Raw genomic sequence first — 61803 nt, 5'->3', positions numbered from 1 at the left:
GTGAAAATAGCAGATCTACAAGTGCACAGCGCATCCCAGCCCATCCCGTTGTAAGCATGGAGATCTGCTATTTTGGGGGAAGATATTTGATGTATAAGGAAGACTAGGGGTATGACAAACAAAAGGTCTGCACACTGGTTAGCTGGGTGTACTTTGTAACGGTTCAGTTTCCTGTCAGAACTGTACACTTCCTGTTGTGCCAGGCTTTCAGAATGTATGAAACCACTTCCTGTACTGATGTTCATTGCTTCAACAAACATGCTATACACTATAGAACTTTGCCTGCCTAAAAGCTTATAACCAATAGTTACTGGACAACATTCATTTTTAACAGACTATTCAGTTTTTAAGAGACTAGTCAATATTAGGTGACAGTTTGGATGTAGGTTATTTCTTTGCTTCTTGGATTCTTGACAGCTATGTCATTGTTGCCCTGTTACAACTTTTCTAATTATTATCAAATATAATCTCACTTAAATTCAATTTGATACTTTGCTATTACCTGTAGTTTAAACTACAAATTAGTTTTGCATCACTTTGTAGCTCAACAAAATATAATTTAGAAGGCGAAGTTGTAGTTGCTCAGATGGTAAGCCAATTACCATGACTGATCTCTATCGTCAAAGTATGTATTTGTTTTTACGTCCAGATACCCCGTCCAGGACAACCTCCTCAGGAGACTTGGCTCAGATCTGAACCCATTTGATTTGGCGTTAGGAACCCGTTGCATTGTTCTTTACTATGTGGTCTGTGTGGCCTACAACACACATAGAGAAAGGTACAATTCTGTTCACAAAATTGGAACCAGGAAATGTAAATAATGCAGTTAATATGACTGTGTGAGGTTTTCTCCTTTTTTATGGGTGTACAGAAGTTTAGCATACAACAAATTTGCACACTGTATTATGTAGTTTTGATTTGCTGCCTAGTAAGTTGTTGTAATGACAACTATTACCCAATAGAAGGCGCCATAGACTGTAATGTAAAAGGGTTACAGTTACAGCATTGTGCAAACCTGTGATCTACTGGGTAAACCTTTGCCTTCAATTACCATATTTCCTCAAATGTTGACTCTGAGAAAGTTCTCATAGGAGTAGCCTAATTTAATTTAGAAGAAAAGTATAATTCTCTTGCAAAGTGGAGTGGTATGAAATATCTGCAGATATTGTGTGTGTGTGTGTGTGTGTGTGTGTGTGTGTGTGTGTGTGTGTGTGTGTGTGTGTGTGTGTGTGTGTGTGTGTGTGTGTGTGTGTGTGTGGGGGGGGGGGGCTACATGAAGGCTGGGTAAACCAGTGGTTCTCAAAGTGAGTCTGACCTTCTATAGCATGTTGATCTGACAATCAGATTAACATGCTAATCATTTTAACTTGTGTTTTGCAATAATAATAATAAAGCCTATAGTAATAAAATAAAATATGTTTCTGAAATGTGATAAGCCCAAGACGCTTTTTTTAAATAACCGTCCTACTCCTCCTCCCAGCCAACACTCACCACTGACAGGTAGTTAACCTGTCCCCCCAGGAAGGATGATATAGGGCCATGAGTGTCTCTATCTCTAGGAATTGCCTATCATAATTAGACCCCCCTGTATTAGGATGTTGATATTCATTCATCAGCCAACACTCCCCACTGACAGGTCCTTTACAGGATATCCTCACTGGTCAACAAAAACACATTGAAGACCTTAACAGGAGCCCTCGTACAAGGTTTCTTTGACTATGCATGCACCCCCTCTTGGTACCACAGCACCTCAAAGGCCCTTAAAACAAGGCTCCAGACCTCCCAAAAGAAACTGGTCAGGCTCCTACTTGGCCTCACCCGCCGAACCCACCTCACCCCTGCCCACTTTGACAGGCTGGGATGGCTTAGGGTCGACGACAGAGTACAGCATCTTGCAATGGGTCTGGTCCACAAGATTCGATACACCACCAAGATACCCATGTACCTGTCTAAATACTTCCTTAACACCAGAGGGAGTGCAACAAACCATGTACAACCCAGATTCGGCACAAACAAGGGGAGAAAGGGACTAAATTATTTTCGATCCTATGCCACCAAAATGTGGAGCGCCCTACCAACAGTCATTAAGACATGTGAATCCCTTGACTCCTTCAAAACCGCTCTCAAAGGGCACCTACGGACGGCTGCAATTCGAAACTGGCCCCCGTAAAATCTGAATCCCCCCCACTGCCCCCCCTTTTCCCCTCACTGTATAATATGTTTCTTTTCCCTTTTTGCTTCCTTTATGATGAATTCCTGTTCTGTTCTTTAACTATATAGAAGTGTCTCTTTGTCTCTAAATGTTTGATGAATTGAACATGGTGGACCCTGTTGTAAACAAGTGTAATGCTTAATTGGGTCGTCCACTCACAGTTAACAGTCTTTGTATTGAGTTTGTGCTTGAAATGTACTGTAATTCTGCAAACTGTTAATAAATATTTCAATCAATCAAAAGCCTGGCAACCAACCAACCAACTATAGGCTACCTACAACCACCAACACAGTGGCCGTTCCTCCGAGCTATGGGATTTATTTACCAAAATTAAAAAATGAATGGGGAGGAGCCTTCATATATACTCTAAGGGAGGAGCAAAGTTATGACCAACCACCATCATCACCACCACGGTAGGAGAGATATGACTCTGAGCCCTGGCCGTGAGAAAGCCCAGCGAGTTATGATTCTGTTACTGTGCGCCGTGTGCGGATAACTCACAGTCAAATCCAGGCGCTGATGATCTCGTCATATTATGGCTTGGTGACACACTAGTTTAGTAAAGCCTGGTGACGCGAGGTTAATAGTTTAGCATAACAAAGCTACTCCCTCCCCCGGTGCTGGCTGCTCACCGCCCGGCGAACTAGAAAGCCTCGACTAGGGGACTTGGAATGGACAGATACCACCTCGGGTACCATTTTCACAAGAACCAACGAAGAAGGAATTTGTGTGAACTAAAGATTATTTTTTGCCGTTAAATTGCTTCCTGGTGAGTCTCTGTTTTAATTTTATTTATTTATTTACCTTGGAAAGATATCTGTTAAAGATGTTAAGACTTAAATTTCCCCATTTCTTGATGACAGTCTGACAGATGACAAAAAATAAGCACCAGTTATTTCTTGAACACAATCTTTGCATGGTTCTCATTTTGTTTGATCTGTTTGTGAAGTTGCTTACAGAACCAGAAACATGGTAAATATAAATTTACGTTGTAGAGAGAAACAATACTGAGAGACTCGTGTTTGTGTTCCCTTCGTGTTAGTTTGTTTATAGCTACACGATCCTCCTGTATATGCTTACCTGATGATCCCTTGTGAAATATTTCTCTAGCGTTAAGAGCATCAGAGCATCATCCATCCTACTGCAGCAGCTGCGGGAGTTGTATAAACTATAGGCTATAAAACATAAATTCATGCATCAGCATATGCTATCCTGTGCAAACTATAAAAGAGCTTGTCCTTGACTCCTTGTCATACATTTTGTTTAAGCTTGGCTCACATTTGGGCTCTGTATACATTTACCTGGAATGACAGCCATGCCCTCCTTAAGGCAGCAGCATCCCATTCACATGGAACATTTAAAAAAAACATCTAGAACGCTCCTACTGTTGTAACTTGTACACGTGCCACACTGTTCACTCATTCAGGCAGGTCCTCTTTTCTAGCTTCTGCTGTGTGTTTTGAGGTGGGCAAGTGAATGCACTGCTGATTGAACATGGTCATTCTGCCATTAATTTGACTGTATTTCATTCAGTCAATTGGAATTTATCCACAGACCAGTAATTATAATCATAGTATATACTGTATGTTTTTCCTAATTGCTCTGACCTCACAAGATTTTGTACATTGACCTACTTGACTGTAGTTTTGTTTTCCCATATTTGTGCTTGTCTTAACACGACTTCTCCATTAGAATTGACAGTTTGCCTTGCCTAGTTCTACCCCTGTTTTTCTGGCAGTGAAATACCATTGCAGTGCTCCCTGTGCGTAGTCTTTGATGAATGGGGGACTGCATCCATTGATCAATGGGACATGGATCCAAGGCCATGGCTCAGGAGTCAGGACAGCTCCCAACATAGTATATTAGTTATCAGCACACAGGCAGCTTCGTAGTTCTAGTATTAGGCTTCTGGCACACGCACACAAGCTTCTAAACAGACATCCCAATCACACCTTTACCTAAATTACATGTCAAGCACACAGGGAGACTTAGCTCTGGTCCATGCAACTCATTAGAGCTATGGACCAGAGCTAAGGGAGAGTGTGCGTCCAGACTCAGCCACAGTGATGTTGCTGTTATTGAGGGGCGGTAGCCCCTCCTATATACAGGTTTAATGTTTGTCTTTAGTTCAATGTTTGTTTTAAAAACGCCATTGACAATGAAGGGAAAATGTACGTCATCTTATCCCTAAAACAAACATTAAATGCCATTAACAATAAAGATAATTTAATGTTTGTTTGACACCGTTTGTTTTACATCATACATGGGCAACTGGCGGCCCGGGTGCCACATGCGGCCCCCACCATCACATAATGCCACCCGGTATTTGTATTTAGTTCATAAACATAACTATAACAAAATGCATTTGAAATTAAATGAAAAGCTCAAAACGCATCGCACTGCGACGCGTTTTGAGCTTGTAGATCGGCTATTTTTGCTACAACAGTAACATGCAATGTGGCCCTCTGGAGTGAGTGTGGAAATATAGTGGCCCTCTCCATCGTCAAAGTTGCCCAGGGGTGGGAAACTTTGTCGATGGAGAGGGCCACTACATCATCATTACATCACCTAATCATAGCAACATGAGTTAGAACATTTATAGCTGCTCCAAGCTATACCGAATTCCCTCCTCGATGTTGTAAGATGATAAGAGTGCCCCTCACTTCACACGGGTTTTGGCACCCAGTCAAATACAGTAGATCACCATCTATGTCTCTTTCCCACCAAAGCTTAAATTATTGAAAAAATGAGCATACAGTCAAAAGCCATTTGTTTTCTATCTCTCACTGTTTTTTGTTTAACTCTAGGTTGTTGGTGCCATCGTAATCCCCACCATGGTGCAGAAGTACCAGTCACCTGTACGGGTGTACAAGCATCGATTTGAGCTTGTGATGCTGGTAAGTGTGTGTTTACCTGTATGCAGAGTTCTGACCTCTACTACATGAATATTAATGCATGGCACAAATGGGGAGTTATGTAATCATGATGTGTGGGCGGTTCAGAGAGACCACCTTCAGAAAGAATTGATTGAGCAGTGTGCGATTTTCTCTGACAGAGGCAAGTGCCACTGCTGTGGACAGACCCCAGTCTGTAGTGCAGGCATGTCATCCTGTGTTAAGATATTACTGTGTGCCACAGTATCGACTACAGTAAAATCCTCAGTGTTCATTTAATTCTGAGTGTACAAATGGGTTTAATTGGATCCTTCCATGTCCATTTGATCACCCCCAAAAGATTACAATTGGGTGCATTTTGCATCCCAAAACGCAGTTCATAGTTAAAGGACGCAATAAAACAACAACCTCTGCATCTACGCGATGCACTGGATGCACTGTTTTTTATTCTAGTTTATTTTGCTAGCTTTAGTTATAATAATCATTTCTTATTCTGTTTTCTACATGAATATAACCACATTATAACCATATAAAATGAAATGGGAGTTAATTGCTGCAATTTGTAAAAATTGTCAAAATATGACTCCTAACGTTGTTGAAGTGGACCTCATAAAATGTCCCTGAGACTCATCTAATAGACCATCCCTGCATCTCGGGACTCACTACATTGAAAACCTACCCCCCCCCCCATTGTCATAGCCAGGACATATAGCATTGATGATGGCCACATCATTGACCTCTGACAGATACGGGAGGTGAAAGTTCAACAGTTAAAAGCCTCTTTCAAATATGGAAAATGTCTGAGAATCAGGTCGTCAAAACCTGGCTCGCCTGAACGATATCAGCTGGTGGGTTTTTGTTCATATGAAAAAGTGTACGTCTGCAGTGCAAACTGGTTTCTCGAGTTGCTTGCAATGTAAACATGGAAACTAGCAGCGTGCGTGCTCGCTTGGATGAACTGGCTTTCCTCCGCTCCTTCCTCCTCTGTCGTGTCGAGGACACACAAATTAATTCTGTACCATCTAACATGCATCCAGCTGGATCTTAACCCAGGGTCATCATGACAGCCATGAACATTGTTGAGTGAGGTGTGTGCCCCCTGTGCACTCAACCCCTGAGTTGAGTGAGGTGTGTGCCCCTTGTGCACTCAACCCCCACCTGCATAGACCAGGCTCTTATATTGAACAGTGGTTCCACAGCGTTGGGCGGCCGTAGTCCACTTGTGGCGTTAAAGATTCTGTGCTAGGTCAGGCTTTTGGTGAACGTTGACTCAGCTACTTCTATTCTCTGTGTGGGTACACTATGTACCTGAGTGTGAAGGGTGCAGCAATAGAAGATTTCCTTCTCCTGTCTTTGTTTTAAATAGCCTAGTCATTTTGTCTTTTTTCCCATTCCCTTCACCCATCTTTTCTTTTTCCTTAATTCCTAGACTCTCACCATTTCTTATCAGTCCTATAGTGCTGCCTGGTAGATGGAAAGGATGTCATGGAGTCTTCAGACTCTCCTGGTATATTCTTAGAACCATTTGGTGTGGAAAAAACCCTCTCACCTCGCTACAATGACTTCTTGATGCTGCTGGTACTGGGAGCTGAGTGGAGAATGAATGCTTAACTGTACTTGAGTGGCACTAACATATCAGTGGCAATGTGGCATAGTTGTGTCACACACCGAAGGCCTCTTTTGCACAATGGTATGAAGAAAGTTTATAGTTTAGGAGGTCTTACTTGTGTCAGTTTTTTCAGAAAATGCCAATTCTCTTTGGTCACAGATTCTAGTAGATGTAGACATTGTATGCTCTCATGCCCCGATGAAGAAGGCCAGTCTGTGGCCAAACCCCCCCCCCCCCCTAGACTAGAGTTAATAAAAGCTTTCATCAGTTTTGTACAAGAATCATCCTTTTAGTTTGTCTTTACATTAATGCCCTGTACTGTGAATGAAAACAAATCTATTAGTCTAGTTATCATAGCTTATAAATATAAATTACTACATGATAATACTCTATGATTGAATCTGTTCAGACAATGATAGGGAAAGTGAAAAATAAATAAAACAGAATTATATACAACATTATATCCGTCCCTTTCTGAGCACCCAGACCCTTTAATATGTTTTACAGAAAAATATACTAAAAGTATATTTGACATGATAGGACATCTGCATAATGAATTCATGCTCTATTAGTCCAGTAATCATGAATGTTTTGACCTCATCTGGCCTATCAGTTAGGCTTATAGTGAGTGTGAAAGTTAGCCTGATGAGCTGTGATTAAAACAAGCAATTGAAACATGCAGAATCAATTACTATACACAAAGCATTAATCCATTGCATGATATCGGTTTGTCTATGTCAGACAGTGTACGACTGTACGTGTAAACTATTTGCACTCCACATTTTGGATAGAATGGCTCCTGGCTAGATTGACTGGTTTAAAATTGAACACTCTGTGTTTAATTTCCAAACGGCACACATTAGATTGTAGACAGGTGCTGCTAACAAGGAAATCGACTTTCTTCACCTGGACTGATGGAGGAAATGGGAAATGGGAACGTTATATAATATATCCCCTTACCATAGGCTAGATTTACATGTCTATAAATAGGAGGCTCTGGATTGTTACACCTGGGGCTATCCTGAGGGTAGAGAACGGCAATACTAGTAAATCACCACCCACCCTGGCACCCTCACATATGGGCTCTAAGCTCACTCACTAGTCACTTCTGTCACACAAGCTTTGTGGATGGAATCCATTTGGTTTGGGTGCAATGGGCCCATTATAGCTCTCATTAAATAGAACAGAAGATACAGATGAGGGAACGTTTCAACACAGACTGTCTGTTGCACTTGGTCAAAAATAGCATGAAATAACGATTCACTCGCAATCTGTTGAGAACCAGTAGGCTAATTAGCAGGTGACTAAATTAATGTGCCAGGAGCAGAGGTTCACAGCCTCACAGGTTCTGTCCCGTCTTGTGGCCCTCTCTGCGGGGAAAAAACTATTTTTGCAGACACTGACTCCAGTGGAGAGACATCATGGTGTGTCACAACACTTTCTCTTTCTCATTATTGAAACTCTATGGAAATGGTGTGTCACTTGCTTTTTTTGAGAATTGCTTAAGAATTTCCCCTTTTTACTTCCTCAATTGTGAGTCAATGATGGACAATGATGACAATTTCACAGCGCAACCTTTCTTTGCGAGTTGTTGAGCTGAAATATCTTTAGACCATAGACATAAACGCTGCACAGTATATAAGACAGAATTATTTGTGAAGGAAGGCCTGCCATTTAGTTTTAATTGTCATTTCCTGTTTAAAGGTTTCCTAAATATTTTCCAGTAGTGACTTCTCTCTTTCTTATGTTGGGGGATTATGTTTGACGTTTTCTCTTTGAGGAATTTGGTGTTCTCCCTCTCTTTACTCTGTTGTTTGGAAATATGTCAGTTCTTCACTTCTCTAAACACATTCCTCCCGTCTAGATGAAATGCACTCTGTCTCTCTTTGAACTTGGTCTGAAAGAGCTGCTCTGTTCACTAACCTACACTAGAGAATTATTTCAATGTATATCTAACATGGCTGTCACTGGAATAGATGGAATATCTATACAATGAAACTGAGTATAGACTAGAGTGCTATGGCTACATATATGCTATATCTAAATTACATAAGTTTAGCCTTTGCCTGTAAGGTCACCGAGGCTAGTGCAAGTGCTACAGCAAGTGCTGCGGGCTAAGATGGAGTCTGAAGAGTCTTTATCTTAGAGTATATATGAATAGAGACGGCACCCGGAGGAAACCCTGAGGTGAAATGGACATAGTGGCCAAATTTGGTGTTGCAGCGCTGGGCCAAACTCATGAACGCGCTGGTCTGTTGACTATCATTGTGCACGTTCATGATGACACGTGAACGCTGTTTCATACGTGAACGCCGCTGTTTCATACGTGAACGCGTGCAATGATAGTCAACGGCCAGCGCGTTCATGAGTTTGGGGCAAATCCATCCCAGAATGCACTCTGTTCCTGAGTGAAATCGCCTCATGCGCTTTTGAGCAACTTAATGCAAGTGGAAGGGAGGAGATATCCGGTGCCGTCTCTATTCATACTGTATATACTCTAAGGTCTTTATGAACTAGTGTACTCAAGGCCAATATTAGAATGAATCCAATAATTCAATTCAGTTTGACTGCTTCTCAGTAGCTTTTCAGCCGGAGGGGAAATTAAATTGCCAGTTGATTTTCTAACCTAAATTGTAGTTATGTAATTCTTAAAATAAGAATTGGACTGGATTTGTTCCCCCTGTTAACCTCACTTCAGTGCACATTTTAAGTGTTCGACTATAGCCTAAGTAGTATGTGGGATCTACAGTATAATGCACAACCCAAAATGAAGGAACAGTGAAATAAATGCATGCAAGCATGCAAATGACTCTGGTCTTTACTCTTTAATAATCATCTAATCTGTCGAGGAAGTTGACCTTTTTAATATATTTTTTAAGAGGGAGCGATCGGAAGGAAGTCCAGCAACAATGTGGTTATCGACAGACCCTGCCCAACTCACCCACCCTCTCCCAACCCAGTCGCCACTGCCCCTCGACATCACCCGGCATGTCTCAATAACAGGAAGTGTACTCTATTCTGTTGTTGCAGTAGTCTGCTTGCATAACCCATGATCGACAGCTCCTCAGGGAGTAACAGAGGAATGTAAAAAACACAAATCATTCAAAGTTATTATCTCAGTTCCCAGGAGAGAAGTCATGGTGGAATGCATCCACTGACGCAGGAGACTTCACCATCAGTGGAGGAAAAAAATCAACCTGGTGTTGATTGTACAGTAAAACAGCTGGGGCGTCTTGAGTGACTGAAAGCCAACACCATACAGAAAGATATGTGCTCATTGTAATCCATTGCGGGAGAAATGGGTAAAGTTCCTGAGTCTAAATACTAGGACTGAAAAAACAGAGCGTTCCATGCTAGTGTGATGCCTGACTGACATCTGGGTATTATCAACAATGGCGGAAATGTACTTCTTAGTCAAATCCTCTTTACCACCATCATTCGCCAGGACAATTATGGCTTTACATATAGCATACCCAGTGACTATACACTGTCACACAGACGCACCACTCATTTTCTTTTTATTTATTTTCAAAATCAAGTGGATTTGTTGACTTGATGTCATGTCGTTGGTAAAGCCCTTTTAATGCTGAAACGCATTATTTAATAATGGTGTTTACAAAAGTGCCCAGATGAGTGACCTGATATTAAAATCTATGCGGTGACAGTAAGTTGGGGAGTAGAATTTTATTGTGTGACACATGGGCAAGACTGTGAACAGGCAAGATAATTAGGGGCTAAAAGAAAGCCAGTGGCAGAGATTATGTTAGCCACTTATTCAGCTTAGCCCCCCCGCCCCTGTCTAGTCACTCGACTGCCAACGAGTGACATCGTTACAGATTTCATAATAATATCTGTTTCGTCTTCTGGCACCCCAGTGCCAGAAGAAACAGCCTCCTCTTTCTGCAGAAACATACAAGGTGGTACTGTAAAAAAGTGCAACCGTCAGTACAAGTGGTGTCAAGTAGTTGGACTTCGGCAAATTTACTTTTAAACAAGTTGGTTTAGTTTGTATAATTTGGATGTCTAGTAATAGTTATTTTGGCTGAAAATCAGTTCTGGCAAAGTGACGTGGTCAACAGTCGTACAAGGAAGTTAGTAGTATTTTAGTATTTATTTATTCAGCACAGTATAAAAACAATACAGTGAACATATAAATATAAGAAGGGTAAAGTGCTAGGCTGAGGCAAAAAAAGCCCAAGGGCTCTACCTACGGTATGTAAAACACAATGAAACATTGTACAAGAAATATAGTGTATCGAGAATACATGATTGCAGTATATAAAACAAGAACAAAACAAAAAACAACAACATGATTAGAATACTTGGTTATCTACATGATTAGAGAAAAGAAGAGATGATACAAGAAATATAATTATAATAATCTGGTTAATTAAGTGGGTCCTAAACTTATGTTTTAAATTATTGAATGAAGTAGAATTAGATGAGATTGCTGTATAGGTGTTCCATAGCTGGGCCCCCTGTATCTGATGGAGAACTGACACAGACCAGTACGGAACTTTGGGAGATGTAAATGATTTGCCTGTCTCATATTGAAGTGGTGCACATCTCTGTTGAACTGGAAAAAGTCTTTACATGGAAAAGGAGATGAAACTGGCTGGTTTCAGTATGAATTGGGTATAACTCGACGATAATGATATAAGAACAGACTGCTTTAACCATTATTCCTGGATCATCTCTCAGCTCCTCTCCGTTCTATTCTTCTGAGTTGATCTCAGTTCTCTGTCCACTCCTTTGTTGTCCCCTCTATGTACCAAGCAGGCGTTCTGTGACACTAAGGGTTGCCCACCTGCCCTTGGCAGGTAAATAAAACTTTCAGACAGGTGGACTGTTTTCAGGTTGCCTGACCGGGCAAGTACTTGTTTGAGAGGGGACGCAACCGTCTATAAACACAGAACAAGATATCTAAACCTCCTGAATGTTGCCAGAGCGCTCTATCTTCTGGTCTGTGGAATGTAAAATTAGAGCACTGTTTACCTGTAATGTGCTGTTGTCACTGTACTTGAGACCTTAGTGTCAACTCATGCCAGGTGTTTGTCACTGAAATGGTGCCAGTGTGAGAACAAGGCCTTTGGCCAGCCTAATGAAATAGACACTCATCACATTGATGCCTGTAATGTTTGGCAGGGCACCACAGCACTTGTATTGTTTCTTTTTGCTGGGTGGATTGCATACCTATTTCAGAAACCTCATCATAGGCATTGTAGGAAAATTATATATATTTTTAAATGGCAAAAAACCCATTGTGAGCTTATAGATGGACTCTTTTTTGCTTCACAACACAGCTGTAAAACAGTTATAAAATGGGGCTTTAGTGATCAACTATATACCACAACAAGCCCATCAACTCATGAAAATGGAAGGTACGACAAGGCTGTCCTCTATCCATGGAATATTTTGAATTGTGAATTGTCATTGTGTATTGTTTGTTACGTCTGTACCAATATCACCAAGACAAATTCCTATATATGCCTTATTACTCTACTAGTCTACTTGATGATTTAGTTGATGAAGTTCTGGCTAAGATTATAATCACTTACTTAAAGGTAAGGTAAGAACAATTTGGATTTATCGGTTGCTGTTTGTAAACACAAAGTTGTCCCCTTGTCCCCGGTGCAACAAGACCATAGGGCACACCTGCTGCTAAAAGATTGATGCCCAGAAACAGACTTAGTTTGTGGCTAAACTAGTTCAGGTCCTTAGTTAGTACCTCCCATTCCTGTCAGTTAATATAGGTCACACACGGAAGATGTAAATAATACATTTCAAAATACATTTGTGCATTGATTGATTTTTTAGTCTAATTTGACTCCCCACAGCTCAGGAATGAGTAGTTCTGCGTATGCCAGGCTTACATGTTAATTGACAAACCATGTCCTGACCCACTTCTACTCAGGCCTGGTTAAGGCTTGACAGCCCAGTTCTCTGCATGGCCCTGACGTGCTTTACCCCATTGTTGCTCTTAATCTGCACCTAAGCCTCTTGCATCACTCGTACCTCTAAAATACCGCCACATTCTAAGCAATTTGTTAATCCTAGCATCTATATTTTGACCTAGGTGATGGTTAGTGATTGATTAATGTGATTATTACTCACTTTCTCAGTATTTATCTCTTTAGATTCTGGTTGAGAATCTTCGCTCAAATTCTATGAATCAATTAATTTCTCTGGGCAACTCCTGCTATATAAATTCACTTATTGCAGCACACACTGTCTACGAAGAAAGAGACATTTCTAGGGCTGTCACGATTACACATTTAAGTTGACGATTAATTGTCACACATAATTGCAATTAACGATTTAATTGGGTTTTTTTCATTGAACATTGGAACATTACAATTTGTATTTCTGTTTGCCTTTTAGGCTACGTAATCACAAATTGCACAGGCAGAGATGACTTAACGTAAATATACATACAAATCACTGACACATAAGAAATCACTGACACCTTTTAATAGTTATTTTCCAACATGGGAACGATTGCCAATTATGCAAAAAATGATTGTGATTAGCTCAAATATTTGCGATTAGATGATTATGTAATAATTGTGACCAGCCTAATAATGGACTGCAGTGGGAGAAGGATATACTGTATCTTTCTGCAGGCTGCTAGGAGCTGCATTGATCAAGCCGACCGTGACTTTGACTATGCAGCGCTGCAAGATGTTAACGGAAATCTTAAACCTAATTATTTTTGTTAGATATCAGAATCTTGCTTATTAAGAATGATTGGATGTTTTCATAGAACATTGTTGGCATATTGCATTAATTCAGCATATTGCATCAACATCTCTCAATTATTTTCAAAGCCACTGACATGAAATGCAAGAATGTTTCATGGCTGTTAAATGGCTATGAGTTGTAGGCAATATAAAATCATAATTTAAGATTGTACATGATGCCCTGGTTCCGTGTGGCTCAGGGAAACCGCATAATGATTCTGCCGCTGAATTCATTCTGGTTTAAGGACACACTCTCTCTCAGTCTCTCTCTCTCTCTCTCTCTCTCTCTCTCTCTCTCGCTGCAAGGTCGAGATGCTGCCACAGTGACATCCCTCCCCCACTCTCCTTGGCTCTGTGGTGACACACACATACGCACAATGTGTGCACACGCCTACCCACTTATACAATGACCTGTAGTGTATATTTGCATCCATATTGTAAGGTCTGCCTCAGCAGTGTGTGTAGTGACTCATACTATAGAAATAGGGAATGTACTAGGAGGTGACGTGAATGGAGGAGATTTGATATATATTCGTGTACTGTACATGCTTGACACTTATTTTGTATTTACCAGTAACCTACACTTTTGATCATTTCTTTTAGCCTAATTTCTAATTTGTCTATCATAGGTCTTGCTTGAAAATCTGTTTGTTTTAGGTTTAGCCACACTATTGTTCGATGAAATGTAAGTTAGGCATACAACCTCAACCTGAGCTGTATGACTGCATTCACATACTTGCTTGGTTGGACGACCTTATGAACACATCCTCTCCTCGCTGCCATCCATTGTTCATTTCTTGCTAGCTTTGATGCAAGCTTTCCTAGAACAAATGAGTTGCTCAATGAAGCCGCTGCAGCATTTAGCATCATTACTAATAATTTAATTTGTTGTAAGTGAGGATATGATTTATACAGATTCTCATAACTCAGTGTTGTCACTACTACACACTGAATTGAGCTGCTCTATAGCAGGGGTTCTCAACGTTCTGGGCTGGGGAAGTGCGGAAATGCTTTGGCCATGTCTCACGACCCCTCCCTTTGGCCTGTTTGATTACAGGCCAAATCTTGCATTTTTATCTTAACCACATTAACCCTGGCGTCCATATTTTTGACAAATTTGTTCAAATAAAATTGCAGATCTACAAGATCTGCTATTTTCGCTATACTCTTGTACAATGAAGTATCAATTCTTGGGCTTAAGTGGTTAAAGGATTATGGGCTGTAGAACACTTTGAAGAGATTAGGGGAGAGCCGAGAAATAACATCCCTGCGGGTGCAGGGGAATATGTGGTTCCCGAAAGCGAGGTCCCTCTCTTAACCACTGGACCATCACTGGACACACACTCCTGATTGACTCGGAAGAGCATTCGGTAGTTGCCAGATGGGCTTCGTACTGCTTTCAGCATCCTGAGTGTCACACACACACACACACACACACACACACACACACACACACACACACACACACACACACACACACACACTCTCGCATGCATAAACTAGCCCTGCAGTGCAGCATATGGCATGCTAATAAAATGTTGTATTGTATGAACTATTAAACTTTACATTCATATATTTATATAAAATGCTTATGGATCTATATTTCTGTGTTTACATGGGCCAATCCCCAGCCCCCACATTTGCTGTGTGCCATTGCAATGCATTCTGTGGTGAAATCTTTGGAAGTAGTGAAGTGGGTGTTGAGGCATGTGCAGAGACTAAAGGATGCATTGTTAACGGCATTAAATCAAAAATGGGTTCTTTGTCCAATTGTGTATCAAGCCTCCACTTGGATCAGATGGGACTCCGACTCATAGCAGATCGAAGGACAAATGAAAGAGTCTGCAAGTGGGTCATACCTTGCCTTACCTTGTTAACAAGAGAAATCAACACAGAAATACAATGACACTGGATTCAGAGTCAGGCCTCAAGGCCTCCAACAGTGATGTAAATAGGTTTTCAATGTAATAAGTCCCGGGATGCCAGGGACATTTTATGAGTCCCACTTCAACGACGTTAGGAGTCATATTTAGCCATCTTTTACAAATTGCAGCATTTAACTCCCATTTCATTTTATATGGTTATAATGTGGTTATATTCATGTAGAAAACAGAAGAAGAAATTATTATAACTAAAGCTAGCAAAATAAACTAGAATAAAAAATAGTACAGTAGTGCATCCTGTGGATGCAGAGGTCGTTGTTTTATTGCGTCCCTTAACTATAAACTGCGTTTTGGGATGCAAAATGCACCCAATTTTAATGTCTAGTAGACCCTGATCCAGAGTGACTGCGAAACAACTGCACCCATTTCCAAGATACAGTTGCTTTGTTTTGAACACTATCATTAATCCGAACGTTTAATTTAACATTTTCTTGTTATTCTGCTTCATGCTTTGTGTTCTTGAATGCTGTGATTTTGTATTCTACTCTGATTTCATTGCCACGTTGAGTATACTGAGAGAGCTATGGTGCAGCTGTACAACGTAGGCATTATGTTCTATTGGTGTTATAACGCCCTGCACTGCTCTAGCTGCTTCTTTTAAAAACTTTCCAATCCATTGTGTCCTTGTGTCCCTGTCGGGTTGCAGTCTAAAGCTGTGTAACTGGTTGGCCCGGCTACAGTGAACGGGGAGCTTTTTGATCAAAGTTTCTTTATTAATTGTGAAGTCACATATGAGTCAAAAATAGCAAAAATAAATAAAATAAAATACTTGTACCATTAAACAATGAAATAAAAGGCACATACATTCATATTCAAATATAGAAGACATTAATCAAATATTGAACACAATGTGCAAACAAATAATAACAATAACAAAATTATAAAATAAAATAAAAACTATTACAGTAGGGTCAGTGTAATGAGTTATTAAGGACTGTTGATGTCAGCCACAATCATCCTCTCAATATATGTTAAAGGTTGCCAAATGGTGTAAAATTTTAAAGCACCAGCGTACCTACCCTCTTGTGGAGTAGCGAATCTTCTCCAATGTCAAATGATGTAGAACATCATTAACCCAAGATTTAAAGGTTGTTTAGAACAGGGAGTTTGAGGCACAAGATGCATTATACTTAGGATCTTTTCCCAATGGAAAAGCTTCATGTATTTCAGCCTTGTGAACGGTTCAGCCTGAATGTAGTCTGTTCTTAAAGAAAAACACATTTCTGCCAGTTGTTCTTCTCCTCTCTGCATTAGAGTCAGTCAGTGGAACCCCAACAGTCTCCTGCTGTCTGCTCAGTGCTCGGTAACATTACTCCCTCTCTGTCCCAACACTCACATGATGACCCAGTTTTTGGGTTTATTGCGTTTTACTTTTTCTCTCTGAAATGAAAATGCTCACCTCAAATCCAGCTCTGACAATAATCAAATTCATAATCTGGTCTGGTGTATGCAAGGTCATAATCAACAAGATTTTTGTGTATCATGTTTAGTTTTATTTGAAGTATTTGCAGGTTGGTTCTTTTTGTGCCATAAATGAAAAAATATTGGTGGTGGCACTTGACCATTGCTACCTAATGTATTCAACAGCATGTGAGCTACATTTTGATTCCCTACAGTTACGTTCAGTTATAACAACGCTAGCATATTGCTCTGAAATGTGGTCTCATCCTGAGTATTAGTTCAGAGAGTCTGCAGTATCCTAATATATTGGTGTTGAATGAAAGTGACCCAGGGCAGCCAATCCAATCTTGTATTGGCATGCTGAAACTACTAGACAATGTTCAATTGCTTCTTAACCACTTGACCGTGCTGTATGTGACCGGGCTAATGTGTGATCCCAAACCCCCTAATGATTCCCTAACAGGTTGATGCCTTTGTTTGGAGCCATATCTCTGACAATGGGGTGTGCCTCATTTATCAATATTTAACATTTTAAATGTTTAAAATACTTGGCTAAATCTTTAGTGCAATCTTTAGTGCAATATTTAACAAATGGCCATGCCTGTTTATTTTTCTACACAATACCTTTAGCAAAATAGCTACATCGTTTTTTTTTTTTATATTCTATATTATTGGAAAAGACTTATGCCTGCTGCATAAATGGTTAAGGAAGACTCATTAGACAGAGACTTAAGAATAAATAATTTATTTATTATAATTTACTGTACTGTAAGTGCTCTGGGCTGCCTCAAAGTGAGGTTTAAACTAGCAAATATTTCGGTCCTGGGACCTTCGTCAGTGCTATATAAGTGGATCACAGACAAACAAGTTGCTCTTATAGGGCTCTAGCTTTAGCTCAGGTGGTGAAACTATTTATGTGTGCCAGTTTTCGTTATATGTTTTTGAGACAATGCACCTGCAGTCAACCCAGAACAAAGGACAAAGAACGGCGCAACAGTTTGCCCTATTCTGTATATTAGAATGATTGTGAAAATGCTGTTAGTATTGGCAGATAAATTACTTTAAATTAATGTGTGCAAGAAAGAACGTTTCTTTGCTTAAAGCCAAATGTTTAAAATAACGACTTGGGTCTTTTGTCTGTGAAACAACTGCTTATGTAGCAATGTTTCAAACGTTTTGTTTGAAAAGCATAGGCTTATGTACTATTAATTCATTTTCTGCTTGCTAAGTTCCTCTCCTTTCAGATGGGTCCAACTGTGTTTTGTCATGAAAAATCTGTTTTTGCTGCTGTTGTAAACAAACAAGGAAAACAACCGCACACTGTCTTCAAATGCAGTGACCACCATTTATTTACAGGGAAATAGCAACGTTTCGGCCTATGCGGCCTTCATCAGGCTATCTTTATGAACACAAATGAGAAAGCATCCTTTTTGTAGGCTGTCTGGCCTAAAGGTAAGCCTATCAGAACAAACGAAATGACATGACATCACTCAACTTAAGGTGACAGGTACTCATGTGGTTAAATGAGAACAAAAAGGTCATATAAAAAACTCAATACACCCATGCAAAGTAATACGAAAAAATCATAATAATCCATATTAATCATGACAGTATACAAATGGTAATATTGTTAAATAAAGTATACAAAAATCATGATCAAGAAACAATTGCAGGTTGAAACTTCATGAAAAACTTTCCCTGTGAAAGAGAAAAGGGAACAGTTTACAAGAGGTTAAAACCAGGTACAAAATCAAATCATCAACAATACAATAAGTTAAAAACTATAAGGAGCAAACTGAAGGATAAAATCAAAGATCACAGCATGACATTTAATAAAAGTTCATCATTAAGGCCTCTAGGTGCCAATGTTTGGAGTGTGAAGATCCAGAATGCTTCACGTCTTTTTAACAGCAAATCATGATCGCCACCTCTGTGTGGCGGATCAACTTGTTCAATGCCGCAGAAACGTAAAGAAGATATGTCATGCTTGTGATCATTGAAGCATGACATATCTTCTTTACGTTTACGTCATTTCGTTTGTTCTGATCGGCTTACCTTTAGGCCAGACAGCCTACAAAAAGGATGCTTTCTTATTTGTGTTCATAAAGATAGCCTGATGAAGGCCGCATAGGCCGAAACGTTGCTATTTCCCTGTAAATAAATGGTGGTCACTGCATTTGAAGACAGTGTGCGGTTGTTTTCCTTGTTCATTTTTGGGGCACCGTACCCTCTCCTACGCACCTGTCGCTTGTAGGTGTGCAAAAGCTTTGCTTTTCATTGCTGCTGTTGTAACAAATCAATTTCCCCTCGGGGATTAATAAAGTATTTTCCATTCCATTCCATTTTATCAGCATGACCACAGAATACCAATATCAGGGTGCTTTGTTGCTTTGTTTGTTTTTGACATGGCTTGACGAACAAGCTGTTCTGTGTCCTTAAGATCTTAATCATGAAATTGCTTATTGCCCTCAACCAAAATGTTTCCACTTTCCCAGATGCCAGAAAAACCTGATGATAAAAATAGCGGTGGCTGACCTCTGGTCAGCTTGTTACACAACCCACTAAACTACACTACATGGGGCTACTCTACATATAGTGTTTGAGTCCTGAGTCAGTCAGTCGTGTTACTGCAACTGTTTTCATAATCTGTGTTTTTACTACTTCTCAGTTGGCGAATTGGTCATACATAGTGGCTATTTTCATATTCATAATTGGCTATTGGCATCAAGTGAACAGGCAATTCTGAATTTTGCATTACATAACAAAAGTGCTGCTAGCCAGGCTTCATGTCACATTTCTAACGCCAGATGTTGTATAGCTGCCTCTCTGTAAGATCAACACTCTTTCCCTGTAGTACATACTGCACATACTATCCCTGCAATCCTGCCAAGTGTTTTTACCTATACAATTCTTCTTATAGTTTCTTAAACAACTCATAATTTAAGAAAGCCTTGACTAGTTACAGACTTCGGTGAACACAGCGTAGAAATGGAGAATGGCTGCCAAAAACAGACCCCGCTTTCAAGGGAAGACAGAGTATGCACACTGCACACACAATGTGGTGCAAACAGAGCTACACTTTCTAACCACCTGCCCACCATAATTCAGAGACAGATTAAATACACCCAAAGTAAGTTTGAAAACATGACGCAACGACAAAAAAAAGAAGAAACTCCCGTACCTACTGGGAGAAGTGCAAGAATGTGCGAACACTGCAGCAAGATTTGTAAACTCTTGCGATAAAAGAAAGTTAGCCAATGGCAAAATAACCACCCTAAAACTACTAACCATGAGTGAATGTAACAAGTAGACCTCTAGGCCTACTGCACATATAAACACTATCAGTACTGAGTAGACCTACTGCACATATAAACAGAGCTGCTATCTGTACCATGATGTGACTCACTCCCAAAATATACCTTCAGTTGTCACGAGTGGAGAACCATACTTTAAATTGTGACTCAGTCAGGATCAACCCTCAGACCTTTGATTGTGGGTCAGATCCTGTTGGAGCTAGGTGGAGATATCCTGGATAGGTTGTAACTGTAAGGAACCTCAGTGTAAACAAACCACTCAATTGAGTAAGGTATTGGTTTAGCTGTGAACTTGAAATTAGAATGATCAATGAAAGTTGGTTCTCTTGGAGCTGCACAGCTCTATATAATGGGATATACTGATTTGCAACCTACATCTCACTGGCAAAGCAATTTTAATACTGTCCAATAATTACATGGGGAGGGGGGTGAAATTATGACAGGCAGTTTATGCTGTCAAAATATGACCCCCCAGTCAAAAAACACTTTGTGTTTTAAATAGACACTAGTGCTTTTTAGGGTATGATTTGGGGCCCTAAAGATGAATACAAAATCAATATCAACCAAACCAAAATGTTGAATTGTGGTTTTGAGCTTGGGTTAGGGTTAAAATAATATATTCTTTAAGGGCATGTCATGTGATCTACCTGCACAGCCTGCTGTACACATTGCGTTATGGGGATTGGTAAAAGTAATTATCTGAATGATTCATTTCAAATGTGTTCAGTGCCAATATTGGAATAACATCGCAGAAATTGAATGCAACAATGTCTGTTATCAAAGCAACATTGTAATCAAAAACATTTTGAATGCCAATCTATAAGAATATAATACTGGATGTAACTTGTCACTCCCATGTACTGTCTAGTGTCTATTAACTGAACAAAGCAGCATGCCTATCCATTTCCCTGTGAAGAATAGCCTGGAAAGATGACCTTTACTCGGCTTCCTGTTTTTCACCCCATTTAAAAACAATTGACTGTTTTCAAAGATGCAACTCGGGCTAATTTTAACATAGTTTTTTGGGGAGGGGAATTTTATATTTGATTCATCATTGATATAATACAATGAATCCTTTCAGACCATCAGGTTTTTTTTCCTTTTTTTTCCTCCCCACAGTTTTACACCAACACAGAGCTCTCAACAACTATATTGTTTACCATATTACGTTTGGGGATGCTGTGGGACTTGCGTGGTTGAGCTGGCCGTTTGTTGTTGATCAAGGTTTGTTTTGATGGACAGCTGATGTTTACGGTCAGTGCTGTAGTGCTGACTGACTGCTGTACAAACTACAAAGGACGGGCCCTGTGTTCTAGACGAGTGTCAGGCACTGAACAACAGAGCTCAGCATTCACTCAGCCAGTGGGCAGAGGGCATGGAGTCAGTGGCTCAATAGCCCTGGCACTGGTATGTCAGAAACTGCTGTACCCTGCTGACTGCCTACTAATGGCACAAAAGTATCCCGCTGCTGATACTGCTCCCATACTAATCAGTCCAAACCCTCTTGTAAATGCTATGCTTGTCGAGGCAATATTGGATCAGGTCATGGAGTTTTTTCACAATCCAATAAGCCATTACCAAAATTGATCTAGTTTTATTTATCTAAATGTAGTTAATTTACAATACAAATAAAACCATTGCCAAGCACAGTGACATATATGTCCCAGTCCCACTCAATATAAATATGCTGTTGACAGACGCAAAGGTGTGTGGGATACTGTACTGTAGGTTGCTCCTGCTTAATTGTTTGCACCATCTTTATGTGGCAGTATTGCTGTCCTGTTTCCACAGGACCTGAACAATATAGTTTATAACTAAGGCCTCAACTGAGCTCAGCCAACCCCAACTCCCCCCCCCCCCCCCCCCCCTGAGAACTCTCTCCCTCTTTTCTCCTCTCTCCTCTGAAAGAGAGTTTCTGCATTCAGTCCAGTGTTGTTTTCGTCGACTAAAACTAGACGAAAAATGTTCGACTACCTTTTTCCACTGGCAAAAACTAAGCTATGATGACTAAAACTAAGACTAAATATACTGACGATTTCGTAAAAAAAAAAAAAAACTAGACAGGAAGGAAGGGACTAGTGGACAAGAGATCCAGTATAAGTCATTTTACACTTGGTTGCATGCTGAAAATAACAGATCTACAAGCTCACAACGTGTCGCTCTGTGACACGTTGTGGGCTTGTAGGTTGGCTATTTTCAGCAAGTGTCATTACGACGGCATCAAGGCCCGCCAAAATACATTTTAGTCGACTAAATCAACTGTAGATTTAGTTGACTAAAATCGCATGACATTTAGTCGACTAAAACTAGACTAACACTAAAACATTCCAGGTGACTAGAATTACTGACAAAAAACGAAATTAAAACTATTCAAAAGACTAGGACTAAAACTAAAATCTAAATTTGCTGCCAAAAACAACACTGATTCAGTCTCACACTGTGTACAGTAATGCAGCATGCTCTGTTTTCCCTTTGATGAAAGTGGTGGTTTTGCACTGTCTTTTGTTGTTCCCTCACTCTGTATCCTTCTCAGCATTGCAGTCTCAGATTGCATTACTACACAATGTTTGACGTTCAGTCAAAGAGTTTCACAGTAATTAGTAAAACTTTAGAAAAGGCCTCATGATCCACTGTGGTGAAACCAGGTTTGTCGAGTGTCTATACAAACCCTATTGGATCGTGTTTGGGGGAAGGAAGCCTGGTGTGGACTGCAGAGGTTGTTGTTGGTCACTGCATGTACTGTACTTAGGCTGGGCTGGCACCTGTCACCAGGGAGTGTTGGGCAGGAGGAGTGGAATGTAGACTACGTCCTCCCGTTGGGGGCTCCTCACTGGCAACAGCAGTGACAACATACAGAAATGTGTGTGGGGAGGAATTATAAACATAACTTAATACAACTAACTATCTGCAGAGTTTGGTCTTCCACACCGGATAGAAATTCTTAACTTGTTATCACCCTATTCACCCTCAGCAGACCACTTCTGTCTGTTGTTTTAGACTTTCCATACAGTTATATAATCATGCAAATCAGATCCAAACAAATAGCAGTCATACTGCTGCAATATTACTGTGTGTATCGACAAAGCTTGCGTAACAGCTCGCCTTGGCATCTGCACAATAGCGTGTCTCTGTTTTCTGTTTATGAGAACACGGTTGGGCTACACCTGGGAACGGCAACAATTATTTTGTATTGAACCATTTAGTGTAGTAGGCGAGCCAGCTGTTCTGGCTCAACTCCTGTGAGAACCTTTTGGAACCAGGAGCAGTGCAGATTGCTGAATGAACTTGTGTTTGGTCTTAGTTTTTGTTCTGACCATGAATTTTGATCTATCTTACATTGAGTCCATTAAACAAAGGATTCCTCACCACACTATTCTTTGGGGCTCATAGGTTTTGCAAAATGCAGTAATCTGTCTGTACTGCAATGCAAAACGTATTTCAGAGGATGTCAGAGATACCAACTAGAAAAAGTGCCCTTCTGGGCACAGGTCTCCACCAGGAGAGTGTGTGTGTGTGTGTGTGTGTGTGTGTGTGTGTGTGTGTGTGTGTGTGTGTGTGTGTGTGTGTGTGTCGCGGCTTGGCCTGTTGTAGCGCCACCATGAGGCTGATTTGAAAACTGTCAAGTGGCATTTCTTCCTCAGCGGCCTAGTGGGAATATGCATGCACAGTTTCACCGCAATCGGACGCTGCGTTGAGTAGTTGTGGTGATTTGTACAAAGCGGGCTACTCCTGAAAAGTTTAGAAGCCAATCGTAGCCAATCATGGTGGATAATGAGAAGTCAAACAAACCCGTCTTGATGACTATGGAGAGCATGTGTACCGATTTGCGTGAAATGTGGCTAAAAGCTGAAGGAGTAATATTAGAAAATGTGTTTTACATATGTCGGCCTGCTGTTGGCGCTATAAAGAGCAGATGTGAAAAATTGCAGGCAAAGGTTTTTCCTTGGCCTCTAGGGAGTTGGCATACAAAGTTATACACAGATCTGTGCAGTTAGAGGTAAAACCCCATGAGTCTGAGTTCAAAATGTCCAAGTGGCATTTCTTCCTCGGCCTAGTGGAAATGTGCATGCACAATTTCAAGGAAATCGCACGATGTGTTCATGATTTGCAGCATTTTGTTTGAAACTGAGCACTCCTGCGGACGGACACACACACGGACGTACGGATGGAGTGCAAAACATACTCTCTCCTCATGCCTTTGGCCTGGTGGAGACAATTAAACGACGTTCTCTTTCTTATGCTCCTTTCTCAGGCCTATGAGAGGCGCTTCCCGAAATGTCACCTCATCCCCATGTTCGTGGCCAGCGATGTGGTCAGCGAGGAGACCAGCGAGGATGGTTCCACTCACAATGTGGAGCGGCGCTGCGCCCTGGATGTGGACGCCCCGCGCCTCCTCAAAAGGGTGTGTGGCGAGTCTTGATCAGATGAAAAAATATAAATATTGGGGAAAATATAGTGTTTTAAAATGCTACTCACATCTACCTCATCTCTGTGTGGTTTAAGTATAAATACCAATACTTTATTATTGAGTGAATTTTCCATTCCACATTGTTAAAGTTTCAGCTCTCTTCACTGCAAGTATTTGTGTGTTGCAGATTGCGGGGGTGGATTACGTGTACTTCATCCAGAGGAACACACTGAACCGACTGGAGAGGACACTTCACATTGAGTCCCACAATGAGACCTTCTCCAATAGGGTTATCATCCATGAAACCTGCTGCTACTCCGTCAGTAGTGCACAGACACACACGCATGCATTTAAACACGTCTTGTATTCAGTCTCAGCCTCAGCCTAGCCAGCCGTGGACAATGCACTGATGTTAATGTTCTCGCTTCCTCCTTTCCTTCCTGCCTCCTTTTGAAAGCTTCTCTAAATAGACAGAGAAAGCTGTGTTCCTACTTGTCACTAGCTATTCCAAGACATTTTCCTGCTGAATTATTTAGCGCCCCCACACACACACAAACACATTCTGCCCGACGCTCACACAAACACAGATCTGAAGCCAGCACAGTCTGTGCTCACCCCCCAGGCCCGAACCACTGTGTATTAGTAACCCCAACTCTAACCTTAGGCCTGCTCTAGAATGAATGGATCCACTCTGAATGAATGAGGTCAAGCACACTATATTATCCTCCAAACTATTTTTGGTCCATGGCTGCACACAGGGGTAATTATTATCATGTGATTTGGCACGTTGCAGTAGCAGACATTGACTCTGACTCACAATTAAATACAGCTGATGGACTTGGCCAAGACTGAAATGTTTTGGTAGCTACAGCTATCTGGCTGCAAGTGTGCTGTGCACTTGTACTGTTATGTATGCAGCACACCTACTGTAGAGTTAGTAAGGCTTACAGGGCCAGCTAGTACGATAGGAGTATAGTTCATTGTTATGAAACATGCACAGAAAGACTAGACAATACGTGGCATTCTGACACTAACTCACCAACGCAACTTATCCCTCTCATATACTTATGTACTTCCTGAATGCCCACATTCCCTCTCATAAACGGTACTCCTATACTTCCTGAATGCCCACATTGTCTCTACTCGCTCCACCCCTTGGAGTCGAGATGCACTGTGGGCATCTCATCCCTGTATATCGCAGTGTTGAAAAGGGAAAAGGTACAGACCATCCGGGTTAAGGATGCTGACGCCTGTCTGTCTCTACAGGGTTGTCTGGACTGCACTGATTAGGATATGTTTAAAGAGTCATGTAATGACATTGATGAACTTTTTTGTAGCTGGATATCCTATCCAGGAGAACATTGTGGTCCCTGAAAAACAAAAACTGTTAAAATGATGATGTAACACCCAGCGTTGCCATACTACAACATATTTTAATTCATTAATTAATTAATTATTTTTATGTTATTTTTTCACCTAAACGTCATCATTGATGTTTAGGTGACCTTTAACCCTAATAAAAGTAAGTAAAATATGATTTTGTGATCATTAGAATGTCTAGAACATTTTTTATTCATTATTGTGAAAGATATCCCCCAAATGTAAATTATTATTATTTTAATAATTATTATAAATGTGCATAACATTTGCATCATTTCCTCTGATAAGTCCTAGTAGTAAAATAAGATTGAAATAGTTTTTTTGCAAGTAGAAATTAATCCGGGTTTTACAGGGTTAACTACTTCTATAGTGTTACCAAAAAGGTTTACTGTGTGCACTGTATACACGAATCCACCTGCTGGGACTACATACAGAGATGTGCATGTGTGATCACATGATTGCTTGCTGCCCCCACTCACAGCTCCCACTGTAATTTTTCTCTCTGAGTCATCATTTAGTCAAGCTGCGTGTCTGTGGTTACCATAGTGACGTGTGTGTGTGTGTGTGTGTGTATGGGTACGGTACACAGGTTCACCCTGAAAATGAAGAGTGGACGTGTTTCGAGCAGACCGCCAGCCTGGACATCAAGTCATTTTTTGGCTTTGAGAGCACTGTGGAGAAGATCGCTATGAAGCAGTATGCTAGTAGCATCAACAAGGTCCGTTTACACAACTACTAATTACTAGCAATTTACCGTTGCATCACAGTTGTGTATAACAAAGCATAAGTCAGGCATTTTCATCTTGGTAAGAAAATGTGTTGCATTAAAATCACCATAAGGATTTCCTTAATTCTTTCAGCGTCATTGCTGTTGATTAATGGCAATTGAAGCCTATTTCTTTATACTACACTTACCGCCATTGCTGTTGATTAAGACGTAAAGGAAAACCCCTTCACATCTATTGTGAGTGTTGGCTCATAACTTGCTAGAAGGACTGTAGAGGATTTTAAGTGGCCTATACCACCAACCACATCACATCATTGATTATATCAGTTTATTTGCCACATCTGGATTACATTTATTTTTGATGATTGAATTGTGCTTTCCATTCTTAAAACATTCTCATCTTTTGCCCAGTTTTGCAGTTGCTAATTAACACTGGTAATGATTCTATCACGTACATTGAAGCAGAACTTTATTCTTATTATTGTTTTAGTGTAATGACTTGTAACCATAGTAACTGAAGTGTACCTGTGCTGTCATACGACAGTATATACTATGAAAGTCAAAACACTTGGGGAAGGAGACAGCCGAAGAGGCTTCATGCAACCCCTTAGAATAGCTTTGGGAAGTATTTTGCTTGGACAAACTTAAGTTTAAAACGTAATGTAATTTCTGCAACTTTGCACTGGTGTAAGAGCTTCTTGTTACATAAGATAATCTGGCCTATGCGGTCGTATGGCTTAAAACAAGCTTGTGTAACCGCCTACCGATCTCATTTGAGCTTGATTCTGGTAATACAATTTCACATCCTGTCATTTACTGTCATTTACTTGTTCCAACCACTTGTCAGGACATTTCTTTTAGTCCATGGTGGGCGTAGATCAGGGGTGGGCGTAGATCAGGGGTGGGTAATTATTTTTCCCAAGGGGCTAAATGAGAAACAGAAAATATTGTGGAGGGCTGGGCGAAAAGGCTGAACTAAATTCTTCATAATATGAATTTAATTTCTATATAAAAAGTAGTAAATGGCATTTTTTTTGTCCTTGCCTCTCCTTCACCTCAGGGCAAAGAGATCATAGAATTTTACCTAAAGGAGCTGGACGATGAGGGAATCACCCACGTGCCCCCCTGGGCACTGTCCGCCCCTCCCCTGACACCCCCTGCCAGCCCCCTTTCTACCAGCCCGCCTGTTCCGGTGGTCACACCCGACATCGCCACCCCCCTGCCTGTCAATGCCAAGGACTGCACCACCCAGGACACAGCCAAGGACGTCAATGGTAGCGAGGCAGATGGCCTAACGGAGAGCCAGGCTGAAGGTTGGTAATCAATCACTGCTGAATGGGCGCTTAATTTTATCTATGGGTAATGTAACATAAGGCTCTCTTTTGTTGGTCAAGGGAATAGAAGAATTGCACTGGAAGTACATTTCATTTAGCTTGCAGTGTTTGACTTTGCCATGATAATGTAAGATGTTTGGTGATGCTTGTGTGGTACAGACAAGCTGGATGCAGACTACATCCAGCGTTACCTGGGCGACCTGACGCCCCTACAGGAGAGCTGTTTGATCAGACTACGCCAGTGGTTACAGGAGATGCACAAAGGCAAGGTAATTCATGCAAGCACACACACACACACACACACACACACACACACACACACACACACACACACACACACACACACACACACACACTATTGAATAAATGTGTGAACATTATATTACACTTACAAGTTGACTATGCACTGGAAGTTGACTATGCACTGGAATTTAGCTTAAGTCCTAACTATATGTGACCATAAAAGTTATATATTTTGTGAAAAGCTTGTTATAGCGCACACACACACACACACACACACACACACACACACACACACACCCCTGAAAGATGAATTAGGATAAATTTAAAGAAGCCACTTAATCTACACGTCAGTTTGACATCCCTGCCTGCTTAAGCCTCTAGTCTAAATGACTCCTGTTTCTCTACAGTTTGTAACGGTCAGATATTTCTATCACAGTTAATAAAATCACGAGGTATTAATGATCCTCCTTTATAGATAAAATTGATAAGTTTCAACCATGTAGCATGCAATGTAAAGTTGTAAACCACTGACTCCAACACAGAAATACGTCTGAGATAAATAATTTATCTAAATGCAAAGTAAACTCATTGACAACAGTTACATAGAATTCATGACTGGTTAAGTATTGTCCGTATAGTTATGTCCGAACCGCACACACCGGGCCTCTCACGCACGCACGCACGCTCGCTCACTCTATTGTTATTGTTCGTATCGTTCCATGAAAACATCCACGCGTCTCCCTGACGCTCCAACCCGAAATAATAAAGTAATCCAAACGTAGTGATCCCCGAACGTAAACAATCCAACGGTAAATCCACGGTCCTCCAAACGGACAAGCAGCATTCCTCGCTGGGCACAGACAGTCAGACAAACAAATCTCTCACCGGAGCAGATGACGGTTCCCGGCCGGGTTACTCCTGACAACGGTGAGTTGGTGGCCTTGGCTATATTCCACCGTATAGCATACAGACAGTTTACACTGCAAACACGATCAGGTCTCACGTGGACTCCCTGCTCGTTTGTGTCTCTGTCTCCACAAGTCTCTAGAGCCGGCGTCTTCCGTGTGTTTAAATCACGGAAGCGTCACGGCCTGTCAATCAATTAAACTCCTCCCGACATTGACCCTCCAAAACATAAACAAACACAAAACAGATACCTCCCAAAGAAAATAGGACATTACACATAAGGATGGATATAGTGTTCAATGAATATTTTAAGCCATGCTCTTTTAATTGACACTTTAAAATAAATCCTTAATGAATATTATGTGGCAGTGCTACAAGTTTGTATTTGCACATCCCCACTAACTTTCTTTAACACTCTGTCAAGATCCCTAAGGACGAGCACATCCTGCGTTTCCTGCGGGCCAGGGACTTCAACATGGACAAGGCCAGGGAGTTCCTGTGTCAGTCTCTAACCTGGAGGAAGCAGCACCAGGTGGACTACCTGCTGGAGACCTGGACCTCGCCACAGGTCCTCCTCGACTATTACACCGGAGGCTGGCACCACCACGACAGAGGTAGGCAGCAGCTGCCAAGTGCCAACATGAGAGGGTGGGATGGGTGTTGTTGCTGTTTGGGTGCACTGCACCCGCACTGAAATACATTACGACATTACAGTATAGTATGCCTGTGTGGATATATACGCCCACAGCTGGTCATATCCATGTTGTCACCTGGAGAAGACGTGGATCTGCAATTAGCAATTACCCTCCGAGGCTCAAGTTATACACACTCAGAAATGCATCAAGACTAGCCTATTTTGTATTTATTTTCCCCAAATTCAAACCCTCTAATGAAGGGTTTGAATTAAATAAGAGACCTATATGTTCCCTACTTGATACCAAATAACTTACACACCTTACATGTCACATACCCACATGGTTTCTACTGATGAATTAAGCTATTTAAAATATGCACAATTAGATAATATACAGTAGCTACCAACAAACAGCTGACTGGATGTGTGCTAAGGCTTTGCCTTGTGTCAAACGGCGTTGGGTTGAAATCTTCTATAAGGGCCTGTAGTATGCACAGCACTACGTAGCCTGATAACTGTGTGTTCTGCCAGATGGCCGTCCAATGTACGTCCTGAGGCTGGGCCAGATGGACACCAAAGGACTGGTCCGTGCACTGGGAGAGGAATCTCTGCTTAGGCATGTGAGTAACATTTCTGCAACATGCATTAAAGGGACACTTCACCCTTTTTTTTTGAAGAAATAAAAAATAAAGTTAATGATGTTTAGAAGATTTAGAACACTTTCCTGGGAAGTCCAGGAAGGAAGTGAGCCCAGTGTCCATGACATCAGAGACACTGGGCTCACTGCTTAAATCTAAAATATCTAAAACCACATATTACACACATAAAGACCCCCAGGGAAGTGTTCTAAATCTTCTAAATGTCATTAACATATATTCTTTTGCAAAGTGTCCCTTTAATTAATTCACACATTAAATGCCAGGTATTAAGTCATTGCCACTACTACCAGTGTTTTTTCTCATTCAAGATCCACCAATTTGTTTTTCAATGCGGATGTAAATGAAGGATATCCCGTTAAAAATATGAGTCTCCCTTCTTTCCCAACGGGGAAAAAAACATTGCAAACCGCAATCTGCCGTTCTTTAGTTATTGGCAGTTGAATATGGCTCTTTTTCACCAAAAACGCAATCTGGGAAAATAAATCCGATACTGAGATAGAAGCATTTTTATAAATTCTTTAGCGTTGGAGTGGACGGGCTGGAGTGTTTTCATGTGCAAGCGAGAGCTTCCTCTCATCTTAGTAAAATCTGCAATGTTAATTTAACTCCTGAGAGTATAATAATGGACCCAAATGATCCTGTAAGGCTGTATGAACATCAACCGTCCTCTTGTGTTCTCTGTGTTTCAGGTACTGTCCATCAATGAAGAGGGCTTAAGACGGTGCGAGGAAAACACCAAGGTGTTTGGTCGACCCATCAGGTAAACCTGCAGTGCACACATCTAACACAATCGGCGCCGGGATTTCTTTCAAAATAGCAGCTCGGGGTGCCGCGCAGATATGGCAGCTTTTACTCTGAAAGCCCCCCCCCCCCCCTTCCGTTCCGTACAAAAACTGGGAGAAATAATGTTGTTTTCTTACCTCGCTATGATTACGATACGGGGGGAGGGGGGAACGATTATAAAAACATTTCGTCTCTGGTTTTGGTCACTGATATTGTCCTTCTAATGCGTGAGCAGGGCTGTTTTCAATTGATCTAACTTTCTCAGTTACAATAGCTGTAGGAAGCAATAGGTGTAAGAGGCAAAAGCCTTAGTAGACGTTAAAATGACCTCAGACATTTTAGAAATAGAGGAATGGAAGCGCTGCAGGGATCTGTTAGTGGCTCTTAGATGGGTGCTCTTTGGTGATACCTCAGACATGTTTAAAAGTGAAAAGTGAAATATCCCTTTAAGCTATTTGGGTTCATCACAGGTGCCTGATTTACATCTACAGTGAGCAAGTCGAGAAGAGTCTGAACTGCTAGAACAATCTAAAGTATGCACTGACTGGAGAGAGACAGACCTAATGGAGAATGGTATCTAAAGTATGCACTGCCTGGAGAGAGACAGAATGGTATCTCTTACTTATAGTATCTCTTAGCTGACAGATCTATCAGAGTGGAGTGGGTGAAGTGAGGTGGCTGGGAGAGAAGCCAAGCAGGAATAGGACACAGATGACTGCGATTAACAATTTATTTTTTATTTTTTTGCATTGAACATTGGAACGTTACAACTTGTATTTCTGTTTGCCTTTTAGGATTCATAATCACAAATTGCACAGGGCAGATAATTATGACAAAAAACTTCACTGACACATTAAAAATATATATATATTATTTCTTTCCAAAAACACAACACAGACGTAAGATCATTATGTATGGACATTTTTCAACGTGGGAACGATTGACAATTATGCAAAAACTAATTGCGATTATCTCAATCAATTGCGATTAGGCGATTATGTAGTAATTGTGACAGGCCTATGCAGGAATGCATGTGAAGTGAGCTACGAGGGAGCGGGGTTGACAGTGTTAGCCAGAGGCGCTTTCAAAACTTCATGTCTGTTTGACATGTTTAGTGGTTCGATGGGAGCCGTTTAACGTATTGAACAAAGGGCTTGAAAATATGGTACTACATGCAATAACATATTAATTTTGTTATTTTCTTGTGACATTGCTTATACAGTACTTTCAATTGTATTAATAGTGTGTGCGTGCGTCTGTGTGTGTGTGTGTGTGTGTAGCTGTTGGACGTGTGTGGTGGATCTGGAGGGTCTGAACATGCGTCACCTATGGAGGCCAGGCGTGAAGGCTCTGCTGAGGATCATAGAGGTGGTGGAGGCCAACTACCCCGAGACACTGGGCCGTCTGCTGATACTCAGAGCTCCCAGAGTCTTCCCTGTGCTCTGGACACTGGTGAGACCCAGGAAGGAGACGCATGCACGCACTGTAGTAGGCCTACAGCACAACATCCTGAGTGTTAAGTTTGATGGTGTGTTTTCAGGACACAAAGTAATTTAGTTTTTACATTTCAAGACACTGTTACACGTCAGATGCAAATTCACACTGGGCCGACGACGTGATTTTGTTTATTCGTGCAACTTGACGTGAACAAACGCAAATGATCTTGTGGTCAAACTAGCATGAATAACTAAAATCTTTATCACCTCCATGTGAACACACTGTGACAGTGTAAAAATCTATACTCAATTTAACCTGGTTAAATCAGCAATCATGATTTTGTAGCATAGCTGCAGTTTTCTCATGCCTTACACTTACATAGTAGGTACATTACATTACTAAAGAGGTCATATTTGTTTAATATATTTTTTATCCCACGATTTTGTAACCCATTTTTCACCCCTGTGTCAATCATCTAATGTGATCCTGGGCTCTACACACCCTCCACCAACCTAGTCCCCATATATGGGGGACAAGGGGAGAGCAACGGACTTGAACTCATGCTTCCTTCATGCCTGAGTGTCCAAGTTGCTCCTTTTACACCTGACAGGGGGAGTTTCCCTGGTTGGACGTAGCGCGTGGAAGGAACACGTTATTCCAACCAGTTCCTTTCCCCTCCATCAGGCGTCATATTTGATTGTAGTACTAGTGCTCATGCACAACAGAAAATATACATTGATTTGATGCGAACGAGATAGTGACTGTGGAGGAATACAAGTACTTGGGCACAACAATTGATTCCAAGCCATCATGGAATTCCAACACTGATGCCATCTATAAGAAAGGTCAGCAGAGGCTGCATTTTATGTGCAGACTGAGACAGTGTATAACGTGGAAAAAAGTTGAATTATAAAATCAACAATGTATCCAAGGCTGGGGTACAACTTTAGAGTATGACAGCAATGTGTGAGACCCAGGTACTCGGCAAGGGGAAAGCTATTGCTTGGCATAAAACGGCATCGAAAGTAATCAACAACTTACCGTATACTATAAAAACTGGTCAAACATTGGCCAAATTGTCAAAGGCAAAAATCTTGAAAATACGCCTCGGGTGGGGGGTCCCCAGCTCAAATCTGATCATTTGAACTGAGACGTGAAAAGGTTGAGAACCACTGATCTAGGCTACATTAACATGAGTAATCTCGGTCCGTCTTCCATGCTAGGTGAGTCCGTTCATCGATGAGAACACCCGCAAGAAGTTTTTGATCTACGCAGGTAATGACTACCAGGGCCCTGGAGGAATGGTGGACTACATTGACAAGGAGATCATTCCTGACTTCCTGGGGGGAGAGTGCATGGTGAGTGTGTTTATTTGTTTGCTTGCATGCGTGTGTGTGTGTGTGTGTGTTTAAACTAAGATAATAACCTCTTCATAAAGATATTTTTAGTTTTGCATTAGTAATTTCTAGGGATGTCCCAATCACATTTTTCTTTGCTCCCGATCTGATTCCGATCTGATTTAGATTTTTTCCCGATCCGAAATTTATATTTTATAGAACATTTATGCCATATCACATGATATGGATATAATACTGATACTAGGGATGTCCCAATCACAAATCTTTGCTCCCGATCCGATTCCCATCATTTGAAAATGACATGATTAGCCGTGATCGGATCAGGACAACCCTAGTAATTTCACTACTTCCAAGTTCCATGGTCAGAGATGTAGTGATCTAGTCGGAACAGCCACTATGAGATCGATGTATTGCTACTCAAAAGCCTGAATTGATGAGACAAAAGAGAGACACGATTATTTTTGTTTAGTTTTTATAGTAGCTCGTTTAAAAAAATGATTTATTTCTCTGCACAACCCAACAAACACCACAAACAAAATTACACAAACGACTGTTACCCAAAAAAACTAAACGCGTAGACAATTGGAAAGAAACGACTAATGGAAAGGAAAGTAACCAATACGTACACAGCAGACGCAGACACCATCACCAACAATGATACAAATATTATATATAACACAATTAAACTAAACTGGCATTACATTACATTACACCACTGCTCATTTGCATCATCAATCATGCTCTTCTGTAGCACCAGGACCATTTTGCTGAGAATTCCACCAGGCTACCAAACAGTTGGAAACTCAGTCTTTCCACATGTAAAATTATGCCAACTAGCTCTCTCAGCCATGAGTCAAATGGTTAGCACAGAGTCTGATTTCCACAGCCTTCAGAATGCATCTCGTGGCAATGTTCATATCAATACACTACTGCTGCTGGGGTTGAGTCCTTCAAGAACGGTGAATTGTCCAAGCAAAGATGTTTCTTTGTCGGGAGCTATTTGTTAAACACTGATTACCATTGAAGTTGGATAATTACAAGACACAAGACATGTCGAAAGTTGGTGTGTTAAAGTAACATCAGTACACCTACATCTGCTGCACACTGTCACTGGTAGACATAATTCTGAATCAGTTCTAGATTTTGTAAAGTTGTGGGACAAGCAAGGTGTAGAATACCAACCACCTTTTTAGAATGTCTTTCCTGACACGTGTGTGTGTGTGTGTGTGTGTGTGTGTGTGTGTGTGTGTGTGTGTGCATGCTCTTGCAGTGTGAGGTGCCAGAGGGTGGCCTGGTTCCCAAGTCAATGTACCGTACAGCTGAGGAGCTGGAGAACGAGGATGTCCGCCTGTGGACTGAGACCATCTACCAAACTGCCAGCATCTTCAAGGGAGCTCCACACGAGGTTTGACCCAACACAGAACACGCCTCTCTAATAGTGGTCTCAAACTGTGAAGGCAATCACTAGGGAGGGGAGGAAACAACGTCACAAGAGCCAAAATTGTGTGTGTGTAGGAAGGGGCGGTAAATGGAAATGTATAATGTAGATCGGTATTGAGCAAACAATAGTGGCCACTGGTTTGTCCAGTGTTTCAGTTTATTTCTGAAGTCTGTCACTGCCCCCTAGTGGATTTAGCATGTAACACCTAGTAGATTTAACATGTCATGTCCTTATGCTGCTCCTAAGAGAAATGGAACCTTGCATTCAGCCTTTAACTTGGTGCAGACTTCTTACACAACCATTCATTTCAGAGATCAGCGCAGTCATGGATAGATTAACATGACCATGGTTCCTGGGCACAAACCCACCACGGCCCCCCTCTTTCGCAGGTTGCCCTCAGTGATGCATAGGTAGCATTATGCAATCCATAACGGTCTGTGCTACCGCGCCATATGAGTTCATTCAGCTGGTTCATTCAAATCTGTTTTATTTCAGGTTAATGAGCTTGTGACCTCTCAAACAGATGTTCCCATTTCTCTGTTCTGTTCTCGTTCTTACTTTGCCTTCAACATTATCTCTCATGTTGGTCATTAGTCTTTCCTTTTTCCAAAATGCCTTGCGCCTGGCCTATCGGTCCAGGCACATGCCATATATAGGGTCTGGCCTGACAGCGTGTCGCATGTTCGAGTCCTGCTCATGACGACCTTTGCTGCATGTCTCCCCTGTCTCTCTCTCCCTCGTTCCTGTCAATCTTCACTTGAATCTATCAATAAAGGCCAAAAACAAACCTTTTATTTATTCCGCTCTGCCACAGTCTTTTCAGTGCATAATCGAGACCTTGAAACGGAAGTAAACAACGGCTGTGTAAAGTTTCACACGATCGTTATTAATTCACCCAAAAGCATAAATTTTGTAACCACGATCAGCAACCCTTTCGTTATGGGCCGTTTTTGCGTAAAACGCAATCTGGTCAAATAATCTTTAATCATTTCTGGTTTTATCAATCGCCTGGTAACCAAGAGCTATTCATATGACTCGATCAAACGTAATCAATAAACTCTCAAATGACGGAATATTCCGTCAATGTCAGTGAACGGTTGGATGTAAAATGACGGAATATTCCATCAATCAATGGCAGTGAATGTGCTAATCCTTCTCTTCTTGCCTCCTATGACCACTTCTTCCTTCCACACCCAGCTGCTGATAGAGATCATCGATGCCTCCTCAGTCATCACCTGGGACTTCGACGTGTGCAAAGGGGATGTGGTGTTCAATATCTACCACTCCAAGCGGGCCCCACAGCCACTGCGCAAGGACCCCCTGGGAGGGGTCAGCTCCCCGGGAGGCAACAATGTCCAGCTCATTGAAAGGTCGTGGACCCTGGGCCAGGATTACAGCATGGTGGAGTCCCCACTCTGCTGCAAGGAGGGAGAGAGTGTTCAGGTAAGACTCAGTGGTGGTAGGGGCAGACCAAGAGAGGCAGGGGGTAGTTTGTTCCACAGTGGAGGCACTAGCAAAAGCATGAACCCTCCAGTGCTTTAGTTAACTGAGACTGTGGAACAAGCAATGTTTTAGCTCACAGAGTAAAAGGCAACTAAAATGTTCTTAGCTCATCTAAACGGTAACTAGAAAAGATGAAAATGAAAAAGGGATAGTCTTGGGATGATTGAGGACAGATGATGATGATGATGAAGATGATGAACCCCATGCTGTCCCCAGGGCTCCCACATAACACGGTGGCCAGGTTTCTACATCCTGCAGTGGAAGTTCCATAACATGGCAGCCTGCGCTGCCACCAACCTCCCCCGCATGGATGACGTGTTGGCCACCCTGCAGGTCTCCTCGCACAAGTGTAAAGTCATGTACTACACAGAGGTGCTTGGCTCGGAGGACTTCAGGTTGGTAACTGTGTGACAGAGAGAGAAAATATGTGTTCATATCTAATATTTATAAGCCACATGTTGGTAATATATTTGTTCACGATGGTGGTGTTTTTATTGTGTTATTATTATTACTTGCGCAAGCAGTAAGTACTAGTTTCGCCCAGGACGATATTCGATGCGTATGCACCGTCCCAGCATATTCGATGCGTATGCACCGTCCCAGCATATTCCATGCGTATGCACCGTCCCAGCATATTCCATGCGTATGCACCGTCCCAGCATATTCCATGCGTATGCACCGTCCCAGCATATTCCATGCGTATGCACCATCCCAGCATATGACGTCAGGGTATAACTGGTATAACTAGATCTCTATGATGACGTTATAAAGATGTGGATTAAAGGACCCAATGCCAGAGTGTAATTGGTTTTCGATGGTGACGTAATGACGATATGTTTTAGTGTCGGGAGGATTAAGGTAATGCTCCTATGTATACATGTATGTAATCTGTCACCACTGCCGTATCAGGCACAGTAGTCATTACGTCATTTGCTGGGATGGTGCATATGCATCGAATATGCTGGGACGGTGCATACACATCAAAAGTGGTGCAAAGTAACCACAGTATACCTCTAATCAACTTACAAATTACATATACATATACTGTACACAGAGGCATTTAGTATTAATATCACTATAGTCCAAGATTAAGTACATTTAAAGCGATTGACAATTTAAAATAAATAATTAAATAATTATACTGTGTATACGTGATAACATTTTATTTCAGTTTATATACCTTTTTTTTCATCGGATATCGATGATTTATTTTTCTTTGAGAAACTAAAAAGGGATCCAGAATAATTCTAAATCGATAAAACTGTATTTATTTTATAGATGGAAACTTGTACCATACTTCATAATACTACTTTTTTACATGCATAAAGTAGGTAGGTAGCAAATAGCTAAACCTAATAATTAAACATTTCAAATGTTCCTTCACAGAGAAGCTGAGATTTGACAGTTTGTAGCGGTCGACAGTACTTGTGCACTCTGCTTGCGCACTAGTGTGCAACAAGCAAGTAGGCACTCGACAGAGTGCAGTTCTAGTTGTTAATATTATGACACTAGCTTCTTTGACTCTTAATTTCTCACGTGTATTGTGTTTCAGTATTGCCCCTCTACAATATATCACATAGTGCCATTATAAAGTTTCATCTTTTGATTAATTAAATCTGCAAAGTTCACAAGCATCATGAATGAATTGTCCATAAGCCCTGATCTATTAAATAGGAGCCTTCCCTCCCTGTAAGACTTAATTTTATTTAGCACCAGCCTTTTCCTTTCAATGCTCTTCTGTTCCATCACTCACCAACCCCTCCTTCTCTCGGTCTCTTCCTGTGAAGAACGGCTTGCTGTGATGTGCGGAGTTTGTAAGTGGCCAGTGTTTGCCCCATTTTGTTCCCGTTAGCTTTAGCTTAGCATCATTGCTGCTTTTGGCTTCTAATTTCATTGGCCCTTCTCTAGCAGTTACAGGAAAGGAGATACTTGTTTGCACCGATGTTGCAAACGGCTCATTGGCATCAGCTAAGAGCCTGCCATAGACTTTCTCAATGCTTTCTCAATGCACCTTGCTTGCATTGGAGAAAAGGTCCTCGCCCTGAGGCCATGGTCTTACTATCCACTTGCTGGCTAAACCAAATTGCTTGCATGACTAACAATATAAGTGTACTTGATGTTTGAGTCAATTATGTGTGTCCACTGACTCCACCCACATACACTTATAGCAAAGGCATTTGTTTTTATGCAACCATCTAATTTGTACTACCAACCTAACAAACCCCACCTAGCAACATTACAAACAGTGAGGGAGTGCCATGTAACTTGTTCATAAAAGGAGGGTATTTTGACAATTGTAAATAACAAGGTATTACATCAGGGTATTAATAAATAAATTAAGTCAGAAGTCAGAACCAAAGTGTCTCATTCACTGTATTTTTATAGTCGTGGTCTGATTATCAGATTGACCGATAGATATATCTGTCAGATATTTGCCATATATACTGTATGTATATACCATATCAGGATCAGTTGCTAAGGCTGCTGATATGGCAGATGTTTGTCCCATTTGTCAATCAAGTTGTCTTTGTTTCAAAATAGACGATTGTGCACATTATTGATAAAGATGTTAATTATCCAATTTAGGCCTAATCAAAAAATATTATTAATATTTTGAATGCTTACACATTTCAAGCACTACTCTTAACCTCTTAACAAATTAACTGCTTATGACAGATTATTCTGCCATATAAAATCCAACAGCTGCTTCTGACGAAATTCTCCGCCATATAAGCTTTTTAATGATATAAAACGGGGTCGCTGTAATCCATTTATATTTTTTGCTTGGCCATGCCTTCTTCAGCACTCCTTGACCAGTTTTGCGCATGCGCACTGCCGTTCACTTCTTGTTTACAGGCCGACTAAAGTGTCTCTTTACTCTAAATCTACGGCGCTCTCCATGGTTTTGACCAAAATGCAGATGTTCGGAGGTCTTTTATGATTGCCAGGGGATCGCGATTGGCCTAATTTTAGCTAAAATGGAGCGCAAAACCGTACACGTGTCATACTAATGCAGATCGGGTGGCAGCCAAGCAGGGGGGGGATTACTCATTACTGCATTTATTTGATAGTACAGTGGAGATTGACCTAGCTGAGACAGGGAGAGAGTCTGGAGTGACAAGCAGCAAAGGTCTGTCGGGCTGCAGGAATCGACCCAAGACTTCGATTCCTGGGCATCATAATAGGCTGCATCAGAGCCTATTATGGTCCACTCCTTTTTTTTCCCTCTACACAAAATATTTTATTCCGAAAATAGCACATCTACGTGTGTTGTGACCTTTTATAGATCTGCTATTTTCACCAAATATTCACCCCAGAATAGGGACATTAGGGTTTTTGTGGTTAAAATACAGGATAAACAATAAACTTGCCTGCCTATAATGAAAGGCACTGAAACCAGATGCCTTTTAGGGTATGGAGTTTGCTATATTAATTATGGATAACGTTTTTCTTTAGAGAGAAATGGGTTGATATCGGTCTTCCTGTTAAAAATTTTTTTGGAATCTGTATCGGTCTTGAAAAATACTATACTATATCAGATGACCTCTACTTTTTTTAACCTGAGTCCTAATCTATGCATCAGATTTTTTTTATCAGATTTTCATGTCCTCCTCAATATAGAATAAGATTCCGTTCTGGGAAGTCACCCTTTAATCAACTGAATGTGATTTTTATTTACCTCATTATATAACAAATGGCTCAATTGTAGCTTTTGACAAGGGAAGTAGGTTACGCTTTAATTGTATATAACAATAAAAACAATCCCTAACTTTTGCCGCCATATAAGTTATGCCTCAACTTCCTTTCTCAAAAACACACACTACTCTTGACTCCAATGAGCATCTTCTTTGCACACAAGTATTTTAGTAAAACCACTCTGGAACATAAAAGCAAACATGCATTTTGGCATCCAGTCTTGCCCAATGCTGGTGTTTGGCTTGGTATCCATATTCTATTAGAGCCTGAACCTTGACTGTCTAACAGAGTGAAACTGTTCTCTTCTATTTCAATTTGGCTGCATGGTTCTCAGTCTACACCATGATCACTGGGTTGGATAGAGCACGGGCTAGAAAGAACTTGGGCCCCTTCCCTACTTCCTTCACAGGTATTACCGATGATTCTAATGAAGGCTCTGTTCCATTCTTGTCAAACGGAGTCAGGGTGCTGCTGTTGGGCATGTTGGCTCACTGGAAACACTCTCCTACACCAGTGGGTCTCAAAGTGTCCTTGAGTGGGTTACAAATGGCCCCGTACGGGTGTGTAACTCTGAGAGTTATATGGGGGTCCTTGAAATTAAAAGGTTTGAGAAACACTGTACGCTAAATGGAACAGAACCTTAATTAATATCATTGGTAACATCGATAGTAGGGAAGGGGCCCGGAAGTAGGAAGAGTTCTTCTGTGTGCATAGAGCCTATTGGTTCACTGGCAGACTTGGTAGCTAAAGTCTTAGCTAAAGGGTAACATGCAAACTAATGGCACTCTTTCTGGTTGTTCCTTTTCTCCCCCCATTATCTCCATCTGTCCTCAGGGGCTCAATGACCAGCCTGGAGTCGAGCCACAGCGGTTTCTCTCAACTCAGCGCCACCTCCTCCAGCCAGTCGCAGTCTAGTTCCCTGATCTCCAGATAGAAAATGGAAGCAGAGTAACTACACTCTGGACTGCGATACCTACAAACCCATTCTACTTTTTTCCAGTTCACCCTCAAGTCAACTACTCTCCGTCCCTCCCTCCTTCTTATGACTCTGTATTTCTAGTCAGTCACAATGTGGAACTGAAGCATGCTTGCACAAACGGAGGAGAAAGACAAAAAATCCAGAGCAAAAAAGTAGAAACAGACTCTACCATTTTAAAAAGGGCTGTTTTTTGTTGTTTTTTTTGCACAAAGGTCATGTATTTTTCTCGCCTGGCATCTCTTTCAGGATACAGGTAGAATCTGAACATAATCGGGACAAGTTTGCTTTGTGTCTCTTACCAAGAGAAAGGCTAACAAGTGATTGACTGTCAACTTAGTTGATAGTCTGGTGCCTTCAGGGCACTGAAAGAAGCAATATGTTCTTCTGCGGAAACGGTGGGACTCGTTGAAGAAACAGGAGGCACTGTTACATGTATCCATCTGCACTTACACGCACACACAAACACACACACACACGCGCGCGCACACAGCCACACACACAATCACTTCATTGTGCAAGGGACTAAGAAGACCGGATGGGCTGTTACTGCAAACACTTGTGCGTGCGTGCGTACACATACACACACACACACACACACACACACACACACACACACACACACACACACACACACACACACACACACATTACATACTTGTTGCTATGTATGCAAAAAGCCACAGTCCTTGCCATATCACCAGTTGGGTGTGTTTAACCGGGTGCATTTTAGGTCCAGTTTGAGTGGTTGGTATTCACTTTTGGGCTAAATGGAACCGGTTCAGTTCTTTTTGGTTCTTAGTCCATGAGCCAGAGCTCCAAAATTGTAACGTTAATTATGAATTGAGTGGGCAAAACCATACCTATATTAGATTATTATATTAGAACTTCTCCAATTGAGTACTTACACGATGACAATGATATATATATATTTAAATATGCAAATGAGGCATTATGTAGGAAAATATGCAAAATAATCGAAAATATGAAAAAGCTACTACTGTGGAAGTGTTATAATGTATTAATTTACTTGTATTGATCCTATAAATAATTTAATATAGGTCTAGTTTTTCCCACCAATTTTGGAGCTCTGGCTCATTGACTAAGAACCAAAAAGAACTGAACCGGTTCGGTTCCAATTGGGAACCAACTGGTGGAAAGGGGGTCAGAGTGCCAGATTGGAGGAATTTACCACAACAAATCACTACAGTTAAAGTAACTTGTCAAAAATGATACGAAATTGTGACTGTGTTTAAAGGACAACTTCACCACTTTACAACCTTATCCACTTTATAATCTCCATATAATTGGTCCGCACTAATGCTCATGATAAAATAGCACAATTTTTTCTACTCTGTCTGTCTCATAGGAGGACTATGGGCAGTTCAGAATACGAAGATAGGTTGAAAAGTGGTGAAGTCGTCCTAAGCCTGGCATTCATAATGTGGTCTCGTGTGGTGAACCTTCAACCATTTGGCGACTGAGTAGGCTAAAACAAACCGTGAAATGCTTTTTCTAATGCTGTTTGACCCAGGAATGGTCCTTCTTGACGAGGTAATCTGCTAGAAGCAATAACCCAAGTTTGAATTTGTATTTTGTGAAATATTTATTTTTCTCTTCAAAATGTATGTGGCCCAGAGATGCTCAGAACGGAGCCCTTTCAGTTATGTGCTAATCACAGGCAGACTGATGGGCAGAGAGGTAGGCCAGCTAATGTGGTAAATGGATACATTATGTGACATAGATGTCGCACGTTTGCTATCATGCAGTTTCCATTTGAATCCGAATTGAATGGGACATTTATTTATTAATAAAATATATTTTTTAACCCAGATCATTATTGGAATGGCCACTGTTTCGTTTCTAGGATTGAGAAGCACCTGTAAAGATGCTATGGGGAGAGACAGCCTTGTCATTGATTTATGATTGTGCTACTGAGTGGTTTGCCAAGCAATGAACTGCCTGAATTTGGAGGGTTCATGACTTGATCAAAACTGCCATGATATATCAGTGGTGTAGATTGAGCATGCATAAACGAATGTTATTTTTGGATGGAGCTTATCATTTGCTCCTGCGCCTTTAGTATGTATTGATACTCTACATGTACTAGTGTTTTTATTAAGTTTGTTATTTTGGGAGGTTGATGCAGTGTTGCTGTATGCACACACGATAATGGGGTTTACATTTCTGAAATACTTCTAGTGATTTGACAGCCATGTGTCAGTTTAGCCTTTGTAGTCGGTGTTTTTTTTTCTCTCTTGTGGATTACTACTTTGGTTAGATGATGATCAACTGTGGAATACTGTAAATGATGTAATGCGTCCAAGCGAAACATAAATACTAGTTCAATCTATACATAATTGCCTACAGGATGTGTTTCAGTCAACGAAGAGTAAAGTTGAGCACATATCAAAATGGGGTAATTGGTAAACATCCATTACAACAATAGATCTGTGTTCATGGAGTTTTGAAGGCAATGCAGATGTGTACTCCTACAATGGGCAACTAATTTGTTCGAACATTTTGTGTTTAGAGATGTACAGTACATGTAATTGGAAATTGGAAACATTTCCCTTGTGTATCACCACCTTAAGTAACAGAGGTTTTGGGACTCAGATTATCCCAGATAGGGGACTGATGATTTTCCAGAAATCATTGCCTAGTAGTTACTTGTTTTGAACTCCTCCAGGAACACTGCTGTTTTCAAACCATGCAATGAAAAGGTCAGTGGTTGATGATCCCATGATATCCATCTGTCATTACTTGCAATAACATGAAATACTTTACTGAGAAAAGGACCTGCTTAGAATGAGGGCTATTTTATTGATTGGGGGAGTGAAAGGATGATTAAATAAAGTAATGTGACAAGAAGAAGTAGGTCGGGAGTGGCTTATTGTCTGTATCAGCCAGTAACACGTGGGAGTCTATCCCCGTTACAATACGCTTGACCCCTGGGAGATGGATTGCTGAGGTGGAGCGCCACATCTACCATCAGCTCCCAGTACTTCCCGCACGACTTGCTGGACCAAACCGTACTCATGCAACTGTACGCTTCCATCTTTTGAACTGTCCTTCATATGTTAGTTGGTGCCAGTTCTCAACGTTGTTCTAGCCCATAGCCAGGCCTACATTGCATTTATAAGTCCCCAATAGGTATCGTGGGGAGATCTCCGATTAAGTCTCATTTAAAGATCTGCACAATACCGCTTACTGTTCAACGTAGCTGTTTTCATTTTCTGCTTCCTTTATTGTATCTTCATCTTTGGACATATACACAATAATTACACCTGTATTCTTCTTACACCTGTGTAGATACTATAGATAGATTACTATCTACTATATAGATTACTATAGAAATGTTAAAGGACAACTTTTTTTTCAACCAAGGTTCATGTTTTAGGTTGTTAGAGAAAGTAAAAGGTGAACAGTATTTTTATTTATTTTTTAAATTTGCTGGTTTCTTTCGTTTTAACTATTTTTGAGGGGTTCTAGCCCCTCCTATATACAGCTTTTCATCACAACACATGTCACATTTGTCACACAAAGGATAATTTACGTCATGTGGATGAGAAAATCGACTTTTCTAAACACAGTGCAACTGTTTTAATTCAACCCGGGCATATATATATATATATATATATATATATATATACATACACACACATACAAACTATTTGTTTTTAACATTGTATCATCATGGTTAAAAGATAATAATTTAAGTTGACAAATTAATTCACGAGGAAGTATATTCATTTTTTTATTGGATGATGTACGATGATAAGAGTGCCCCTCACTTCACACGGATGTGATTTTCTTTAAATTAATTTAACAGATTTTAGTACAGCCTAGTCTTGCGTACATCTTAGAAGTACCAAGAAGTACCACACCCCTCGCCAAACAGGTACAGGGGGGGGTACAGGGCTACTAACATCCCCCAAATGGAATTTCCGTGTCTTAAATCTCTCTCACCTTTCTCTGTCCACATGTGAATTTCATGCTATCTCAATATCACAGCCAGTCCCCCTCATCCTCATTGTGCTATATCGCCCTCCTGGAACTCTCGGGAACTTCCTGGAAGAACTAGACTCTCTGATCAGCTCGTTTCCGGAAGATGGCACCCCTCTGATTCTACTGGGTGACTTCAACCTTCCTACCGCAGAGAAGTATCTTCCCGTTACATCCCTTCTGGCCTCATTTGACCTCTCCCTATCTCCCTCCCCTCCCACTCACAAGGCTGGTAATGTTTTGGACCGTGTGTTCTCCAGAGCCTGCTCTCCCTCCACACTCTCTGTTACCCCCTTAATTAGGTCTGACCACCACTTCATAACCTTCTCCCTCTCTCTCTCCACCCTCCCGCCTAAACATACTAACCCCCCGAACGTCACCTCCCGACGCAATCTCAAATCCCTAAACCCCTCCTCCCTCTCATCCTCTATTCTCTCCTCTCTACCCTCCCCGGAGTCATTCCTCTCCCTCTCACCTGACACTGCAACCTCATCCTTCCTCTCCTCTATCTCATCTGCATTCGACCAACACTGCCCGCTCTCATCCAGGCCAGCTCGCTCATGTCCACCGGCTCCCTGGCTATCTGAAACTCTCAGATCCGAACGAACACCTCTAAGGGCAGCCGAAAGAAAGTGGCACAAGTCGAAGCTACCAGATGACCTCTCACACTTTCACTCACTCCTCTCTGCCTTTGCCCACTCACTAACCACTGCTAAAACCTCTTTCTACCACACCAAAATCCAATCCTGTACTTCTAACCCAAGGAAGCTCTTCTCCACTTTCACCTCCCTCCTTAAACCCCATCCCCCCACTCAACCTTCATCCCTCACTGCTGATGTTTTTGTCAACTACTTCGAGAAGAAGGTTGATGATATCAGCAGCTCCTTTCCTCCCCTCCCACATAAAGTGGCATCTGACTCAACCAACACCAACCCCAACATACCATGCATGTCCTCCTTCTCTCCTCTTTCCCCAGACGAGGTTCTACAACTAGTAACATCCTCTAGACCTACCACTTGTCCTCTTGACCCTGTCCCGTCTCCAATCTTCCAGACTATCGCACCTGATCTGCTCCCCTTCATCACCTCCATCATCAACACCTCAGTAACCTCAGGCTGCGTCCCATCTGCCCTCAAGTCAGCCAGAGTAACACCACTCCTCAAAAAACCAACCCTTGACCCCTCAGATGTCAAGAACTACAGACCGGTATCACTCCTTTCATTTATTTCTAAAACCATTGAACGTGTCGTCTCCAACCAGCTCTCTCTCCATCTCTCACAGAACAACCTGCTGGATCCCAACCAGTCCGGATTCAAGAAGGCCCACTCCACAGAAACTGCCCTGCTGGCAGTCACAGAAGCACTACATGCTGCCCAAGCTGCTTCCCACTCTGCAGTACTGATTCTCCTAGACCTATCAGCAGCATTTGACACAGTGAACCACCAGCTGCTCCTAGACACCCTAGCGGAGCTAGGCATCGGTGGAACGGCACTAAAGTGGTTCTCCTCCTACCTCACCGATCGGACCTACCAGGTTTCCTGGAAAGGTCTGTTATCATCCCCCCGAACCCTCCAAACTGGGGTCCCACAGGGATCTGTACTTGGTCCCCTCCTTTTCTCACTGTACACTAAATCCCTTGGCACTATCATCTCTGCTCACAATATATCCTATCACTGCTACGCCGATGACACACAACTGTTCCTATCCTTCCCCCCCTCTGCCACTCAGGTGGAAGAGCGCATCACTGCTTGCCTGGCTGACATCTCACAGTGGATGTCCTCCAACCACCTCAAGCTGAACCCAGACAAGACTGAGCTTCTCTTCTTCCCAGCTAAGTCCTGCCCTATGCGGGAGCTAACTATTTCCGTAGACAACGCCCTGGTAACGTCTGTCCCAACAGCCAGGAATCTTGGTGTTGTCCTGGACAGTCAGCTCTCGTTCAAAGCTCACATCACAGCTGTCACTCGATCATGTAGGTTCACACTCTATAACATACGACGAATTAGACCGTTCCTCACCCAGGAATCAGCCCAGCTCCTAATCCAGACAACAGTCTTGTCAAAACTCGACTATTGTAACTCCCTCCTTACTGGCCTACCAGCATGTGCACTTAAGCCTCTCCAGCTGATCCAAAATGCAGCAGCTCGCTTGGTCTTCAACCAGCCAAAATTTTCACATGTCTCCCCCCTGCTCCGCTCCCTCCACTGGCTCCCGGTCGCTGCCCGCACAGAATACAAAACTCTGATGCTGGCATTCAAAGCAACCAAAGGTATGGCTCCCCCATATCTTACAAGTATGATTGAACCCTACAAACCCTCCCGCACACTCAGATCAGCCAACGCAGGGAAACTGGAAGTACCCTCACTAAAAACGCGGGGACAACGCTCCACACGTCCCAAACTCTTCTCCCTTCTGGCTCCAAAACTGTGGAATGCACTTCCCATTGCAGTCAGAACTGCAGCATCACTCCCAATCTTCCGCCGTAGCCTGAAAACCCACCTTTTCAGACTCCATCATGGCCCATAGCACTTACCCTAACCCCTTAGATAGCATTTCTGTTGGCTTAGATAGCATTTGACACAGACTTATAGCATGTTATGTAGACAGCACTATAATTGTATTGTATATAGTCATAGCACGCCATAGTACATATGTATAGCATAGTAGTGAATATGTATAGTTTATTATGTATAGTGTATGTATAGTTTCATCATATAGATATTCCACTGTTACCTTCTTAGCTTACGCATGTTTCATGATAAATGCTTTTATGTGATGTATTCCCATGCTTTTGTTCTTGCTTAAATGTAAGTCGCTCTGGATTAAGAGCGTCTGCTAAATGCCTAAATTGTAAATTGTACTGGGACACCTATCTCCATCAGTGCTATAGAGGCAGGAGAACCAGGGTGATCTCTCATCGGGGCAGCATGGGTGCCAATCACACTCCTTCGAGGGTACATAGTCCCCCTAAAATGATTGATTGTCAAGAAATCAATAGCCTGCGAAGCCAGGTCAGAGACTAGAGGGTATTACCTCAAACTGAACCTGTGGTGGCCAACTCCAACCCATTGACTGGGTACGCTTTTGATGGTGTAGCCCGAATGGCCAATATCCTGTTCATGTCTTCTCGATATTGTACAAATCTGGGGGTGGCTGTTATAAAGGCTTTCAAGTCATATGGATATTTGATTAGGTTGAAATAGTTAAGCACTAATATTGGTACTCCATATATCTGACATATCTAATTAACATAATTATGGAAGTCTGACATCACAAATTCCATATTTGGACCAGGTTGATTGAGCTCCATATATGGATATAGTTGTCAACATCAAGATATTTGTGCCTTACAACTGAGATATCTCTGCAGGGATCAGGGATCTAGACATCTCGGTTCTTACCGAACACCACTGCGACAAATCGGTGCTGTTAGGCAGCGGTTTGTGTGTGGCGTCAACCAGATCTCAGTCAGCCCATTATTTAAGGTTTTTTTATTGTGCTGTAGGGATAGAGATAGAAATAGGAAGCAACAGACTGAAATAGATAAGGGACAGACAGAGATAGACCGACGGACGAGACATGAGTGAGACAGACGAGAGGGAGAGAAAAGAGAAAGTGAGACGAACGAGTCAAGAAATTAAGAGTCAAGAGAGTAGCCACCACACCATGGAGCGTGGACAACCTAGAAAGAGAGGACCTAGGAACCGGTCTAACCCAGAACACCGCTTCTTACGCCGCAACGTCATCAGCGACTCTACTGCTACGGCTTTGGACCTTCCTTTACCCAGCAACATACCTGTTCTCGTGCCGCAGCGTTTCCACGAAGATGCTCCCGGAAGGGTGCAGGCTGCTGCCACAGCTCGCATACCTCAGATTGAACTCTGTGTGCCCCTGACAGAGGACTCTGCAAGGGGCATCAGTGATCAAGGAAACAGACAAGAAGTAGTTATAGTGGACACCGTCACCAATGAACAGCAGGCCATTGTAGGGCAAGACATCTGTGACGGAGATGTGGAGGTACACTCAGCACCTAGTCTAGCTGCAGAAGTGCTGGGTCAGTCCAGATCAGAGGGGAGCACAGATGAGGTGACAGTACAGCGTGAGGGGGAGGACCAAGAGAAGGACTCTGCCAGTGCACAGGTAGAGGCAGAGGCCAAAGAATATCAGAAAAAAGTTAAGGAAGAGGCCAAGACCAAAGCGGTGGGAACATCGCCAGATGGGCGCTTCCTGAAGTTTGACATAGAAATTGGTCGCGGTTCATTCAAGACTGTCTATAGGGGAGTGGATACTCAGGGTTACTTAGAGGTTGCGTGGTGTGAGATGCATGATCATAAGCTGTCCAAGCCAGACAGACAACGGTTCAAAGAGGAGGCAGAAATGTTGAAGGGACTGCAGCATCCAAACATTGTCCGTTTCTGTGACTCTTGGGAGGACCCCACTAAAGGCAAGAAGTGCATTGTGCTGGTCACTGAACTCATGACTTCTGGCACACTCAAAACATATCTGAGAGGGTTCAAGGTGATGAAGATTAAACCACTGCGGAAATGGTGTCTACAGATCCTCAAGGGGCTACACTTCCTGCACACTCGGGTTCCTCCTATCATCCACAGGGATCTCAAGTGTGACAACATCTTCATTACAGGTCCCTCAGGGTCTGTCAAGATAGGTGACCTTGGATTGGCCACACTCAAGCGTGCATCGTTCGCCAAGAGTGTCATAGGCACCCCTGAGTTCATGGCACCTGAAATGTATGAAGAGAAGTATGACGAGTCAGTGGATGTGTATGCCTTTGGAATGTGCTTGCTGGAGATGGCCACCTCTGAGTTTCCTTACCAAGAGTGTCAGAATGCTGCACAGATCTACCGCAAAGTCACCAGTGGGGTGAAGCCATGCAGCTTTGACAAGGTGGCCTTTCCTGAGTTGAAGGAGATCATTGAGGGATGCATTTGCCAAAACAAAAATGAAAGGTACTCAATCAAGGACCTCCTGAACCATGCCTTCTTCCAGGAGGAGACAGGGTTGCGTGTGGAGCTGGCAGAGGAGGATGATGGAGAGATGGAGGCCATCACGCTGCGGCTCAGGATTCAGGATTCTGAGAAGCTGAAGGGTAATTACAATGTCAGTGAGGCTATCGAATTCTCCTTTGACCTAAGCAAGCACTTGCCGGAGGATGTGGCACAGGAAATGGTGGAGGGTGGCTATGTGTGTGAAGGTGACCATAAGACTATAACCAAGGCCATAAGGGACAGGGTGGCCCTCATCTGTCGTAAGAGAGCACAGAGGCAGAACAGGAGAATCAAAGAACAGCAAGGTCAGTTTCCACCATTACAACAGCCAGGCCCTTCACCCAGCACCGAAGCCTCACAGATTGTGCAGCCGCCAGAATCCTATGTTCCACCTCAGCTGAGCCAGCCACATACTCAGCAGATGGTTCCTCAACCCACATCCCAGCTGAGCATTCAGACACCCATCTCTAACACTCATCAACTGGTCCATCAAACCTATGACCCCCAGCCCACAGTGCCTGTCCAAACTTCAGCTGCAGGACAGGGCCAAAGCGTGGACCCCATCCAGCCACCAGAGTTGGCGGAGTCTAAGTTTGGTGAACAGCAGCAGCAATCACATACTGTGAGTGGAGCCAGTCAAATGATAGACAGACCCCCGATTTCCTATATTCTCCCAGAGCCCCAGACTGCTCAGACCATGATGTCATACATCTCTCTGGCCAATCAGCAGCTTCATTCCCAGGCATCTTACACTCATACACAAACAGAGCAGATACAGCAACAGCTGTCCTCAGCATCCATGCTTTCCGCCAGTGATCACAGCTCACCATTGCAGTGTTGTCACCAGACGGTCAACTCCCAGCCTGCACCACCTGCCACCATCCCTCCCACTTCCACCATCTCCCCTATAGCTGTCTGCCAAATCCCCCAGCATTCACTGGCCTCTATCTCTCCTGTGTCTGGGCCTCTGAATGGCACTGCTGTCACCATTTCTCATGTAGCCCCTGCTATAGCCAGTAGTACCACTAGGACTTTGTCTGCTTCAAAGCAGCAGCCTGTCACCATTGCTGTTGCACAGCTCACCACCCCCCAGTGTCAACCTGTTCACAATTCCATCCCTGCCGCTCAGCTTGTTCCTGCCCAACCACCTCCGTCTACCAGTCAGAACCAACTCCAATCTACCCAGCCAGAAGAGCCAGAGGAGGCTGAGTATAAGGACCCTGGTATAGATAACATTCACATTCTGGATAAGAAGCTCCAATCGCTTTTTAAGGACCAGAGTTCTGCCTCCTCAGCGGAATCCTCTCAAAATGCTGACATACCCGCTCCCTCTGCTGGGACTATTTCCTCTCCACCTGGAGCAGCCACAGTACCTCCAATCAATCTCAGCTCAGGGGAACAGAGTACCATTGGCCCCACCGCAGCCTTAACTGCCACTCACCCTCCCCACTGTGATGCCAGGCCAGGGCTTCTGACTGAGGGCAGCAGTTCTATGCAGAGTGCCACTCCTCTAACACAGACGCAGCCTGTAGCTCAGTATCAACAGGCCCCAGTGGAGCAACCAGCAGGAACATCTGTATCAATACCACCTGGGGAAAGTTGCCTGTCAGATACAGCCTCTGGAAGTTGCCTGTCAGATGCCTCAGGTCTCAGTGATGGCTATGAGGGGAATTCTGCATCAGGATGCCGCCATGAGGGCCAACAACGGCGGTCCGTACGCAGCCGCTCTCGACATGACAAGACTGCCAAGGCTAAGCTCAATGTTCTCAATATTTCTAAGGGAGACAGAGTTGCAGAGTGCCAGTTGGAAACACACAACATGAAGATGGTGACCTTCAAATTTGATCTCGATGGTGATAATCCAGTGGAAATTGCACAGGTCATGGTTGAGAATGATTTCCTCCTGGAGAGTGAGAGGAATTACTTCATTGAGGAGGTCCGCAAGGTCATAGAAATGGCTGATGAGATAAGAGAGAGCATGAAAGGAGGCTTCACTCAGATGAGTGATCAGCAGCAACCAGAGGCAACCCCTACAGGCATTGCACCCAGCATTCCAGCCCAGGTGTTTCACTCAGCCGGACGCCGGTTCATAGTCAGCCCTGTTCCAGACTCACGCCTCCGAAACGGTCCCCCTACTTCTGCTAATACTTCATTTGTAGATGTCCCAGCTTGCCCAGTGAGTGTGGGTCTCTCCCTGTCTGCCCCTTCTAACACTGTGCAGCAAGTCTTCAGTGAGATGAAACAGACCCATGGAGAGAAATGCGCCACTGTCACCCCACCACTCACTGAGCCAGATATGAGTGTTCTGTCCTCTCAGGCTGGACTTGACCCAAATTCTAACCATGCCATGACTTCTCGGCAGGTCACATCTCCTGCCACCACTACCTTCATGCCCATTGTGTCTGTCACCTCCATGCCAAGCTCCTCTCTCTCCCCAGCAGCTGGCAGGCTTATCCCTACATTGTCCCCATCGTCTGCACCCGCCACTGGTGATCTGAGTCCACAGTTGCAGCCTTGTCACCAAATGGTCCCCTCCCCCCCAGAACCATCTGCCACCATCCCTCCGCTCTCTTCCACAATCTCCCCTTCAGCTTTGTCCCATATCCCACAGCAATTACAGGCCTCTATGCTTCCTGTGTCTGGGCCTCTGCTGAGCAGTGCTGCTGTTTCTATTTCCTCTGCTGCTACAGCCAGTACAAGTGAGACTGTGTCTGTTTCAGAGCAACAGCCTGCCACCAGTGCTGTTGCCCAATACACCACCTCTTATCAGTCTGTTCCAACTTCCATCCCCGCCACTCAGCCTTCCCAACCACCACTTTCTACCAACCAGAACCAGAACCAGGTCCAGCCCCTGTCCCAAGCCCAACCAGTGGAGCCAGAGGGTGTTGAACCCCAGAGTAAGGATCCCTTTCATGCTCTGGATAAGAAGCTCCAATCCCTTTTTAAAGCACAAAGTGCTACCCCAACACATCCGCCAGAGGGCAGCTCCACTCCTCTAACACAGACACAGCCTGGAGCTCAGCAACAACAGACCCCTGTGAGTAGTGACCAAGCAGCAGCAGTGCAGCAGCCAGCAGGAACGTCTGTATTAGTACCGCCCTGTGTGGAAGGTTGCTTGACTACTTCCCCTCCACCTGAAGCAGCCCTGATACCTCCAACCAATCTGGGTAATTTGAATGCCCAATTAGGGAGAGGCCTGAGCCCAGAAACTGTTCAGGTAGGCAATGAAATTCCTCCTCCTGCAACAGGCTTCAGCAGGCTGGGGCGCTTCCAAGTCTCTGTTGCTAGTGATGATGCCAACAGCAGTATCCCAGACGCATCCAGATCATTTTCAATCTACTCTTCCTCTTCTCTATCTAGTCCAGAGGACACACTCCATTGGTCAACCTCTTTGTCCAAAGGAGTCCAGGGAAGCGAGACTATAGACAGAGTCTCCACTTCTCCCACCACTAGAGGCTTCCCGGGATCCACGAGTGCTAACGGCAACACAGAGCCCAACTTCAAAGTGGGCCGTTTCTCAGTAACATCAACTTCAGCTGTTAGTATTCCCTTTGAGCTAATACCTTCATTCCCTGAACCAGCTCAGTCCCAGCAACCACTTGTTAATTTGGATGCTGAATTGAGTAGCACTCTGAACCCAGAAAATGTTCAGGGATGCAATCAAGTTCCTCTTGTTACCAATAGTCCCAGAAGCAGCACCCCAGACCCATGCAATGTAGTCTCATCATCTGTCACATCTTCAGCCTCCTCTTCATTGTCCTCGCCCTCTAGTCTGGAAAACACCCTCCATCAGTCAACCCCTGTGTCCAATGGAGTGTGGGGTGGTGACACTACAGATGGAGGTTGCCGTGATTCCACCACTCCACCCACTCAGCGTACCACCATTGGGAGCTTCCAGGTGAGCGCCAAAGGCAGCATTGAGCCCAACTTCAAAGTGGGACGTTTCTCTGTAATGTTGACGTCGTCCGGTTTTAATCATGTCAGTACTCCTCCCTCAGAGAATATAGCTCCATTCCCTGTTAAGTTCCAGCAACCAGTGGATAATTTGGATGCCCAGGTGAGAGCTCTGAACCCAGAAACTGTCCAGGGATGCAATCAAGTTCATCCTCCTGCAGCAGGCTTCAGTGGGATGGGATGCTTCCAAGTATCTGTTGCTACTGATGATGCCAGCGCCAGTATCCCAGACCCATGCAGGACATCTTTAACCTCATCTTTGTGGTCTTCTCTCTCCAGTCCAGAGGACACCCTCCATCCGTCAGCTCCTCTGTCCAAAGAAGTCCAGGGCGGTGACACTATAGACGTAGTCCCCCCCATTTCCCCTACGCCTCCCACTCGGCCTACCACTACTGGGCGCTTCCAGGTGTCCACGAGTGGCAGCACTGAGACCAACCTTAAAGTGGGACATCTTGCAGTAAATCTGACTTCAGCTGGTTTCGATCAGGTTTGTAGTCCCTCAGAGCTTATACCTCCATACCCTGGACCAGCTCAGGTTCAGCCACTGAGTAATTTAGATGCCCAGTCGAGTAGTGCTCTGAACCCAGAAAATGTTCAGGGATGCAAACAAGTTCCCACTCCCGCAGCAGGCGTCAGCAGGTTGGGACGCTTCCAGGTCGTTGTTGCTCCTGATGGTGCCAGCAGTATACCAGATCCATCAAATGCAGTATCCTCTTTATCTGTCACATCCTCCTCTTCATCGTCACCTCTCTCCAGTCCAGAGAACACCCTCCACCGGTCAAGCCCTTTGTCCAAAAGAGTGCAGGCAGTTTCTGATACTCGTCTCAATCAGCCTACCACCAATGGACGGTTCCAGGTGTCCATGAGTGCTAATGCCAGCACCAAGCCCAAATCCAAAGTGGGCCATTTGTCAGTAATGGAGGCTCAGGCCACAGCAGTGGTCTCTAGTCCCTCCCAGAACTCCAGTGTGCAGAATGGTCCCTCTTCAGCTCCCTCAGATCCCTGCAACCCTTGTCCTTCTTACATCAGCAGTGATGAAGACGGCGACAACTCAGGTCCCGAGGATGAGGCTTTCCAAAGAGAAGTCAGCCGCCTCCGAGAGAAACACATGGTAGAGATTCAGACCCTGCAAGCTCGTCAAAAGGAGGAGAGAAATGTCCTGTGCTCACAGTTTGGTAAACCTCCCTTCGCTGTTCTCTCCCCTGTCGTGTCCATGACCAGTGGCCGACGCAGGCCTAAACGAAAAGGCAGCAAAACATCTCGCAGTAGAGTGCAACCTAGCTCTATCCACACAGGTGGTGCAGGCAGCACCAGAGATCGGGTGAAGCCAAGGCCAGAATCACATTAACTTTGTGGCTCAGCCACCTGAAGCTGCTTTTGCCCCTCATGTCAAAAGGTGTGTTCAGACTTGGATGGTTAGAGCGGCGCGATTACATACAAAGTCAATGCAAAGACGAGAAGTTCCAGGCAATCTCTGCCATCTCTCAAGAACAGATTCTGAGCTGCGCTACTGAATCTCTAGTCAGGGGCATTCAGAACGTGTATATACATTGTTGTTAGTGGGAATACAAACATAGGTGCCACACCGGAAAAGGAGGGCTGAGGGCAACATCAAGTTATCTATACAGTCTATTGGGCGGCACCCCCAGAGGCAAAAGGCAAGGTGCTGTTTTTTCCTTTTTTGCCGATGGGTTCCTAGATTGGGTTGGATGTTGTACAATTTGTTATTTTTTACTGGTCCTTAAGCACCAAACTGTCATATTTTTCCATCCCTACAATTATTTGGATCTCAGGAACCGCAAGACCAAAATTGCCAAACTTAGCAGATAGGTCCAAAGTCTCTGTCACTACTTGGGTTACAAAATCCATATCACTTGGCTTTATGGTGGCTACATATATACATTTTGGCTAAAACTTTTGTAGGTCTTATACTGTGGATTGATTTGTTCCACATCTATCTCAATAGGCCACACCCATTTTCATCTAGTTTTTCCACCATTAGAATGTTGTCATCTGATTTTCGCTACTACCAATTTTAAGCATTATCTGGACCGAGCTGGGGGGAAAAATAGTTCTGATGGCTTTTTAATATGACTTTAAACATATACTGTATATGTTAAGTTATACACTTTTACACTTATAAATTGCCTTAAACTATTGTAAGCAAACTGGTGCACGCAGTTACTATGGCCTAGCTTTGCTGCATTGTCCTGGGATATTCTGTCACTAGAGGTGCACCACAAATACCAAAAATGCATGAATAGCCTATCTGATAATTATAGCTGCACAGCTGTGTTTAACATTTTTTTTATTTACTTAATTAATAGCCAACAGGCCAGGAGGTGAAGACTATAATTTTGCCTCTGTCCATGTGTCTAATCTCAAACACGTACTGTTGGACTGATCTGTATCAAACTTTGCTGGAGGGGCCCATTTAAAAGAAAAAAGGCAAAATGACATCCAATCTTTTCCAAATTTGAGGAGTGCCATAAATCAGTTTGTATTTGTTGCAGAAACATGACAATGGCCAGCAAACCATAAAAGAAATATTCTGGGGCCTATAAAACAGTCAACCCCAAACTGTATGTCATATTCTACACTGTATATCCACTCACAGCTCCTGCTGCTGCCTGCAAGCCCCTTTCCTATGGTCATGTCCAATTCATTGTATAATCTTTGGCCATGATTGGTAAAAAGGGGAGTGGTTTCTAAGCATATAATCGTTTAATCAATATTGCAGTCAAAACAAATAAAAGAAAAGTATTTAAATTTCACTTTAAGTTGGTTTGTAGGTTTCATATACCTCGCGGCAATGCCATCATCAGGTTTACCAGTGAAATTATTATTTTGTACATTATTTGTACTGTAAGCTCCCATTTCCCCCCACTAACCCCAGATGGCTTCATTGAGGAGTTCAAAGAAAATATAGTCACGCACAGTCAGCCAAACTGCAAAACAGCAGAATCATGCAAAACAAGAAGAGGCACTAAAGCTCATATTTTATAATAGCCAACAGCTGCTGCTGTCGTTTCGGCCTTTCGGCCTTCTTCATGGCACAGTGGTGCCATGATGCTATGAAGTCCTATCTGTGGCATGATGCATGGAGCGGAGATCTCCAAATGTCACCCTGGGAGCAGTCAAAACTGTCACTGCAAGGCCAGGGTGTTGCAGAGTGGAGAGACTTGACAATTCTACCTGCAGGCTGCAGAAAGAGAACATGGCTGATATGGCCCGCCTAAGTGCATAGTCCAGGGACTATAATAGCCTATAGAGACTAACATACCCTTGCTAATATCCTCGATATTAAACAAGAATAGGCCTTCGCTCCAATTTTATTTATGGTAACTAATAAATATACAGCATCGCGGCTATGAGTGTGCATCCTTTTTCTCTTTTTTAACACTGTGCCCCCACACATAGAATTGTCTGAGTGTATCAGGCCTCTTCATCAATCTCAGCATCATTGGCATAGCAGGTGTGTGGGATAGATCTGTTCTGACAGTGTGAGGGAGGAGCAGTGTGATCCTGTCTTCATCTCTGTTCCTGACAAGCAGCGCTTCTTGGACAGCAGTGATCTGGACATCTGGATGATTGACTAGCCACCCCGGTCTCTCTCTCTCTCTCTCTCTCTCTCTCTCTCTCTCTCTCTCTCTCTCTCTCTCTCTCACTCAAACCCTGAATCAAACTTGTGACATCCTCAACTCAAACCAACCCCAGGTAGGCCTATTTACTATTGACAACATAAAGTATACAGATATTTATTTTCTTTTTAATGCCCAGTGCACACACACAGTTGTCATGTAGTTCACATGAACACACACCAGACCTCACAGGAACACATAAAACAGGTTATTTGGAATCAAACTTAATGTATTTTGCAGCAGAAAATAAATAGGCATGGGATGCAACTTCCCCCCAAATAAATGATATTTGAAAAATGTTCTTGTAATGTACTGTCTGTAAAGTACATGATTTGAGCATGCACAATTGCTTCTGTTGCCAAGTTACAGCTCCACTGTACAGTATGTCTTTGCAATGCTGCCAGTAGTCCATTTAGCCAGGAGATTTTGACACAATGCATAAATAGGTTAAATATAATCAGATTAATAATGATACATCAGCAGCTAGCCTAGGCCTATTTGATGGCACAGGTCTATTCAAGCTGATTTGAGAAAATAAGCTTGAATAGACCTGTACCATTTTGTAGACCTGTGCCATTTTGTTTTTCGCTCACTAGCCCTAAGCAACAAAATATGTTCATCAATAAGTAGCCTATAGTTAAAGGGATTGTGACATAAAAAAGGTTTTTGTAATAAAAGAAAAAAAAAGAAAAAAGCTCAATTGCCCATAAAAACAGAACTTTTAACATTCACTAATTGGTTCTTAGTCCATGAGCCAGTCGAGCCCCAAAACTGGAACGCTAATTCTGAATTGTGTGTGCAAATCTTACATTTTTAAATATGCAAATTAGGCATTACATAGGAAAATATGCAAAAAATAAAATAATAATACATTATATATATATATATATATATATATATATATATATATATGAAAAAGCTACTACTGTGGAAGTGTTATCATATATTAATTTACTTATATTGATCCTATTAACAATTTATTATAGGTATGGTTTTTCCCACTCAATTAATAATTAATGTTCCAATTTTGGAGCTCTGGCTCATGGACTAAAAACTGGTTCTGATCTGAACCGGTTCCCAACTGGTGGAAAGGGGGTCTCAGTAGATTTTCTGTGGTCTGGGGTTTTCTGGCTCAAACAAGTGCTCTGATTTTCCTGCTGACTGCCACAGCCTGCAAATCCCATATATGTCTAAGGGATTTGCCAGCAGATGTCACTGTTTTCACTGTTTTGCCTGTTATTATTGCAGCTCAAAAGGCTTCAGAACACACAGAGAAAACACCAGAGTCTGACCAGACCACAGAAAACCCACTGAATGTTCAAAGTTCATTTTTTGGGTGTAATTGAGGTCATAAAACCTAAAAGGAAAACGAAATAAATGAAAATGAATGTCATGAAACCTTTAAGAAATAGGCTACTTCAATCAATGGTAACAAGAGACAACTCACCCTTTTTACCCAAACGTGAAGAAACTCACCAGGGGTGAGATTACTTCACTTTCGGCCACTTTCGGGGTGAGTTGTCTTCACTTTCGGGTTGTCTGACTGAATATGTATATGAATATGAGCTCTTTTATATACTTTACTGAATATTTCACCAGAATACTTTACTGAATATTTCACAAGAATATAACACAAGAGTCAAATGTACGGTCAAATGTAATGTAGTTTATTTAAATATAGAAACAGTTTTTACAAAAAATATAGAAAAAAGTTGTCATATCTAAAATGTATCTAAGGTCACTTGTAATTTCTCACATGCTAATATGTAATTAGCAGTATCCATCATCATTGTTGGGGGGGGGGGGGGGGGGGTGTCAATAGCTTTGCTATTCAGATGTAATTCAGTCAGTAAGTAGGCCTATTAGAACTGTGATTGATTGATCATACATTTTAAACGTAAAATTTAGACGTAAAGATATACACTTCTATTGGATATTGAAGTAGGCTGACCACAGTGTTGCAGATGCATAGTGTAGCAATAAGCAACTCTGACAATAGTACAGTATTACTGCAGACAGCTACCATGCATTTGGACCAACGCAAAGCCAAGTAGCCAGGTGCCTATTAAATGGGGGTAGCACCCGCAGTTTCATTAAAGAGGATATTTCCAGAGCACTTAGGCTACCTGCCAGTTATAGGTAAAGAAACGTTGAGTATGTGTTTGGTTCCAAAACACCCCAGATAATTACCTGCAGGAAAGTGAAGGCTCTTTTGAGAAATATTAAGAACAATCAAAGCATTGATGTCCATTTATTGGAAACACCCAAGTTGAGCTCGTCTATGATTAAAGCGCCAAACGGACTTGCAGGAAGCAAAAGGAATGCCCATAGCAGATGTACACTACCCATCATAGGGATGGATGCAGTGGAATTAGGAGTCCTAATTATTGGCGGAGACCAATATTGGAAAATGGTCACAGGAAAAATGGAGAGACTGAATGAAGGACTAGTTGCACTGACAAGTGTATTTGGATGGCTGGCGCAAGGAGAAGTCACCACGCTAAATATCATAACTGAAATTGTGGACAAATTGAAGTCAATCAATCAAAACAGATTTGCCTGCCAGTGCCAATATACCCACTAGATGGCAGTGTAGACTACCACAAACTATGAGCATAAAGACCCCCCCCCCTCACACACGCACACACTTCCAGACTGAGTTACTCCGCCCCCGCAGCAGGGGCTCCGTCTTTTGAGCTAATTTAGAACTTCCTGTCTGAGAGCTAGCTAATTTAAGACATCCGGTTGCCTTCAGAATAAAATAAGGTTATTTAATTAATAATTATTACATTACATTATTAGTATTATTATTACATTACAGTTATTGTAAAGACACACATTATGTTTCTGTGTAAAAATAAGTAATTAAATAACATCAAAAAGTTATCTAAATGGATAAATGCTATTCACTGGAGTGAATATTCTATTATATTCTAAAAACGACTTATCCCAAAGCCTTGTTTATACTTCACTGTGCAACGGTCCTATGCTGGACAATAGCAGATATGCAAACTCACAGCACATCTCATTCAAGACACTGAACTTGCAGATCTGCCATTTTTGAACACACTATAAAGTTAACCATTTATCATGCTGCTCTACGTGGCACTGCATTCTGTGACATTAAACCAAATGGCATTTTCCACTCTATGACACTACTGTTCTACATTTTTGTCTAATAAAATAGGCTATTAATTTAATCAATCAAACTGCATTAACTAACAGAGATACTACTAACCAAGCTATCCATGTCAACATGCTCTATAGGAGTCTCAATAACAGGTATAAGTAACGTTTAATGTTTAGTAATGTTTAATGTAGCAGAAGAGGCCATTCATTGAACAGAGTTTTGCACAATTTTAACATCCCAGATCGATTGAAATATGAATCTACTGTGCTGTGCTACACCATGATATATTAAGAGTACAATAACATTCCATTGTGAATAAAAACCTATTAACCACAGTGTAATGCTAAAGGTTTCATCACAGGGCTGTCTGCTTCATGTAATATCATTAAAAGTGTTGTTGGTGACAGTTATATGAGTTGGAAGCATTAAGACCCATTTTAACCCTCAATGGCTTCCTTTCTGACAAATA

The 61803-nt window shown here is 42.4% G+C and overlaps 1 protein-coding gene across 2 annotated transcripts; it reads left to right on the top strand.

Annotated features, from left to right (window-relative positions):
* Positions 1-2657: 2657 nt before the first annotated feature.
* On the top strand, positions 2658-44475 carry LOC310858161 (SEC14-like protein 1). Of its 2 annotated transcripts, XM_083764255.1 has the most exons (17): positions 2658-2981; positions 5020-5109; positions 24366-24515; positions 24709-24840; positions 26491-26619; positions 27689-27941; positions 28122-28231; positions 29536-29725; positions 30277-30365; positions 31094-31164; positions 32468-32639; positions 33848-33982; positions 35253-35387; positions 36621-36866; positions 37143-37321; positions 38714-38740; positions 41457-44475. In XM_083764255.1, exons 2-17 carry the CDS (start codon positions 5047-5049, stop codon positions 41554-41556), a joined length of 2181 nt encoding a protein of 726 aa, XP_083620381.1. In that variant the 5' UTR covers positions 2658-2981; positions 5020-5046; the 3' UTR covers positions 41557-44475. The 2 variants fall into 2 exon arrangements, with proteins under 2 accessions (XP_083620381.1, XP_083620382.1); XM_083764256.1 differs by lacking the exon at positions 38714-38740.
* The last annotated feature ends 17328 nt before the right edge of the window (positions 44476-61803 follow it).

The sequence above is a fragment of the Protomyctophum parallelum genome (genome assembly GCF_964188405.1).
Source record: "Protomyctophum parallelum genome assembly, chromosome: 5".
In the NCBI taxonomy this organism is placed as follows: domain Eukaryota; kingdom Metazoa; phylum Chordata; class Actinopteri; order Myctophiformes; family Myctophidae; genus Protomyctophum; species Protomyctophum parallelum.
The sequence above is the reverse complement of the archived record's forward strand: the minus strand, read 5'-3'. Positions and strand labels throughout refer to the sequence as shown.

What these genes read in the sequence shown, in the direction of transcription:
- LOC310858161 (XM_083764255.1), top strand. Translation starts at nt 5,047, where the DNA reads ATGGTGCAGAAGTACCAGTCACCTGTACGGGTGTACAAGCATCGATTT. An exon ending in AGGAATCTCTGCTTAGGCAT is followed by an intron (nt 30,366 to 31,093) that starts GTGAGTAACATT and finishes TCTGTGTTTCAG; the next exon opens with GTACTGTCCATCAATGAAGA. An exon ending in TCAAGGGAGCTCCACACGAG is followed by an intron (nt 35,388 to 36,620) that starts GTTTGACCCAAC and finishes TTCCACACCCAG; the next exon opens with CTGCTGATAGAGATCATCGA.